General features: G+C 40.7%; 2 protein-coding genes and 1 non-coding gene across 4 annotated transcripts; all 3 read left to right on the top strand.

Moving 5' to 3' along the window:
- The first annotated feature begins 25,222 nt into the window (after positions 1–25,222).
- On the top strand, positions 25,223–25,329 carry LOC133883771 (small nucleolar RNA R71). Its single transcript, XR_009902980.1, has one exon. It is a non-coding gene; the product is annotated as a small nucleolar RNA R71 (small nucleolar RNA).
- A 6,178-nt stretch (positions 25,330–31,507) lies between these two features.
- Positions 31,508–48,594, top strand: LOC133930342 (solute carrier family 40 member 1). 2 transcript variants are annotated; one of them, XM_062376979.1, is made up of 7 exons: positions 31,508–31,813; positions 32,438–32,588; positions 46,340–46,536; positions 46,635–47,063; positions 47,322–47,742; positions 47,884–47,999; positions 48,118–48,594. In XM_062376979.1, the coding sequence occupies exons 1-7, from the start codon at positions 31,674–31,676 to the stop codon at positions 48,131–48,133; spliced, it is 1,470 nt and encodes a 489-aa protein (XP_062232963.1). In that variant the 5' UTR covers positions 31,508–31,673; the 3' UTR covers positions 48,134–48,594. The 2 variants fall into 2 exon arrangements, with proteins under 2 accessions (XP_062232963.1, XP_062232964.1); XM_062376980.1 differs by lacking the exons at positions 31,508–31,813; positions 32,438–32,588 and adding an exon at positions 42,755–43,666.
- Positions 48,595–69,664: 21,070 nt separating this feature from the next.
- On the top strand, positions 69,665–70,033 carry LOC133930094 (uncharacterized). Its single transcript, XM_062376797.1, has one exon. The coding sequence runs from the start codon at positions 69,665–69,667 to the stop codon at positions 70,031–70,033; it is 369 nt and encodes a 122-aa protein (XP_062232781.1).
- Positions 70,034–72,089: the final 2,056 nt, after the last annotated feature.

The raw sequence follows: 72,089 nt of genomic DNA, 5'->3' as shown, positions 1-72,089 counted from the left end.
TAGTCCCTCTCTCTCCTCAATCTCTCCGTCTCTCTCTCAATACATGCATACAATGATACATATATTTACTGTAAATCAATAATAAAAATACCTTCATTAATACATAGTAATGAACACATATTACAAGTCAGGCATCGACAAACACACAAATATTACAAGTCACTCCCTAAAAAGTTGGTTGAGTTGAGCCAATCCAGTATCCCTTTACCTCTCATGCGATGAGGATCGCGTCCCCGCACTAATGATTGATGGCGTGAGTACGTCCGGGGACGTCAGGGGGCCGATGGTTGTGGCGCGGAGGACCTAACAATGCATGATCGACCGTACCATCACCTATGCTCCAGGCTCGCCGGCGTGCCAAAGACATCGAAGTTTGACGCTTGAATGCCTCTAGGTTTTGAGCCTTCGGCCTCCTCCACAGCACACTGACAGACCACCCTCTCATCCTCCTCCTCGTGGGCGCGTTTACGGGATACTGCTTCTTGCGCCTCCGCAGTGCACAGCTCACAGGCTAGCCTCTCATCCTCCTCCTCCTGGGCACGTTTACGAGACGCTGCTTCTTGCTCCTCCTTTGCATCATCGTTGGAAGGCCATTGTGTCAAAGAGTCGTCCAACGATAACAACTTCTCATCATACATAGTAATTCATATCATTCGTTAATAAATGGAAAAATCTACGATTTACAACTGAATAAGTGCTGGTTCTACAATATGACATCCATTGTGAGGATGACAAGTGGGACCTAGTCCCACATGTCATTGACACATCGGTGGCATATCGTAGAACAGGTAATGTCATTCATTAATATTGTGTCAATTGCGGAAATAGAATGCATTGTCAAGCCCCTTGGTAGCCTTCCTCCTTATCGCATACTCTTTGCTAGAAGGTAAGGTGTCATCTGAAGGTCTCGCACGCGTGGACGGCACGATCGGTTCATAAAACTCGCCATTTGGGTTGATAACATGTTCCAATAAGAACCCGACCATCTGTTCTTCAAGGGCATGTATTTCAGCAGGTTGTAACACACTTGTGCATAGTTTGGAGCGTTGCGTTTGAAGAATCAAAAGAATTAGTCCTTGAACACGTGTAAAAATTGAAAAGAAGGCATCGATATATTATTTCATACCTCAAGGTCATTGAACCTAATAGCGTCTCCGTCCGGGCTGAATGTGTGCATGAAGTAAGAACAAAAAACGCGCAGAGATTGTTGCCGGGTGGCTGCCGCATACACTTCAAGAGAAAAGGATTCGTCAGTGGAATGAATTAATCCTTTTTATTCAGTAGGAAATGCAAGACATGAATATGTATTGTGTACCGGGAATTCAGTTTTTACAGCGTACTCCTTCCTGAATGGAAAGTGGATAACACTCTTCTTACGGTATCTTGTGTACGCCCTGTACGTGAATATGAATACCAATTAAACTTAGATGTAATCGTCAAGAAGATTAAATGATTGAGTTAACCTATTTAGCATGTCGATGAGGTGTTGGTAAGTCGTCTGGTCTCTCTTTTGTGAGTCCAACACAATGATCTTGCTCAAGTCTGGGTGGATGACAAAGAGGATGCAATGAAAACTGCAGAATATGTCACCATAGAAAATTAGTACTAGAATCGAGTTGCCCATAAAATGAGGACACCCTTGCGCGCAAACATGTACTCATAGCTGTAGGGTAAGAGTACGAATTTCTTGTATTGGTGGTGAAGCAGATACTTTAATAAGTAGGCCTTGGTGAAGTCTGGATTCTTCGTTACAAGTTTCTGGTTCACAAACCCGGGATCGATGAATCCTACTTTCTTATCTAAGTCTTGTTCGTATGCTTGGATCTACATTCTACGAAAGAGAGTAGCTATGCAATTTCCAGGTTCAAGATCATATAACGTGAATTATATGCATAAGTCACTTACAGAGTCCACGCTTTGACTATAGCCACATCAAGGGCATCTTCCTTGTACAGTTCATACAAGTGCAAGAATTCCAACCAGAAGAAGCCGTCCCTGTTGAGGAAATATTCATCTTTGTATCTCACGGGGAACGCTTGAAAACCCTACCTGGACTGCTCCAAGTACCATTGATGTAATCGACGTATTTAAGTTGTAAGGTTTCTTTCTATATCTGGTTTGACCAAAGGTTTGCCCAACTCAAACGGCCATATAACATCCAACTTTTATATATCCTCTTCCACAGTAAGTCGTGCTAGTTCTTCTGCTGTTAATCTAGAAAAAGGCAGAAAGTCCGCAATGCTTGGAGCATCCTTAATGATTGGGCCTGGTACCCATTTCATTGCTGGTACCGCAGGGTGCAAAAAATTTGTTTTAGCTTCGCGCGTGCGCAGAGATTCGAACCCAAGTAAGACTGAACAAACCACTGCGCTACTCAGGTGATATCGATAGAGTTCGTACTATTTATAGATATTAACATTATGTTGACCTAAAATCGTAATACATATTTATTTAAATTTGAACTTGCTATATAGCAAAATTACGTTTTGTATATACCTAAATTTCCTGGTTAAATTTTCTAATTTAATTAAAAATTAAAATAAATATGTTCATACCTAAGTTTCTATATTGGGGCTTGCTAATTAATTAAAAATATACTTGGAGCTTTACTGCCGGCCCAATAAATCTACCGGTAGTGAAAGTAGTTTCACTGCCGGCCCAATATGTCCACCGGCAATGAAACTCATTTCACTGCTGGTGCCATAGGGTGCAAAATTTTTTATTTTAGCTTCTCGCGGGGTAGCAAAGACTTAAAACAACGTCCTACACCAAGTAGACCGAACAAACCGCGATGCTACTCAAGTGATTTCGAGTGAGTTTGTACTATATATATTTATTAACATTAAGTTGACCTAGCAGACCTAATACATATTTATTTAAATTTGCACTTGCTATATACCAAAATTAATTTTTGTATATACCTAAAATAAAAAATCAATATGGTCAATAATAAATATATTTTCCACCATACACTACAAATTGAAGCTTCCATAACAAAAAGTGGGGTATAATTGCATCTAAAACAAATTCATACATAGTAATTAATACAATTTAGCTACTTTGTCTTAACGATTCACCCTTCATTATGATCACGACGTATATAGGGAGGTTCGTCGGTGTCTTCAATGGGACCTAGGTCGACGTCCTCTCTGAAAGGAGGTAGCGCGTCGAATTGATTGTAGTCTTCCTCATTAATAACATTCTCCACTCCGATAATCTTTCTTTTTCCTTGAAGAACCACATGGTGTTCCTCCTTGTTAGCCGGGTCCAGGTCCTTAACATAAAAGATCTGCATAACATCATTCGCAAGTGGTTCTTCTCTGTTTCCAACGAGTTTTTGGTCCACTGTAGTCATACCGTACTTGTCGATATTCACGCCCCCTGGGAGTCTAACCTATTGGGACCGGAAAAGAGGAACCTTTAACACTCCATAGTCGAGCTCCCAGATTTGCTCTATGAATCTGTAATAGGTCTCCCTATTTTCATTGCAGTCGTAGGCATCTATACGGACACCGCTATTTTAGTTGGAACTCTTATTATCTTGAGCTCTCGTATAAAATGTATAGCCATTGATGTCGTATCCTTGGAATGTGAGGATGTGGTAGACGGTCTGTGAGCCAACACATTCAACTGAGCACACTCTATCTGCTTATCCGTCACGCGTAACCAAGCGCCAAAATGATCTCTGTGCTCTCACGCGATCCAAACATCGGACTTCCCTAGGTTTCTGGTGCGTAGCATCTTTTGGTGTTCTTCGACATACAGGTCCACTACAACTGATTGTTGCATAACTGCAAAATGTGCTTGCATGAATGAAATAGGCTCGTTAGTGCGGAATGCGTTTGCACCTATCGTCCATTTCCCCTGTAGCATCTCCTCATGGCGAGATACAGGCACACCAATCGATTTGAGATTCATGTAGTAGACGAAGAAATCAATGACATCCTCGGTTTCCCAACCCTCGGCCATGCAACCTTCTGGCCAATTTCGGTTACGAACATATTTCTTAAGAACTCCCATCTCGAAACGGTACATCTGATGTAGAAACACGGGGCCAAGAATCTGTATCTCTTTCGCAATGTGAACAATGAAATGCACCATGATATAAAAAACGATGGAGGGAACAACGCCTCAAGCTAGGATAGAGTCTCGACCACTTCTTCCTGCAGCTTATCTAGCTTGGTCGGATCAATGTCCTTCTGTGATATCGCATTGAAGAATGAACACAGCTTTATGATTGTGTTTCGGACCTTTGGTGGCAGAATACCTCTAATTGCAATTGGAAGCATCTGTGTCATCATCACATGACAATCATGAGACTTCATGCCAGTTAATTTCAAGTCTTTCATGTTTAGTCTCTTTATGTTGATGGAGTAACCGGATGGAACTTTGATTCCATACAAGCACTTGCACATTGCAATTTTCTCTGCCTTGCTCAGATTGTAGCTCGCGGGGCTAAGATATTTGTTGCCTTCTTCCATCTCTTCGGTATGTAGATCATGTTTGAGTTTCAAACATTTCAGGTCCTTCCGTGCTTTGAGTGTATCCTTTGTTTTGCCAGGTATTTCTAGTAACGTACCAATCAAGCTATCACACATGTTCTTCTCAATGTGCATGACATCGATTGCATGTCGAACCACCAAATCTGGCCAATATGCTAAGTCATAAAAGACAAAATTCTTTTTGAACATAGGATCTCTAAGATTAGATTTCGGAATCGGTGTAATCCCGCATCCCTTTTCAAGGATAACCCTAAGTCCCTTTACCATCTCATATACCTGTCTCCTAGTACGATGCTTAGGAGGTGATCCAGTCTCAACTTTCCCATGGAAAGCTCTCCTGTTACTGTGGTACGGGTGATCCTTGCGAAGAAATTTACGATGACCTAGGTACACTATTTTTCGGCTGTTCTTCAGCCATAAGCTCTTTGTTTCATCCAAGCAATGCACGCATGCACAGTAACTTTAATAGTCTGGCCCGATAGGTTGCCAAGGGCTGGCCAATCTTGGATTATTACGAACAGCATTGCGCGTAGGGTGAAGTTCTCTTGTTTGTATGCATCCCATACCTGCACACTATCGTTCCAAAGTATTACAAGATCTTCTATTAATGGTTTCAGGTAGACATCGATATCGTTGCCAGGTTGCCTCGGCCCTGGTATCAGCACCGGCATCATAATGTACTTCCGCTTCATACATAACTAAGGAGGAAGGTTGTAGATACATAGAGTCATAAGCCAAATGTTATGACTATTGCTCATGTTGCCAAATGGATTCATTTCATCCATACTCAACCGAAATCTTATATTCCTCACATCTTCTGCAAAGGGCTTCTTGTATTTCCTATCGATATTTCTCCACTGCGTAGAATCAGCGGGGTGTCTCAGCATTCCATCATCCTTGCGCTCATCGGCGTGCCATCGCATCAGTTCGGCATGCCTTTTGTTCGCGAATAAACGCTCCAAACGAGGGACTATAGGAAAATACGTGATGCCTTTTCTTCTTTCCTTCACCATCGATATCATCACCGTCATGCTTGTACCGTGCTGCACCATAGATGAGACACGCTTGCATGTTTCCATGCTCTCCACAATACAACATGCAATCGTTTTGACATATATGTATTTTCTGTACTTCCAACCCCAATGAGCACACAACCTGCTTGGCCTGGTACGTGTTTTCTGGCAGCACATTTTTCTTTAGAAGCAATTTCTTCAAAAATAGTAGCAACTCTGTAAAGCTTGTATTAGACCTCACGTTGCTTGCCTTCAATTGCAGCAGTGAAAGCACGGTACGCAACTTTGTGTGCTCCTTCTCATAGCCCGGGAACAACGATGTTTTAAAGTCCTCTAACATACGCTGGAATTTTTGAAACTCTCTTTCATTGATGAAGTTCCCCTCCCCATCGTGCAACATCTGCTCCAAATCATCGACGTCGGTGTCGGCCAACATCTCCTCTAGATCATCATCGGCCAACGTATCTCCGGCAGGCGGCATATCGATGTATTCGTCGACCGGCATATCGGTGCACATGTCTTCATCTTCTCTTTCAATATATTGCCCTTCTTATGCGATCTCAGCTTCACCATGCTCGGTCCAACAGGTATAACCAGGCATAAAACCCCTTAGCATCAAGTGGGAATATATCTACTGGGTGGTCGAGAACTGTTTGTTCTCGCAATCAACGCATGGACAGTACATGTATTGAGATTGTATATTTGACTTGTGCGTCGCGGCTTGTACCAGGAAGCAATCCACGCCGTTCTTGTACTCTACGCTCACACGGCTCGCATCGTACATCCATCTTTTGTCCATCTACAATTACATCATTATTGTAAATCCAAATTCATAACATCTAGAATATTTTGCGATCACCAACAAATAAATTACCTCGTCATCTCCTACCGGTAATGGGCCCGGGTTGGAGAAGCCGCCTTTTGCATGCTTTCGCGTCCGCTTCCGATGAGTATTTGTTGGTGCCATCCATAGAAATTTTCTTTATTATTCAACACCTTTAAAGAAACAAGAAAAATAAGTACACTCATACATAAATATAATTGTATCTTGCTACACACCTAAATATCATGGCAAAATTTTTTAATTTATTAAAAATCAAAATAAATACGCTCGTACCTAAAGTTTCTATATTGGGAACATGCTAATTAATTAAAATAGAAAAAATATAATTGAAGCTTTCTACGTACCTAAATATCATGACTAATTTTTCTAATTCACTAAAAACCAACCATAAATATGCTCATACCTAAAGTTTCTATATTGGAGCTTGCTAATTAATTAAAATATAAAAATATAATTGGAGTTTGCTATATACCTTAATATCATGGCTAACTTTTCTAATTCATTAAAAACCAATAATAAATATGCTCATACATATAGCTAATGTAAATCAATAATAAAGACACTTTCCACCATAATTGAAGCTTCCATATCATAAATGAGGTACAATTGCATCTACATTGTCTCAAGACATCATAGCCATAGGTTCATCTCCATCATTTCAAAATCTAGAGCAATTTAGCAAATAAAATTCAAATAGAAATGGATTGGAGAGGAAGTTACACACCTTGGAACACCTAGGGCATGAGGATTCCTCAAAATTTTGAAGCCACTAAGATCTTGGTGAACAAAAATGGCTACCACCGAGCAAGAACAGAGCTTCTCTCTGTTGTGCTCGAGCTTGGAGAAGGAGAGGGCGACTTTTATATAGGCGGGACATCACTACCGGCTCATTTAACCAATCGGCAATGATGTTATGCTATCACTATCGATCGGTGGATTAAACCGGTAGTGATGAGGGAGCAGGGTATCACTGTCGGCTCAATTCATCGACCGGCAGTGATGACCCTTATCACTACCGGTTCATAAGCCAAGATGGTTGATTCTTCCCGCACGGCTTATGAACCGACAGTGATGTCCCATCACTGCTGACACATTAGGAACCGATAGTGATGAATCGACATATAAGGCTAGTTCTGTAGTAGTGTCTGAGCTACCTAGTGCTAGAATTTCTCAAGTGTGTATCCATGAGACTTACTAAAGTATACATTTAACAAACATGTTAGTCTTATTGACTATGTTGTCATTAATCACTAAAATCACATATATACCTTAAAAGGGCTATGTTCACTACAGCAGACAGGCGGACGGGAAATATCTGTCCTGTTTTCATCCGTATGTTTAAGGATTGCTAAGGAATTGGCAAGAAGCACATTTCCTGCATTTTCCATGTTCTTGTATATTTGGATTCCTAGGTTCCAAACGGGACCTATTTGAGCTAGAAGAGGGTATATCATGGGATGGTTGTTGCATATTTTACGTACGTTAATATTGCAATTCACATTTCTGTAGGGTAGAATTCACGTCAGTTCTAGCGGATATCCAAGAGCTCTGCAGGAATTAATAGATTTTGATTTTGTTTTACTCGTCGACAGAGTAACTCTTCAACTGACATTTGTGCTAAGCAAGTGTCTTGAAATTTTCCAATTGGTATGTGTGGCTTTGAGGCGTCTAGTTTCCTGCGCTTGCAATATGATTGTAATCCTCACAAGGTTTAATGAAACGGAGCTCCATCGTCTAAAAAGATTCACACTCATATGAGTGCTATATTATTATTAACTAGTTAAGTATTCGTGTGTTGCAATGAAAATATAAATATTATACGCGATAACATTAAGCATGGGCTCTAAAGTATGAAGATATGGATATATCATAGAAGTGCTACCGAACGAATATATCAGAAGTGATGTCATGGTTTAATTTTAAATAGAATTCAAAAAAGAAGTGGTTATATACAAATTTTCCTCCTAATTTATTTATTTATTTTCATTAGTAAACATGTTTTATAGTGGATAAATTATTCAAATTTTATAAGTTTTTATTAGACGTGAGTAGAGTAGGAAAAGAGGTGATGTGAGAACCAATTCGTATTTTATATAGTAGAGATTTTCTGATTAATTATATTAGGGTTTTCCCTAATTGGAATATACATAGTCCAATTTCAAATGATTCATGTTACTGTTAACTTGATATTTTTGCAAAAAGAAAACATTAGAACATAAAACTTTGACCAAAAAATATATTTCTAGATTTAACATGAAAAATATTTTTAATAATTTACACTAATATATACTTAGAAAAAGTAATGGTCAAAACGTGTATATTGAAAGACGTCAATGTCCAAAAGGATGAGCAAAAAAGAACAGAAGGAGTATCCAATATTTCGAAGTAGAAAGAAAGAACCACGAACTATCATTTAAAAATAGCATGAGAGCATCTAGCATTTCATTACAAGAGAGAGAAAATGATTGGTCTCAAAAAACAAAGAGGACGAACATGATTAAGAAAATAATTTAAAAGCATCAGGCCCAAAGTACCCAAGGGAAACAGAAGCACGACCCAAGGAAAAGAAAGGGACACATTGGCCCAGAAGAAGGGCCCAGTGGAAACTTAGGCTCACTCCCGCCAGTTTCCAGGCCCAAGAAACACACTTCTTTTTTTTTTTTGCAGGAAAAAACACACGTCAGTCGGTGCAGGTTCAGCACCCAAGTGCAGAGGAACAGGCCGATCATATGTCAAATGTTGAAAATCTAAGCCGTCTAAAATTTAGCATGCATATAGAGGATGCCAGGCCAAGTTTTGCTGTCCTGGCACCGCACCTGACATGTCACATGTATCTCCCTGTGTCTCTACTTGTTGGAAAACCTTTATATTATTTTTAACCGATTCTCGTCGTGGTCTAGAATCTCTTCACAAAGGAATTTTCGTTTCTTTCAGTGCTCCAACGGTTTTCTTTCATAGTTCTTATCACGAAGAGATTTCCAAGATCATTCCCTTTGGAACGAGATTCTCTCTTATTTACTTCACGAATTCCATCAAAGAAAACTGTTAGAAATAGAAGAAAATAAAGGGAATAAAAATGAAGAGAGGAATCGAAAAAAGAATGAAACGAAGGGAATATGGTTATGAATGGTCTTACAATGGATGAACTCTGGTTGTGTGTTTGCACATACCTCATGCAGGTGGATGCATATGGTACAGAGCGCCTACAATAATTTAGAGAAAATCTACGATTCGTCGTCGAATAACTACTGATTCTACAATTCATCATCGAATAAATTCTGTTTACTTCTATACCATCGAATAAATATTTCAGTTCCTTATATGCTATCGGCTTCAGATACTGCCATCCGCTATACTGTTCATAAACAGTACCCGAAAATAAAAAAAGTCACAAAAAAATATGTCGATTTTTGTGCACGCTCTATAATTCATAATCAACCCATTTTAACTGTATTCACCTAAAAATACTGTGTAAAATTCAAACTAAAATTTCTCAAAATGAGCTACTTTTATAACACTGTGCATTACAAAGAACTAATTTTTTTCACCGCGGGAGATAATTTTAGAAATTATTACATCACATTAGAGGAATATTAGTAAATTTTCTCAGATTTTTTGTAAATTTTTATGAGGCTTAAAAATTGCAAGAAGTTACAAAAGTAGTATATTTTGAAGAATTTTAGTTTGAATTCTATACAGTATTTTTAGGTGAATACAGTTAAAACGGGTTGATTATGAATTATAGAGTGTGCACAAAAATCGACATATTTTTGTGACTTTTTTATTCTCGGGTACTGTTCATATCGTTCATAAACAGTACAGCGGAGGGTAGTATCGGAAGCCGATGGTATATAAGGAACTGAAATATTTATTCGATGGTATATAAATAAACAGAATTTATTCGATGACGGATTATAGAATCAGTAATTATTCGATAGCAAATCGTAGATTTTCTCAATAATTTATCCCAGCATGCTCAATTCTTAACTGGCAGCAGTGTATAAACGTTCTTGAAAATTCGCTGATCACTGCATCGATCTAAATGCGCATAGCTGCTACTACCTGTTAATTGAAGATTCTGAACTCTGAATCCTGGCCAGATTTTTCAAGCAATTTTATGACATGCAGGACTCCCATTTATTTTTTTTCGAGAACGTTGACTCCAATTTACTGAAATCGAAATTGATAAAAAAAAATTCCTGGGCCTGTATGTATTCGTTTGCTGGTCGGTCTGGTACCCATCGTTAAACCTCTGGAACCTGGTTTAACCTCCTTCCCCCAAGTGAAACATCTGCATTGGTTAAAGGAGCGAACCTAGCTAGGTCAGATAATCAGAAATCGAACTCTCCTTTTTTTTTTCTCCTCTCGACATCATGACAAGATTAAAATACGGAGTCTTATAGTCCTCAACTAAGTGTCAACTCAACTGAAAAAGGGGATTATATTTTGTAACCAACGGTTCCATGTATTATGCTGCTAAGTATGATGTTGACTGATGTTAGCTACAGATATTATATTGGGAGCGGTTAGACAGTCGGACAGCGGCGAATCTGTGTCATGATTTATGTAAGAGCATGGATTTCAATATTAAGGAGCTAGATAATACAAGAAAAATTAGCCCGGACAAAATCTGTTTTATAATATGCGATAAAAAGAGTATGGATTTCAATATTCCATAAATAAGAATATAAGTGTATGACAGAGCAACAGCAGTACACATGATCTTTGAGCGATATGACAGCAAAACTGAAATAATATATATCATGTGTAAAATATAAATTGGACAGCAGATGTAAAATATGTATAAATGTGCTTAAAAAATGAAGCAATAATTAGCCCTAAAACTTTTATCTACTCCCTAATTATTCTAGAATAAACATTATGAATAGAGCAATATTTCTAAGTGTCCAAATAGCATATAGAATCTAATCTAGTTCTCAAACACCTAGATCATCATACTGTATATGACTGTACAGATAAAAAAAAGAGTCCTCAGTTGTGCTCAAAGCTAGCAGACTACTGCTGCATAACACAAAGGCAAGAATCAACTTTCAAAAGACAGTACTGAACTGCTAGCTTCCCAAGTATCGATTGCCAGAGAGAATTAACAAAACTGAGGATATAACAGCACACATATAGGGATCACACTGATATGATATGCACTTGAATACAAAGCCAACAAGGAACTCGAGGTACAGGAACAAAGTATAAGCCACTCGAAATAACCTCCAGGTAAAGGCTTTGTATCACAGAACTAGACTCATCTCATATCACAGCTATGGTACTTAGAAATTTTCTCTATCTCTACATACATTTATCATCATCGAGCAATAAACATACACACCTGAACTGTCCAATTTAACAGAGAAAGAGAGATAGATGAAACTTGGAATACTCACAATGCTATGCACTCAAACGAATCAATCAGAGAGGCAAGGCACGGCTCAATTGCCGCTGTCCCAGAAATCCAACCACCCGCCGTTGCCGCCGGAGTGAGGGATGACGGAGATACAAGACCTCAACCACCCAGCCACCGTAGTGCGGGTGAGCCTCAGCATTTGCAACACCAACCAGCACCTAGAGAAAATGCTCCACCACTCAATCCCCAAGCACCGAAGCACAGACACCAGAGCCGAGCACCTCTCGGTTCCATATCAGGGGACCAAGCCAAATCAGAGAGAAGACAGTGAGAAAAACCAGTGGAAAAACACCCTTCTCTCTTGTACCATGGAGAGGAGGCTAACCTTCAAGTAGGCACGAGGACGGTGCCCTCCAGCCTCACAAGCCAGAAGGACCCGGAGACGGTTGCGTCGTCGCCGCACAGCCGCCAGCTCTCTCTCCTTGATCCAGCCGAAAGGTCTCCCATTCCTTTTGCCCTAGCTCCTGCCTCACCCTTGAACCCATCAAGATATGGACTCGGGCCAAGTAGAGACGAATGGGCCAGCAGGTTCAAATGCAAAGGAAGCTCACGAAAATATTAAAGTTCTTATTTTCCTCAACAAAATCAAGGGGCGAAGTGACAACGAGGTTACTTATTGGTCAAACCAAGTGCTCCATCCATATATCTTACGCCTCGTTTAGATTTTAGGATATAGGCCAGAGAAGAAAATGTGCACTTGAAATTTAATCTTAGTAATCCACTCATTTCAACCATTCTATCCTAACCTTCTATTCATTTCGCTTTTCTTATCCCACTCTTTTCCCAGTTACCAAACAAGCCTTAGAGGAGCAAAACAAGGACCCAGCCATCTCGTCCAGCATCATCTCGCTTGCCACTGGACCAGTCAACTGATCAGTGAGGTCGATGATTTTTTGGTTTTAGATTTTCGTTCAAGTTTGAACCAAATCCTAAGGTGCTTTGATTAAATGCAAGCCTTTTGTATCGATTCGCTAAACTAGGTGTTTTAATATCGCTTGTTTTAAGGGATTTCTAGTTTTATGCCATCAGTTAAAAACTTTTAAACTGACAATGCGTGATTCGTTTCAGACCAGATGTTAGGTTTATGTCATTTGCAGTTTCGGTTTTTATAATCGCTTTTGTAATTATTCGGTTCATATTGTTGCTTTTAAAACGTGTTAGGCTTATACCACTAGTTAGATCAAACTAGTGACATACACCAAATAAGTTTTTGGGTCCAAACACGCTAACTAATAGCATGAACCAAATAATTTTTACGAAGCAGTGGTACGAACCTAGTAATTCAAAAGGCGGTGGCAAAAACCAAAATGATAATTGAACTAGTGGCATAAACCTAAAATTTTCTTTTCTTTTAATCTTATCGTGTGGTTTGAACGATCCCCCGGCAACGTGACCTTTTGAGCCCACGTCACCCTAGTTTTTTTTGGTATATTTCGAGTTGGGGATTAGCGCTTGTTTGCTATAACTAGTTAGGTGCTCGTGCGTTACAAAGGAATTCATATTTTACACGAAACGATTTCATATTCTACACAAAACAATTGTTTCGGATACATACATATGCCGAGCATACGAATTTACAATAACGGGATATTTGAAGCATTCTAACATTTTATCAAACTGGCAGTGACATTGCTTTCTATAGCTTTCCATAGAAGAGCATCATCGTCTGCTATTGTACGTGTGAAACATACCTATAATACCAAGCATTTTTAAAATCAAAGATCTCACAGACAACATAGAAACGAATATCAAAAGCACACGTATGAAAAACTGCTATTAAGCAGTTCAGTTTTCGTCATTGAAGCCAACAAAAACCATAATCTAAAAACCAATAACTTCTCAATATCAACTCATTTAACAAAATATATATTGGCTCCACCCCCCACCACTAATACACAAGTGGATAATCTAGTGGATAATTTATTGTGATCTTACAAAATATATATCAAGCTACTGACTCAAGGTGTTCAAATAAGCAAATGGAGAATTACCATAACCTAGCCATGATCGTGAGCTCTGTCTATGACAAAGGTTCTTTACTTTCAAAACAAAATTCACTAGAGGAACAAAGCCAAAATTTCTAACAATCTAACTGGTTTGTTCATCCTTTAATGAACACAAGAAAGCATAATATAACAGAATAACTGAGCACCATAGTCCAATTGCTATTTTTATTCGTCACCCTATCACAACTAAATAGATTGAAGAATGTGTATGCAACTATGAGATGTTATAACAGAAACAGACATGCAAATAGCAGCAGAATTATATGGGAAATCGGTTCCATCCATCACACAATGATCAGTTGCTCAGTACACGACAAATATCTAAATATGCTATCTGCACATAGATCATTTACATAACTATATGATACAGATTTCTTGTACATCATTACAAAATTAAAAATGTAGGTGCACAACCAAGGGGAATTATCACCATTCTGCAATCACATTGAATGCCTCCGGAAGCAACAGGAATAGGTACTGTACGTTGCCACCGTATGCCTATGTGTTGCAAGGGACACCTAATTAGCCATATACAATTCTTCTTTATAGACAATTCTGAAACCTAAACTTTGCAACTAATGTGAGTTACCACATACATGGGTAGGTTGCTCTGTTCGCAACGGAAATGCAAAATTATTAAGTTATCAATTAGCCCAATTTGCAACCAAAGCAACGGTAAGAATTCATCAAATCATCAATTAACATTGTTCTTTTATTAAAAGGAACGAAAGCAAGTTGTCTGCATGTTTCGGAGCTCTTTGCTTATTTAGGTGATTTCCATTTATCTTACATCACTTGATATTTCCAGAAGGCTTTGGCGATACCCAGAAGTGATGTATATACTGGCTTACTGCCTAAACTATTACAAAGCAAAGAAAGGACACACAATAGAAGAAGGCAAACTTATTAGATTAACAGTGCAGTTTTTCATCCAAATATCAGAGGCCGCTGAACCATAAAAATGCAGAAAGCAAGCTGATTTTGATTTAGGGAACTGAAACATCAAGTCAAGAACCTATGACCACTGATCACATTTACGTCAAAAGAAAAAAAGCCCTGTAACCACGCATCTGTTACAGAATTAACCCAGCAAGTGTTGTTTCATTTCCAACTGAATGCAATAATTAAAGTTCCAATGTTCTTAAATAAATCACACTTGGATAGACTACACCCCGAAATTGTCCTTGCCCTATCCACCATCCAAGACATTGTTTATATTGTAGTCACAATAGCACCTCTGAAAGCAAGCACATCAGTAAGATCGTATTAACCAGCAGTTCATAAGACTGCACATTCCAATGAAAGCACCCTCCTTCTAAGCTAAAATTAGCTTAGATCTTGATTCTGGCCTAATTAAAAAGTCAAATAAACAAACATGGGGTTTGGAAAAGGCGTTGAGTTCACTGGCAGCACAACCTCAGAGAATAATGACGGCGCCTCCACCGCATATCCCGGTAGCGCTGCATAGAGGGCGATGGAGAGTTGGAGACTGTATCGAAGGTGATGAGGTCCTGAAGCCACACACCAGCAGCTGCGGCATAACGTAGAAGCTCTCACACGGTTGCTGCTCCCAACGCAATTCATCAAACAAGTTATGTGCAAGAGTGGAGGGTAACACCGCAAGGACGAAGAAAACAATAACCATGAGAGAGAAGGGAAGAGAAATTGTGAGGGCCTCACGGATATCTTGCTCAAACACACGCTGTTGCAATCCTAGTTGGCGAAGCAGGCGACCTCAGCGCGCGCTTCTGCCTTGCGATGTCACTCGACCTGAAGAAGCTGTATCTCGAAGGTGTACTGCCGCACACCGCGCGTGTGCCCTTCGCATGACCGAGGTAATTAGGTAAATGCAGGGAGGCAAGACGTCCTGCGAACGATAACCACTGCGTATTTTTTTTAAAGTAGTAGAGATAAACTGCAAGCCATCATATGTCTCGCTAGCTCCTGCATGTTCTATGCCTCCAGCTCCTAGTGATCCTACTCATCCGACCGGCTAGCTAGTCATCTCCGCAGCTGTAAGTGAGAGATGGATCAAGGTTGAGCGTTTGGCATGGTGGGAGAAGGGGCGGAGGGCAGGCAGCTCGCGCCTCTTCTTGGTGGCGGCGGCAACTCCAGCTCACCGTCGTTGGACGCGTCGCTCCTCCGCCGCCTCTACGCCGGCCACGCCCTAGGCAAATGGGGCACCCGGTGCATTCTCTCCATGAGCTTGCCTTAATTTGGTTAACCGTTCTTTAAAATCCATGGATGAAAAATTAACCGTTTTTCAGACTTCCCCGGATCTTGACTGGGAGCAGGGTCGCATTTTCGTTTTCTTTTCCCATTCTTATTTCTGAATTTCAACATGTCAACTTACAGCAACTTATGAGTTGAGTGTAGAGTAATAAAGGGAGGAAAAACAGCTCAACATGACTGGCATACTCTTGACTGGATTTATTTAGAAGACTTTTACGGTACATCTAAATGAGTGCATACCGTCTATTTTCTTCATCCGGTGGTTTAGATTGGCCCAATGATACTCTATCGTCCACCAGTATCATAGGTATCATTAAAGAGTATCATAGGTATCATAAGGGTAGGATTAGAAAAAAAATATGATAAACTTGTAAATTATATGTTTAATTAGGGAATGTCAAAATGTTAGTTTATTCTTCGGATAAACTTTCACTTATTCTGTTCATTTCATTTATTAGGGTTTTCACCCTCCGTCGGCCGGTCGATGATAGGTGGCGAAGGTCCGAAGTCCGGTCAGTCAATGACGTAATTACCCCTAAGGGTACCAAGATAATTACAATAATACCTACTAAAATGGACGGTTGGATCACAACAATAATACTCTCCATCATCTAGTATCATGGTGTACTGTAAATGTTCTCTTTATTTATCCCTATATATACCCACTGGTTTTACAGATTACCAGCAAGTTTGGAATAATATTAATTGATCGATGCAAAATCATCACTGCAATCATAGTTCATCCTGGCCTTTTCCTCCTCAAATTGTTGTTAGTCTAATAATCAGGGGTCAGAACACCATTATACAATTCATTGCTTTCTGATTGTAATTGTTGGATTCGTTAATTATGTACATCATTTTCTTTTGTTTGTCCTTTTATCATATATTAGCAACTGCACATGTATTTCACACGTGTGGAATAAATTCAAGATATAGAAATATGAAGAAGTAAAAGAATATAGAAAAAAAAAGATTTGCATACACCAAATTCACAAAATGATCATATAATTTCAAGAGCAGGGGATGGTGAATACCTCAACAGAAAGGTGGAGGGGACCATATCGTCCAAAGTTGGCCGTCTGTAGCAACGTTGCGAGAAGGATCAAGATGATGACTGATTTATGAGGGGATGAAAATAATTCTCGTACAGTACCTTAGTGTAAGGACAACGAGGGCGGTGGCACACCCTCTCCAGAAAGATGACGATGTAGGCATAGTGCGGGAGGCAGCACACCCTCTGGAGAAGCTCGACACTGTAGGCAAAGTGCGGGAGGTAGCACACTCTCTGCAGAAACCCGACGATAAATGTATGGAAGATAAATATTAAACGTCTAGGTATGAAAGAAAAATAATAGGAGATTAAATGTATTTTTTAATGTATGAAAGACACATATTGGACGTCTTATGGGAGATTGAATGTATTTTTGGAAGGATGAACGGGATCTAACTTTACGCGGTGATCGTTTGATCAATTTAGGTTAATGGTGGAGATCGATCGGATCTGCCATAACTCGTGTATTTAATAGGAGTAATAGCAACTGCACATGTGTTTCACATACATAAAATCAATCTAGGATATATCAATCTAAAGAAGTAAAATAATATAGCATAATAAAGGAGAGATTTGCATATATGAAATTCACAACATGGTCATATAATTTTAAGATGGGGACAATGGTGAGTACCTGGATAGGAGGGTGGAGGGGATCATATCGTCCAAAGTTGGCTATCCATAGCAATGTTGGGAGTAGGATCAAGATAGTGACTGGTTTGTGAGAAGATGAAAACAATTCTCGTATAGTACCTTGTGTAAAGATAGACCGACTAAGGCAACCTCCATGGTAGACGGCGATGGAGGCGACATGCAGGCAGCGGCGCACCCTCTGTAGAAAACCGATATTGTAGCCGAAGTGCGAGAGTTGGTGCACTCTCTGGAGAAATACAACGCTATAGGTGAAGTGTGGGAGGCGGCGCACCCTCTGAAGAAACCTGACGGTGAATGTAAAGAAGGCAAATATTGGATGTATATGTATGAAAAGCAAATAATAGGAGATTGAATGTACTTTTGGAATGTATGGAAGGCAAATATTGGACGTCTAGGTATAGAATGCAAATAATATGAGATTAAATGTATTCACTACAACAAATATGCTATTCCATGACCATAAGCTTTCGTCACTGATTATTGAATATTTTTCATGGCATGAAATTTGTCATGGTTGTATGACAAAAATTTATTTGTCATCTTTCTTGCATCTCTAATCAAATTCAGTAACGAATGAAAGCTTTTTTGTCATAGAAATTATGACTGATATTGTATCGTCACTACTTTTATGATGTTATGCACCATCACTGTTGAAACAAAAAAAATGTCACAAGTTGGTGGTTGTGGTGCTGCCACGTGGATAGCGATTGTCATAAATTCTGCAACCTTATGATATAGATCTGACGTGGCAAAATATTGTGAAGAATTTTATCGTCATGATTTAGCAAAAGGCCCATGTGATTGCTGAGTATATGCTGATTGTTGAGGCCAAGTAATGTGGGCTCAACCTATTTTGATGCCCAATTCAATTTTGACCAAACCCATTTTAAAGCCCAATTCGATTTTTTGCTAAACCTATTTTGAGGCACAATGTGTATGGGTTGGACCCATTTTACAGATGGTACTATGTTGGACCGAATTATCAATGGGCCAAGTCCATTCTAACGATCATAACAATTTCAAGCTCATTTCATATATGTACATATATATGAACTTAAGCCCATTTTACTTGAAAGATTTGACCTAGTTGTCTGCCAATCCATCTTTTTTGGTCCAATTAGCAACTCATACATATGCATATATCAGATTCATTCATAAAACACAAAATGTGCAAAGAAACATACTCGTGCATTTTATATGAGTATAGATTGAACAAATTAAGAAGCTAATAACATTTGGGGAACAATGAAATCAAATGCCCAATTGTAAAGCAATATTTATTGTTATTGAGTTTGTCTATTTTTTTCCAACTTTACATATCTAATTCTTTTTCTAGGTTTCCTTTTTGGAGGATACACAATTTATTTTGTCAAGAAATATTCCCTGTTGTGTGAAACTATATATAAAGATTGCAAGGTAAGATGATGGCTTTAGTTCCAAAATCTTCATTTTCCATAGGAACTAGCGGGGTGGCCTGTGCAATTGCGTGGCTAGTCTAAAAATGCAACTATGCATGTATCATTGTATCATCGTAACTTTATCATCAATTTGTGCTTTACCACTAATATGACTGCTTCTTGATAGACATAATTCAAACATGGGCCTACAATAACAATGTTTTCATCTATTCGGGGTACTATATCGTTATATATTTGATCTATTTCATGTAGATTACACTCCATAAACACTTATTCTTATTTTCTTTGCTATTCTAATCGAATAACTTTTGTTTTGGTTGGGAGGTCACACTCCATCATTTGCGCGGTATGCGGACTACGCCCTTCCTTGTCACCTTTCAAACACCACGACCTTGAGGTACACGATTCAATCCCAATGCAACGAAGCTCGTATCCTCCTATACCATTTCGCTCTCATGTTATGCTCTGCAGATCAATGGCTTCGTCGGCATTCCTTTTTGTTGCCCAAAGTTGTGGTTCCACCATCAGCGTTATGCGGGCTACATCTTACTCTGCCGCCTAGCTGATGCCGTGACCTTGACTTATGGGCTCCAAGACCAGTGCAACAATGCTTGTATCCTCTCCTACCGATTCTTGTCTCCATCGATGTCAGTAGCTATATGGGTCAATGGGATTCTCTTTATCTTTGCATCTGCCTCGGTCATCCGGCATTGGATACATGATTTGAACTCGTCTCCTGCTTCAACACAACTGTGCTTTATGACATCCTTAGCATCAATGCCCTCCTATCAAACACCACACCCATCTCCTTCTGTTGCTACAAAGTGGGCAACAATGTTGGCAGTCGAACCTCCAGTTTGTCTATGTCGTCTGGGAGGGAGAGAGAACATGTTACCTTGTTCTTTTTTTCGTTGAGTGAACGCATGTTTTTTTCCATGATCTGAATAGATCGGTCATCGTCTTGTATCGGGTCTTATGTCTTTTTTTACACCTCTTGTATTGAGCTATGTCTCTATTTTTATTATTACATTTTACATCAAAAGATCCTTTGAATTGCCACTTTGAACTCTTAAATGCATGCAGAGTCAAACGAACCTATGCATTAATCAAATTATTATTTTTTTGCTAGCATTTGGCTTCATATTTTAATTATGGTAGAGGTGGGTAATAGAGAAGCAGGTATATGGGTATTTTGGGTTTATTTTTTTGTAATGGTAGTGGTGGATTAAGGGCAATGATTTCTCACCAATGTATCCCTAAGGAGGCATCCAGTCGAAGTCATGAGGATCATCATCATCAGAGTCTGACTCCACCAATCTCCTCTTTAGCTTAGTAAAGCTAGCCAACATTTTGGTCAACCTTCATCCAATTCCACTGATCATATGAGATATTGGAAAGTATTAGATAAGAGAAACGATCGATACATGATGAAATGGTGAAAACATCCTTTGCTGTCTGTGCTGGCGGTCAGAGTGGCATAGCCCGCGGTCTGACCGCGAGCACACAACAGATCCAAATCAATGGATTTTCAAGGAATTCGAAGTTTCAACCAATCAAACTTTGAGAAAAGACTAATTTGGATACTAGTAACTCATTACAACCAATATAGATCCCATCTTCTAAACCCTAAGTATGTAGAACACTTAAATCCATAGGGAAAGAGAGAGGGAAACGAGAAGATATCAGGAGAACATGGTGGAGGAGTCTGCGGTGAGACCGGAGAGGTTCTCGGATCGACCGGGAGCGAAGAAGTGTGCTCCCCTTGAGATGGCACTGAGCGCACGTGTGTGTGAGAGAAAGAGAGAAGAACGTGCATGGTTTGGAGTGAATGGGGACCGAGGAAGGAGACAAAGAAGAAAAGAGTCGGTTCCACTCAATTTCTACGCTGACGGTCAGCCAAGAATCGGGGTGGTCAGACCGCTGGAGCAAGAAAGGCCAAAACTTCTTTGTATAGGTTTGGCGGTCAGACCAGAAGCCTGGTGGTCAGACTGTTGAAACTAGAAAACTCCAAATTTTGAGATTGAGCTAGAGGATGGAATTTTTTAGATAACATATATAAAGATATGTTTTTCGATAGCTCCACTAGCAACACAAACCAATCATAACCATAGATGGAGTATATCAAATTGAAATCGTGCATCAACTTGGCATATTCAAGAGAGAACTTATCATACGGAATATGTGCATGTAATTTATTGTATGATGCTAGAACATAAAAATATACAAACGCTATGTGCCCATTATTTCAAGCAACATTTGAGAAGTCAATTACATTAAGCTCATTTCTTAATTTGCAAAAATGACTCTCATCTAGAGGTTTGGTGAAGATATCCACCAGTTGATTTTTGGTTCTCACACTATCTACTAGAATATCGCCTTTACTCACATGATCTCTAAGAAAATGATGGTGAATATCAATATATTTGGTTCTAGAGTGTTGGACTGGGTTTATACCTATTTTCACAGCACTCTCATTATCACACAATAGAGGCACAATTTTGAACTTAACTTCATAATCTAATAAGGTTTGCCTCATCCATAGCAATTGAGCATAACTACTACCCGTGAAAACATATTCCGCTTTGGCGGTAGATAGAGCTATAGAATTTTGTTTCTTGGATGACCATAAAACTAGTAACCTACCTGGAAATTGGCAACTCCTGGAGGTGCTTTTTCTATCTACTTTGCAACTCGCATAATCAGAATCCAAATATCCGATTAATTAAAACTTAGCACCTTTGGGATACAAAAGCCTATACTAGTAGAGTATTTCAAATATCTTAAAATGTGCTTAATGGCCATTAATGACATTCCTTGGGTGAAGCTTGAAACCTTGCACATATACACACACTAAACATGATATCGGGTCTAGATGCGGTAAGGTAAAGCAAACTACCAATCATTGATCTATGAAGATTTAAATCAACCAATTTACCTCTCTTATCAAGGTTAAGATGCCTATTTGCTACAATAGGAGTCTTGATAGGCTTTTCATCTTTCATACCAAACGTTTTCAATAAATCATTCAAATATTTGGTTTGGCTAATAAATCTCCCATCTTTGAGTTACTTGATTTAAAGTTCAAGGAAGAAACTCAATTCTCAAATCATAGATATTTCAAACTCTCTAGATATCATCTCTCCAATTTTTTCACAAAAATCTTGGTTAGTAGATCCGAAAATGATATCAACATAAATTTGACATACAAAGAAATCATTTATAATAGATTTAGTGAACAAAGTAGTATCAACTTTCTCAACTTTAAAACCTTTTGAAACAAGAAAATCTCTAAGTCTCTCATACCACGTACGTGGGGCTTGTTTAAGGCCATAGAGAGTTTATTCATACGAATATGCTTTTTAGGATCTTCAAAACCAGGAGATTGTTCAACAAAAATGAGTTCACTAATTTTACCATTTAAAATGAACTTTTTACATCCATTTGATATAACTTAATATTATGGGATGAAGCAAATACGAGCAAGATTTTAATAGCCTTAAGTCTAGCTACGGGAGCGAAAGTTTCACCAAAATCTAATCATTCAACTTGAGTGTATCCTTGTGCAACCAATCTTGCTTTGTTTCTCACAATAATTTCATCTTCATCTTGCTTATTTCTAAAGACCCATTTTGTTCCAATCACATTGTGATCCCTTGGATTTGATCTTCCTGCTAAGTCTCATATATCATTATGGGTGAAGTTGTTTAACTCTTCATGCATTGCATTTACCCAATCCGAATCATCAAGTGCTTCTTTAATGTCACCAACAATTTGATCAATGGGGTGATCCTTGGAAATGGCATGGTGAACCTTTGGATGAATTATCGGCTCTTGTGTTGTAGTGGATGAAGTGGTAGCCGATTGTGGTGGATCTTTCTCATCTTCCATATCATGAGTTTGAACTTGATCATTTGTAGTGGAAATAGATGAAATGACCTAAATGAGGTAGAAGGATCATCCTCTTTTTCACCTTCATCTTTTTGCATGATATCTCCAATTGATATGTTCTTGATAGCTCTTCTCAAGCTCTCATTACCTACATTATCCAAATTCTCTTGCTCTTCTTTCTTAGAATGTAGTATTTGCATCCAATACCCGAAAATATGAGATGTTTAGTTTTCTTCCAATAAGAAGCTCATATGGAGCCGTCTTCAACAATCAGTGACAATATATCCTATTTGATGAATAGCAAGAAGGTATTAATAGCTTCGGTATAAAAATTGTTCGAAACTTTATATTCCGAAAGCATCGATCTTTCCATATCAATTAAAGTTTGATTCTTCCTTTCAACTACTCTATTTTTCTCTAGAGTTTATTTGACCAATAATTCATGCTTAATTCTCTTTTCTTCGCAAAAATTCTCAACCTTTGTATTCTTGAATTCGAAGCCATTATCATTTCTCACTTTCTTGACCTGAACTCAAATTCATTTTTGGCCCTTATCATTTTCGGCCCTCTATTATCTCCACAAGTGATTTTGTCATATTCTGATCCATCATTGCTCATAGATGTGAACATCCTTTGATTTCTGATCATGTGTTGAGTGCACCCACTATCTAACATCCAATGCCTCCCATCGAACTTGTAGTTTACCTACAAAATAATATTAAGCTCTTTTATGTACCCAAACTTATTCGGTTTCTTGGATGTTAGTTATCAAGACTTTAGGTATATAAATGACATTATTTTAGCACCAATTCTAGTAGTGCCAACAAATATCGCTTTAACACTACTATTTGAATATCTCTTAAGAACATAGCATGAATCAAAAGATGCATATGAATTATCCTTTAATATTTTTACAATCTTTCTCAACATGTCCTGTTTTCTTGCACTTTATGCAACCGCTACCATTCACAAAAGTGATTTTGTGATGGATGAAAGCTTTTTTACCCTTCTTAGGAACATACCTATTGAGCGCGGAATAGTTAGGCATCTAGGGTCTTCCTTCTTGACTAGGCTGATAATAGCGGAGCTGCATTCTTCTATCAACTTCACAACCTCCTTTTCTAGCAACTCTTGTTTGTTGTATAAAATGTACTTCCAATAGTGTGAGTAGGTAGGGACCCTCATCACATCTAGCAGATGTACATTTACATAAAACTTTCTTATTACCTCAACAAACTTGTTGAACTGCTCATCCGGAGTGGTCCTATAGTGAGGCCTAGGTGGAAGGATGGTTTCATCTTGCTCATTAGCGACGTCTTCATCTTCTCCCTCTACTACTGACGTCACTAAGGGTGTGGCACCATCTACAACTGGACTTGACTGCTTCTTGCTTGTTCTAATCCGTACTACCTTGCATGACTCTGATGGCTGCATTGGTTGTCCTGGTAGCTTATTATCATTTTGCTTCACCAACCTAGCAACTTGAGAGATCTTATTTTTCAACATCTTGCTGATTGAACCAATATTCTCCAGGGCAGCTCCAATCTTGTCAACTTTGCCATCTAATCCTTGCATGGCACGATCAATGTTCCTGAACTCGATCAAGACCTCCTTGTTGACCCTCTCTTGTTCCTCCATGAACTGATTCAACTGAACACGCAGTTTTGAATCTCCTGCTCCGGGTAGAATTTCCAGGAGTAGTATTAGTTGAGGGACCATAATTGTTACCACTGCTATTGCCGTAGCTTAGGTTTGGATATCCTCTCTAGTTGTATCCTTGTTTCTTGGGGAAGTTGTTGATGAAGCTCAACTCCTCATACTGTAATTCGGGATAGAAATCCTGAACATGCCCATACTTGCCACACTCCTCACAAGTGGAATGAGTCTCAGCAGGTTGTACTGTCTCCATCTTAGTGCCTGGTGCTCCCAGGTTGTCCAACCTCCTAGTGAATGACTCAATCTTTTTTGCCAGAGTATCCACACCATCTACCTCTAGTATGCTCTTAGCTTTTCCAGTAGATGTTGGAGTGGTACATTCTGACACCCATCCTTGGTTCTCTAGAATAGTCTTCAAGAGTGCTTCAACAGCATTGATTCCTTTTCTTAAGAATGATCCACCAGTTGATGCATCGAGATGCTCCCTTGACGAGCGTTGTAGTCCTTCATAGAAGATTCTTAACATATGTCAATTGACATACCCATGATGTGGGCATGCAGTCTCGTACTCCTTGAGGCACTCCCAAGCTTCAGCAATAGTATTGTCATTATGCTGTTTGAAGCTTGTAATCTGGTTCCACAACTAGTTGGTCTTTCCTGGCGGGAAGAACTTAGTGAGGAAGGCAATAGCCACACTATTCCAAGTGAATATTATTTCTTTGGTAGTCTATGGAACAACTGCAACATCTTTCCCATGAGTGAGAACAGAAAGAGGTGTGTCTTTACATCATGCATTGTACTGTAAATGTGTTGCAGATCTGGAGGAACTGCTGGAGGTGAAGTTTTGCATCTTCTTTTCCTGCATATGGTGAATGTTTGACTATATGGATGAAGGAAGGCTTGATATCATCATGCTCTCTGCCCTTAGCATCCTTGTATTGAGAAAAAATGATTTTTGAGGGGTCTGGTGCTATGTATATGTTGATTGGTGGATCAGATTGTCATGAACCCATATTGTTTGGTTGGGGCTGCTCTGGCTTCTCTCCCTTACTATTATCCTCATGTGTCTTCTCTTCAGTGTTTGGATGCTTCATATTGTCGTCTGATGGGGTAATGGCAGAAGCAGTCACAGCGGCTTCCTTTTGAGCTTTAGATGCCCTGATTAGTGACTCTAGAGTGAACAGAAAATTATCTAGCAAATTAACTTTTTCTCTTGCCATCCCTATCTATGTTAGTGGACAAACAGAATATATACAATATGTACAATATGCAATGTAATTGAAATAAAATTAATCTAAAAGAGTAAAATAAACACCCTATAATTCATGTTGCTTATCCTTGGCAATAGCATCGGAAAGAGCTTGTTGATGCTAGTTACATGCATAATAAGAATACCGCAAACGCACGGGTCAATTATAGCACTTTCATCCGGAGTATTCCAAGCTTATCGTATCCACGGAGATCAGCAAGCAAACTACACAGGGGTTCACTTTAAACTAACAAACTAATTCTATTCATGAGCAATTGCGTTGAAGGCTAAGGTTGTTGATGGTTATGATGGTATTCAAACATAAAGATTAAATAACATATATATCTCTAAGCCTTATCTAGATTACAATAAATACTATCTCAATAGCAAATGGTTATGGTTCATAGTATAAAGATATCAATGCATAATATATAATAAGTTTCCTTAAATCCATTAATTCTCTTTGATTATCACCTATTAAGCCCCCGTGGTTCACCTCCCAAGGGTGTCACATAGGAAAAGTATGTGCACCCTCAGTTGTTCATTGAATATGGGCTTGAGAATCATCAGTGTGTGGCCAATTTACCCAGCTTAGCTCATACCTTAACTATCATGCTAATTTTGACTAATAGATCTAATCACCAGGATTATATCTACCAACTAGTCATCTAATTGCAAAGTAGATGAAGGAAGAAGAGGAAACATGATAATCAGGACCAAAAAAGAATACATGTTCACAGATTTTTAATATAAAAGTTATTGATACTTCATAAGGCATAAGATACAATTACCATCGTAGCATACCTTGATGGCGGCAGTTCTAGCTCTAAACCCCGATCAAATTAGAGCCTTGTGGTCTAATTAGATCATCTAAAATAGCCTAAACTAGTCTAGATATCTAAAGCTAAAGTTCAAGGTGTTTTGACAAGATTGGCTCTAGACTTGGGATCTTCCATGTCAAAACCGTTGAGAGGGTCATCTTTATATAGTGTTGATAGTTGGTCGCCGCAAAATGGCATAGTCCCCTAGGTTGCCACACGAGTCTCTCTTGCCATATCGGCCATGTCCAACTTGCAAGTCGGTTGTCCTCCTTCTAGAAGATGTCCAGGGACTTCCATGTGACCCCAATGTGTGTAGATTTCCCGAGATGGATTCATAAAGATAAGTCCAAATCTTCAATGATTTAGTTTCCTTATTGACACTTCTGGAATATTCTCAGCAATGTTGGTGTAGCTTATTGAAGGCTTGTACGAGGGGAAGGTACCTCAGCCTTGGATGGGTTGGGGTGGGCATTGAAATGGCAGTGCCATGCGACACCCTGGTTTATGCCGCACAACATCACTAGGTTTGGACCCCAATTGGCCCACTTCCTGATGGTTCAGTACCTGTCTTCCAGTATGGTCCATTTGTATATGATTCTATCATCTTTTCTAATGATTTCTATAAGTTATAACCAAATGATACTATGCATAAAATTGTCAAGGTTAGCATTAATAAATAATAATAATGATGGATAATCAGTAATATATTAAGATAATATGATGCTAATATGCGTGTATAATGAGTGTCATCAACCCCCAATGCAATTTACCTTAGGTTTCAAAATATCCTCAGTGACACGAGAGGGAATAAATGTTACCATATTCTTTCATGATTCTGTCACATGCAAAAAGAATAAAAGCTTATCATGTCTCATACTATAAACAAAAAACTTGATATCATCGCTTACCTCCTATATCTTCTTTTCTTTCCATTCCTTTTACCATTTGTAAGAGATTTTGATTGGACCATGCTTGCATGAAGCGTTTGGATCTATAGTAGGAAAAACACATGAATTAGAAGAGAGATAGACACAAAAGGAATTCTTCCAAGAGGTTGGAACTCATGTTAGAAATCCTAAAAAAAGTCTTTGGAACAAGCCGGGTCAAATTCTATGAAATTCCTCCACTTTTCCTTTGTGCCAAAGGAGGCCTAATCATGCTCAAGTTTAATAATTTTGTTTAGAAAAAGAGAAAATCACACTCCTATGTATGTCACATTTGTGTACAGTCTAATCAATATATCTTATATAGAGATAAGGTTGTATATGTTTTTTTTTAGAAAAAGGAAGTTGTTCCAGCCTCTGCATTGTTTATGGATACAACCTTTGGTTCTTCTTGCATTATATCAGCACTTGGATGATCCTTTGGAATAAATAAGCAACAAAAAATATGGAGAAAAGTATCATCAAACATATAGCTTGCTATAAATCGCCACCAATTCTGGTGAAGAAATCCATGGCAACAACTTCCAATGCCTGACAAGCTGAGCTGATGTCCTCCATGTGTTCCTCCTTTTGCAATAGTTTCCAAAATTTTAACTAGTAGGTGTCCCTAAACAAAGCTTTCATAAAAGACATCATAGGTGTTTTTATCAAACACAATATCATTACAGCATCATCATATGGCCCAACATGAAGCAGCCACCCTAGTTAAAATCATTTTTTCTTTCCCGTCTATTATGCAAAACCAACCATTCATCATATGAGCGATGTTCCTGGGTTTGTTTATGCCTAGGGCAATTGTGGCAATAAACCATATTGAGTTAGCAAAGTGACATTCTAAAAAGAGATGTCAAATACTTTATTTCATTTTGATTACATAAATTGTATTCGAGACTTCCATTCCAATTACGCTTTGCCAAATTATTTCTTATCAAAATGACATCTCTTCTAAGATACCACAAGAAAATCTTTATGATGTACTATGTTGTCTCTGTTCTATTTATATACTAGTTGATTGAAGCCTCTGTATTAAAATTGTTAACTGCATAAAGTACAAATTCATCCACCTTTGCATTCCGAAAATTATGGGTACAAATGAAATACCAATATTTGGTTGTACAAGTATTGTGTATTTGATTTGTTAATAATGGTACATGTTTTTTGCATTGAGAAACCACTTATTATCATTTACAACATAGGGATTTTTGTCTTTAGGACACTAAAAGAGTGTGGTTTGGACTCTATGACACCATTTAGTTCGATTTTTGCCTCTAGTACATTGAGAATATATGATTTTGTCTCCAAGACACTAAATGAGGGGGAAAGACCATTGTGCCTCTAGCTTCTCACCTCCATAATATTTTTTTTTCTCCATGTATAGATTATAATCAATCCTAAAATTTTGCATAATGATGCAATTCTCTATTCCCCATGCATGCAATTTTTGTTAGATTATTCACATAACTTTTGCAAAATGAAGCAGTGGCATAATAGTCTTTTCCCCCTCCTAAGTGTGTTGGAGACAAAATCACACATTCTCAATGTCCTACAGACAAAATCGAAGTAAAGGGTATCTTGGAGACCAAATCATGTTCTTTTTGTGTCCTAGACACAAAAATCCCTAGAAAATAATAGCCGAGCTCAAAAAACCATGCTATTTTTGTGTCAACATTTCATTGAACAAGAAGAACATGATTAATGCCAAAAAAAGGAGTGGAAGAAAATGAATTAAAAGGGAAAAAAAAAAGGCCCAGCTAGCCCCAGACTGCTCAACAGGAAAGAACGATCCGAGGAAAAGAATGGAGACCTCGGCCCACTAGGAGGGCCCACTAGAAACAATGCTCAACGGTCGACTCCACTGAACCAAAGCTGAACTGCCACACTGAGCTTCCAGGCCCTGCAAACACACGCTAATCAACTACAGGTTCAGCAGCCAAAGTGCTGAGGAACAGGTTGATCATTTACTCATCTGCAATGAATCAAAATCTTAGTTGTCTACAAGTTTACATGAATATATAGGACGCTAGAAGTGCCACTGTTCAATCACACCTGCCATTTGTTGCGTCTCTGAATGATGGATAATCTTTCCACCAGAGGCTAACTACTACCTGACTGAAACGAGTGCATTCAGAACTTTCAGACAGGGCCTCTGATCGCGTGTTTGCACATGGCTCTGACTTATAAACCAGTGTCGAGAGGAATAAGGCGCGGATTGCCAATAAGAATTCAGCCCATCACGATTCTCAACCGCCAAAAGAGACAAAGGCCAAAGCATGAGCTGACGGCTGAGCACACTCAACTAACCTGCTGTGGTGCTGAAAATTCACTGATGATCTCTACATCTTGTCAGGTTGTAATAGGCGGCCTTACGCCCTTACATCAGCACTATCCCTCCCCAGGAACGACTACCTGTGAGTTAAAGATTCTGAACTCTGAAAACCTGCCGAGAATTTGTAATGCATATCCTGATTCCTGACATGGATGCAGACGTGCACAATATTTCCTTTACTAGTTTACTTGATTTATATATCTCCATCGTTTAACCTCCTCCTCCAATGCGAAAAACTCCATGGTAGGTGGTAGCAGCAGCGCTCTTGGTCAGACAATCAGAAATCACACTACCCTTTCCTTTCTTCATCATGAACTGTCATGGTCATCGCCTCTGTTGCAACTAATTAACTAGAGTATTACTAGATATATATTACTCAATCAAGTTCCAACTAATCTAAGAAACTATGGCGTTGTTATCTAGCTAGCATACAGGAGGCTTATATTTCTTACTATATATGAACTAGCAAAACCGACGGCACCAACGTATTATACTAGCTAGTACAGATGCCAATTGATGTTTGCCGGATTCAGATTATCATACCATTAGTAATAGAGTACCGGAGAGCAGGTAGCCGGAGCAGCGAATCTCATCTCTCTGACTACCAGATCCATGTGAGAGTGAGTCAGGTAGAAATTGAAAACAAAAGGAGGAGCCCGAGCAAACCCAAGAGCTTGGCTTGAGCCAGTGCCAGGTGCTTGGTTTGAGCCAAGTGCTCCTCACATTCTCAGGCTACCTACACAAGTAAAGGCAAACTAAAAACTGTCTAGCACACATCTTCATCTTGCCGCTTGATACTTGTAGATTAGTGGGAGGCACTCAATTTGCTGCGACAATTGCAAAAATACACCCAAATGTGCCGGTGCCGACCGAAACGATCTTAGTAGTTCATCAGCTTCGTTGACTTCATTTTAATACACCGATCAGTCTCACAATATTCTATATTAGGTGGATCCAAGTGAGCAGTTAGAAGATGCATTTTAGATCCGACGGAAGGACGTCTAGGATGCTTTTGAACCCGCATGACATGAAGCGGAACTGGTGCTTTTTATATTCGTATAGATATAGATATAGACTAGTTAACCACAAGCGCCTCTTTGTGCTACGGTTTAAAAAGAAAAGGAAGAAATGGATTTTATCCATAATTAGATCATGTTTGGCGAGCTTCAGCTCCTCACGTCAGATCTTATATTTTAAAGTTAAGATAATATGATTTAGATCTTTCTTTTTAAACATCCAAACATCCTCAGTATACCCACAGCTAAAAAAATTCAAAGAGTTAAAACTCTACCAAACATACTCTTGTACGGTCGAATATATATCATTTCATCACGTCAGTTTTGATCCGCAAACCCCCCCTCTCTTTTTCTATGCAAGTTTTCCCACAGCTGGCCATGGGACGATGATGCACGCAGTTTTTGTATGCTTCTTGTTGTTTGAACGGTGCCCAGGCGACGTGACAGTTCGATCCCACGTCACCCTAATCCTTTTGTATCTTTCTGGGTTGGGGATTAGCGCTTGTTGTAGACTGCAAGCCAGTGTTGCCCTGATCCTACTCATCCGGCCAGCTATTCGTCTCCAAAGCAGTACTAGTGATTAACTGAGAGGCAGGTCAGGTGAGGTCCAGGCGAGGGCGCCGCGGCTGCGTACATGGAGGAAGAGGGAGCGATTGGGGCCGCTCAGGCTCAGCTCGCGCCTCTTCTTGGTGGTGCCGGCGGTTCGGGCTCGCCGGACGCGCCGCTGCTCCGCCGCCTCTACGCCGGACACGCCCTGGCCAGATGGGGCACGAGGTGCGTCGTTTCGTTCATTACTCCATCGGCTTGCTTCTGTTCTGTGCCACGCGCGCCTAAACTATGCGTGTGTTTTAACCTCTTCTTCCTTGTGTCGTGAGATGAACTGCAACTCAGTTCTCAGTTTGTCATGCCATTGCGGGATCACTAGGATCGGAGGTAGTTCTTGAAAAAAAAAAACGTATTTCTCCAGATCTTGAACGGGAGCCTGGCTACCGGTCCAACCTCGTCCGCGTTTCATTTTCTTTCTCATCCTTATGTTTCCTATTCGATTACAAAGATGATATGTACGCGCGCGCACGACACTCGTTTCCCTTATCATCCTTATTCTACAATGTCAACATTTCAAGTTTTTACAACATCTAATAGATAGTAGACTAAATGGAAGAAAAAGAAAAGAAAACATGGAGCTCATCATTGCTAGCATACTCTTAAGTCTTACCAGGTTTTATTTCTCCTTATACCCACCGGTATTCAAGGTTACTAGTTAAATTTGGAATATTGACTAGTGTTGCTGCTGCTACTTTGTTATAGTGTCCTGGTTGATTTGGATTATTACCTAGAATATCGATACTCAGTTAATCAAGTCGGATCATCATGTTATTTGCGTGTTGCAAATTAAAGGATGTGGGAGTTCTCGGTTGGGCTGTACATGATCCGCATCTGGCCGGGCTCGCTCCTCTTCACGGCCATTTACGGTGTCGTCGAGGCTTCCACTGTCGCGGTGTTTGGTCCAATGGTTGGGACACTCGTCGACAAGCTCACTTACCTTCAGGTCATCCATCCTTCACCAACTATTTGCTAATGTACTTGTTGAATTAGCGTGAGATAAAGTTGTGGGAATTCTTTTTCATTATACTAGTACTTTGAGGGCGCCTTTGCATGCATATAGCTAGATTGACGAAGTAGCTAGCTTAACAATGTAAGCTAGTATCCAAAACGATGCTATCGGTAGAGGCATTCCACAGTGGGGTATGCAACCATATGGTAGAAGTTAACAATGAATTGTTTTTTATTAGCATATTCAGCGATGACATTTGAAAGGAATTTAGGAAGTTTCATGTCTACCATATTGAAAGTATATATACAACACGCGAGTAAAAAGAATCATCTTGTGAAGAAAGACGACAAGCCTATGTATTCAGATATTGAAAAATAGAAAATTGCCATCAAAGTAGCCAAAATATTGTGCGCAATCAAATGAATAAAAAGATCTACATTACAAGCTTCTATAATACCTTCAAAGCTAGAAAAGGAAACAAGATAGGGACATAGACAGTATCAATATCAAACCTTCCCTACCCCCCCCCCCGACCCCTACCCCCCTCCAAATATTTCATCTGTTCATGGTTAGTGCTTTTGAGCAATTCTGACAGATTAAGAACAATTAATAGAGGTCAGTTTCACCAAGAAATTACAGTGAGGACATGTTCGGTTACCCACTTTAATTTGTCACAGTTAGGTATACTTGTCTTGACTAGTTTATAAAAACCATGTCGTTCTTGGCGATTTACACCTGTCAAACTTTTTAGATGGGCCTCATGCATCATCGATACAATGGTTGCAAGTTTCCCGTTACAAGTTAAGAAAAGAAAATGTTGGACAACATGCACATGTTTAACCTACGAACATACAAATCAATAGGCCCTAATCACACAATTATATGTCATAATTTCTGGAGTGAATCTATGCACCCTTAGCTAGCGAACCAGTAAGCTGAGTAAACAATTTGGTGAAGTAATTTGTATAGCTAGTTTTCTTGATCTATGCAATAGAAAACATCAATTGAAATATTACTTGTTTGAGCTCTTGCTAGCTTTGGCATCTTAATAGATTCTACATAATTAAGTGAACTTTTTGGGTCATTTTAGATATTTAGTTGTGTTATTTTGATTCTACACATTTTTTTTATATGTAAGGGTTTTATTCCCTAGCTTCTACAGAAGGCCTTGGTTCAATAGAGTAGAAAAAATAGAAAGAAAAAATCAAATAGGAGGGAAAAGTAGAAACCTCGTGGATTTGAAATTTCAACAAGAAACTCATGATTCATGTACATCCACCTACAACACCTGTAAAATCAGGGAAAATGCAATCCAAAGATCCACCAAGCATCGCACCTATAATCATACATTTTCTCATACTAGGAAATAATTATCTAAAAAGACTACATGCTATGAAGAGTAACAATACCAAAATTGATAACTTTGGTCTATTTTCTTAATTTAATAGAGTTCAAAAACTAAGAAAAAAATATAATAAGAAACATCAACATCTTAAACTATATAAGCATAATCATTTATTCACGCAATAGAAATGCATATAACTATACATCAGACTTCCCTAGCCATGTTTGCCAATTTTACATGTTACTATGTAGTCCATAAGATAATAGAAGAAGTTGATGTTAAAACATTCCAAACCTTGAATATGAGGGATTTCTATACAATTACGTTGTTTACACATCGTTGACATGTGTGTAGACCTAATTCATAAATCTCAATTTTAGCTAAATTTATTTCCAAACTAAAGCAAGCTCAAATTTTACATGAAGCACTTTTAATGACCTGACCATATTTACACTAGACAACAATATAGTATATCTGCATATTCTAGACGTAAAGTCTTCTTAATTTCAGCCGATTTCAAGTCGAACCCTTTATTGTTCCATTGTGGAAACTGTTTTTAAGGGTTGAGCTAAAGCATCGTCTACTAACCATGTTATTTTGCTTCCTTATAGTTGTACAGTCTCATTAATAATTTGGTATTACAACTATTCTAAAGTGGAATTTATATATTTATAACGAAGAAAAATGCACCATTGTGTTATTGTGTGTTAAAAAACCGGTACTATCAGATTTGATCCAAGTTCTTTTGAAGCAGTACTATCAGATTTGATCCAAGTTCTTCTGAAGCAGTATCAAACCCATGTGATACATGTTCCTATTGTAGCCTTTACACACACTATATTCACAAATAAGACAATTTTTACATAAAAGAAAATTCAACATTTCATTTATTAATTCAAGTTAATACAACAAAAATCTCTCACACTACATGAAAAAAATCATTAGTGATGGGTGATAACCGGCATTAGTGATGAGTCTCGTACCCGTCACTCTTATGACGTCACTAATGATAGGTTATTAGTGACGGATGATGACTCGTCACTAGTGAGGTCATTAGTGACGGGTCACATCACTAATGACTGGTCATAATCGTGACCTGTCACTAATGTCTGAACATTAGTGACGGTTGTAATATTGACCCATCACTAACGATAGATGAACATTTTTCATATTTTTTAACACAAAAAAGTCAAAAAAAAAAATCACCTGAGTCATCCCAACACAAGCCTATCCCATATACCTCACATGCCACACTTTTTTCATATTATTTTTAAGTTTGTGTTACATGGGAATCGAACCCGCGACCTCCTCCTCACGTGTGTAGTCACCTTACCACCTCTGCTATCACATAGTTATGATAAAAACCGGATATTTTATTATTTTAACCTTCTTTACCGAAGGTCATTAGTGACACGTCATAACCATTACCTGTTACTAATGACTATTTTTTCAAATTTCATCGAGGGTTATAATTTGATAGGTGGTCCGAAGTGCATTCGGTAAAACAGGAATAATTTGTGTATACAGACTTTGATTTCGACGTTTTTGACTCTACGGACATCTAAAAAAAAGTTACATCAGTTTCTCTCCGACTTTGTCGGGTTCGGAGAATTTTTTTAGGCCAAAAATGGCTTGGAAGATTGAGTTCTCGCCCCTAAAGTTTTTGCACCATTTTCAGAACACGCGTTTGTGTCCATAGCCGCCACACCTTACATCAAACTTGAGCAGAAATGTACAATGATTCTTATTCTAGTGCTGCTGAAGTGAGAAAAATTAAAATAAAAAATATTTGTAAATACCATTATTAGTGACTAGAGTTGTTCATTAGTGACGGATTACAAGTTGATCTGTTACTAATGACTGTCATATGATGACATGTCATTAATGACTGGTTCATTAGTGACGGGTCAAGTTATGACCCGTCACTAATGACTAGTCTAGGACGATCCGTCACTGATGACCTTATCATTAGCAACAGATTATAATTTGATCCGTCACTAATGATTGGCTTAGGACGATCCGTCACTGATGACTTAGTCATTAGTGACGGATCACAACTTGACCCATCACTATTATCATCAATGACAGATCATGTTATGATCCGTCACTAATGACCACTCATTAGTGACGGATCTATATTTGATCCTAATTAGAATGGACATTAGTGGCGCGTTCTTATTGGATCCGTTACTAATATGACATTAGTAACGTGTGTTGAGTAGCCGTCACTAATGTGGTGTCTACTTTACTAGTTTCTTATGTAGTGTCAATCATCTGTAATCTTTTGCAACTACCCTACGCTATCATGTTGCAGCCCTAAGACGTATGCCTTAGTGTGGCTAGTTATGGAGGGACTGCCTATACATCGGTTGGCCAAAATTGGCTTCCGTGTCGAGCTTGCAACGACCTAACATGGAGGAGTGAGGCCCAATGACCCAGTCCGCGGACTCAGTTAGTTTTTTTTTCATTTTTTCTTTATCTTTCCTTTTCTTCTCATCCTCAAGATTAAGATATTTCATGTATGGTTCTGTGTATTCAACATATTGTAAGATTAGATCCAATATTTCTCAAAATCTAGTTCAATATTTTGGAAAACATATTTCAACATTTTATTAAAATAATGAATTAATACATCCAAAATGTTGAAATATTTAAAAAAAATAAAAATATATTCATATTGGTCACATTTTGTTGCATTAATTCTAAGTAACATGGTGGTTCAAAAGGATTCAAAAACATGGTTGCTGTTTTAGAGGAAAGTGCATTTGAAGTTTGAGAGTCTAATTAATCATCCATTCATTCCCCCTCCAATCAGATTACACCAAGTGTCCTCTCCCTCCCCACTTGGATGGTTGTTTGCACTTTAATCTCAGCCATCCATATCCTCTAGAACTAATTTTAAACAGTGTACTACATGAAAGCTAAAAAAGAGCGACCTATATATAGGAAATATGAGTTATAGCTAATGAGATACAGGGTGAAAATACCCCTATTTATATGACAATTGAAAGCATGAAAGTGTCACCATTGCATCTAGTCCTTTATACAAAATATCTAGATCCAAAATATTCCCTAAACATTCTATCTTCTAGAAAAAAAAACTTCTATTGTAATGTGCTAGCAATTCTCACTACTGAAAAAAAAAACATAGGTGACAGGTGATAACCGTTATGAGTGACAGATACCTCGAACATATCACTGATAACTAGTTATAAGTAACCGGTAAGAACTCATCACCAATGAAATCATAGGTGACGGGTTGTAATCGTGACCCGTCATTGACGTGCGTCTCTCATGTGCTCGGAAGAAAGACATAAGTGACGGGTATCCTAGTTATCCGTCACTTATGTTAAGACGCAAATGACATGTAACCTTTTTACCTGTCACTTATGATTTCATATATGCTTGTTACCCGTCACTTATTACTTAACATAAGTGACGGGCAAATAGGTTACCCATCACTTATGTATAGGTTACCCTGCAGGATTATCCTATTTCCTAGAGCATAGCCAGGATTTGGTAGCCGTCTTCTCCCTACAAACAACAACAATATATCCAAATCCATATCGATAAACATACTTATATAAGAACCCACTTCATCACAAGATCGCAAAAGTTATACAGTTCCAATCAATTCATCACAAAATCGCATCATTTATAAAGTTTCAATCAATTCGTATTACATAAGACCTCATAACATTGGGTTTCTATAGTACAACTCGCTGTGTGAGTTGATGACTTCAAACATCATGAACTCGACGATCCATTATCAAATCCTTGGGAGTGTACCATCGTCGAAAAACAAGTTGAAAAATCCTGCATAATTTGATGCGTAACCAATGTCATGTTATCATGAATTAAACTAATTATTGAAATTAGTTACGAATAATCTTGTATTGAACTTACAGTGTAATTCATCAATGTCATGCTGCAAACCAAGTGGCATTAATTAATAAATGTCCAGTTTTAAGGGACTTACAATGTGAACATCTGTAATAACGATATGTCCATGTCATCAAGGTTGAAGAAGTATCGTCGTTTGTACTATACGACTATGAATTGAGCCTTGGTGTCTCTAAAAGTCTGCATGTAGTAATTATGCAAGTCGACACATGCTTGTCCCGCCCTTGTTAGGTCATCTACCATCATCATGGGCTTCCCATATTGGAATTTCGTGTTGGCACTAGTCCATACTGCTCCAATATCCATAGACTTCTTCGCTGGTACAATGACCTTTGACCTCTTTAGCAGGTGCTTCTTGGAGCCTTTCTTCCTGAATCTCTTTCCTTCTTCTTTGGGCTCTTTGGGGGAGACGAAATTGGAACTAGAAGCGAGGTCATCAGATGCGGAGGAGAAGGTAGTGAAGTTGGCTTCTCTGGAGGAGGAGAAGGTAGTGAAGTTGTCTTCTCTATAAGTGAGGGGCGCGACGGCGGTGCACTTGAAGTTCGTCAAGACTGGGATGTACTAGAGACCACGATGTCGTCCCTCTTCCACTGGATCCTTTGACAAAGAGCTTTACTCGGAGTTGTGACTTCATCATTGGGGGGAGCTCCAACACATGATCAGTGGCATTGCTATGTACCATGTCCACCGTAGCACGTATCAGGACCGTATGTAAGATATAGATGTTTGGAAGCACCCAACCCCTTGCAACCTCGATGTAATACCCGCCAAGCCTGATTACAAGGATGCAGGGCGTGGGCCCTTCTAGCAAGTCAATCGTATTCAGCTCAGTCACGGCGGCAGGTGGTTGATCGACCTCTTTGGAGGTCCAGCTACTCTTTCATACAGTTATGGGGCTAGCTTCCTCTGGGATGGAAATCTCTATTCCCGGTGCTGCAAGCGTTTGCATGATATTTGCATAAACTTTTTGAGTGATGTCCTGTATTAATGCATCCATGTCCATTGCACCCGACCTCTTCCTATTCTTGTACATTCTAAGGTCTTCGGAAAAGCTGTATTTCTAGCCTTGAGAACTAGATACACCTCACACTTGACCTGGGTGCTCCAGGTTTCCCAATGCCGCTAAGAGAACATAATGTTCCCTAACCCCAGTGAAAGAACATTAGCTAGCTTCGGTTGCCTTTTCTTTTACTTTGTCTGCAATTGACCAGGTTTCGCTGTTTCTCAATGTGATTTCTTCGCTTTCAGACAGCTCACCCCTTGCACATAAATATGACTAGATCCTCCTGGGAATTGCAACCAAGAATTCTCACGGCCTTGTTTAGCTAACTTTTCATCCTCTGCCTACCATTTCACCATTTTCTCCCATGTACCCGGTTGCATCGGTCATGTGGTTGTGCTTGTTCCTAACCCAAAGCTGCTTCTTCTTCTCACTCTCCTTTTTGAACTGCTCTGAGTTCTTCATCTATACAAAAGCATCATAATCTTCCTCTTTCAAGTACTTGTAGCCCTCGAAGGGCGCCACCCCTTTAGCAAAGTACCGATTAACAAGCTTATTCTTAAACCATTGGTGAAGTTTTGCGATCGCTTTCATTATTGCATTGACCGTGGTAATTGTTTGACGCTCACTCATGTTTTCAGGGTACTCTAGATACTCCTTGACGACATTATCGAACAAGTCCCTCTTCGCTTTGTCACTAAGGTCATCAAAATTAGTCATTATTGGCATCCTCTCCCGAGCAATGAGCCATGCGACCCTCCGGAATCTATTCAACTCCTTTTCATCTGTAGGTAGCCTATCATCATTGATTCCCGTGACGGTAACCTTGTCCGTCGGCCATTGTGTTGGTAACCTTGGCTTTCGAGCTCGTGCACCACTACCAACTGTCTAGCTTAGAGAGTGTGCTTCCTTTATCTAGAGAGAAAACATGAGGAGTTAACATAAATAAAAAAAATATTTCTCTAGAAGTATAAAATGCATTGACTCATATCAATACCTTTTTGGTGGGATCATATTTGGAGCCACTTGCCCAACGTCGGCTCTCCCGCTTGCACGAAACAGGGTTCAGGCTGTGATACGAGCGTTGGCTTTCGCTGCTGCTAGAGGAGGACGACGGGTGCTCCTATCCACCCCATCTTTTGCCGGGGTGGTATCTAGTGTGAGCATCCTCTGTGCTTGTGGTTTCTTAGGGGTCACAGTTCTTTTTTGCCCTATGGTTTCTTAACGGAAAGAAAAGGAATCAAGGTTAAGAACTGGGTAGATTCAAAGGATTTTCTTTTGATCAAGTGTCTATGGTTTCTAGATATAGTTCACCAATCCACATGGGGCTAGTCTTTTGGGGGCTTAAATATTGCTCAATTTTTTGAAGTGACAAGGAGAGCACATGACCCACCATGGCAGCCACAAAGCTGTTATTGCAAACTACCCAACCAAACATGCGAGTCTCAAAAAAGATTCCATATAACCTAGACTGATAGCATTTTAAGTGAAACATGATTGATTTTACAAGTATTTTATGTATACCACAAAAAAGATAAATACAAATAGCATTGGACAAGAAAATTTATTTTCAACTATCACATATCAAAATGATCAAACTTCTATAAATCTTGTCTAGCGGAAAACTGCTTGTGTGCTAAACGCAACATAGCACATTGCATGAAATACAAACCATGAGTAGCCACCCTTACTCTCTAGTTGATTTTGGGTTAGGGATTTGGGTGAAAAAGCTTTGGTGCTTCGGGTTTGGGGAAAAACATTTGGATTTAACTCATAAGGTCCCTAATCCCCTCATTCTCTATGCTAACTCGAGATCTAAAAGACCCTAGCCAAGCCTCAATTGTTCTAATCCCGATCGTAATCCATCCCCAAAACAAGCTAACAACACACTGAGCTTAATCAAAATTCGCATAAAATAGGGCTAAGACACATTAATCCGACGCTAATTCACCCCAGTCTTATGCCAATAGTGCTAACTAATGATAAATTAAGTCTCAAAACATCATCAATTGCCACCAATTGTTCTAACCCGAGACATAAACAACAATAATTCATGATCACGAGCATTAATCCAAGTGTAATTTGGGCCAAAAACCAAAACATAGGCATAATCAAGTTCCTTTAGGGCTTAATTGCATCTAATGGCATCAACAGGACCTTAATTGACATCTAATCATGACTAATTGACATCACATGAAAACTACTCGTGCTCATCAACTCTAAATCCAAACTGCATCTCACAAAATCCAAAGCTCTGAACAAGAAGCAGGTGCAAAATCCAGTGAAGGGAGAAGGAGAAGGGGGAAGGAGGGAGAAGTACTTGGAGTACTGGAGAGGGGCGGACAATGTCGAGCTTGGCGGCGCCAATGGACAGTAGTGCCAGCCGGCTTGACAACAACAGTGAAGGAGGAGGGGATCAGGGGGAGGCGGTGCTCCGAGTGCGGCGATGTGCGAAGGAGAGGATATTGACGGCAGCTCGGGGTCAATGGAGGAGGCACGCAGTGGAGGATGAAGGGTGGTGGGGCTCTGAGAGCGGCGGGGACCAGAGGGCGGCGGAGAGGCTCTAGGTAGCGGGGAGGCACAGTGGAGCGGGCAGCGGTGAACCCTAACGTGGAAATGACTTAGGCAAAGTGACACGGCGGAGGGCGCGTGGGGACTCAACCTATATAAACATATATGATCATAGGTGGCGGGTGTAGAATGTCACCCGTCACCTATTACTTATGATAAGTGATGGGTGAATAGTACCACCCCTCACATATTATTTATAATAAGTGATGGGTTAATAGTACCACCTATCACCTTTTACTTATGATCTGCTGAGAAGAAAAATGAGAGCGCCGGACCATCTGGTGAAGAGAAAAAAATTTGCTGAACTAAAATTCAAATAACTTGAAACTTAAAATACAAATTTGATATTCATATTACAAATTTGACATTAATATTATAAATTCAAATAACTTGAAACCTAAAATTCAAATTTGACATTAATATTATAAATTCAAATAACTTGAAACCAAAAATTCAAACTTGACATTAATACTATAAATTTGATATTAATATTACAAATTTGATACTCAAATTCAAATTCGCCATTTTCGTGCTTTCTTGACATGGATCCCTTCGTTATGGTTGGAGCTTAGGTATGGAGTTTTCTTGGTCGGCGAAAGGCGTGGGATGATTGCAATAGCAAAATGGAGGGTTTCATTGAATTGATTGAACTCCTCCTCGTCAACAACATTTGCAACTCTGATGATGCGTCTTTTCCCAGTGAGAATCACATGACGTTTCTTCTTTATTGTGTCAGTCACATAAAAGACACGACGAACATCTTTAGCGAGTACGAATGGTTCATACTTGTATCCGACATGTTTGAGATCAATACTAGTGAATCCATACTTGCCATTAGTGATGTCCTTTGCCCCATGTACCCAACGGCATCGAAACAGGGCTACATTGAATCCCAAGTAGTTCAGCTACGAGATCTCCTCTATTTGACCGTAGTATGTGCCCCTTTGTATTTTGTTGTCATAAGCATATATACGAACACCACTGTTCTGGTATATGCTCTTCTCATCTTGAGCAACTGTGTAAAATATATATCTGTTTACATCAGACCCTTGATATGTCATAATTGTGTATATAGGGCCCAATGCCAGTTTTTTTATCAGAGCACTTGTAGAGGTACTCAATTGTCTTATTTGATATCAGAACCAAGTGGTGAACCTTTGCATATGTTGCCTCGCAACCTAAGCTTCGGTTTGCCCTAGATTCTCTTCAAAGAACATCTGCTTGTGCTCATCGACATATGGGCACACTTCACTCATTTGTTGCAATACAAGGAAATGAGTTTGGTCGTATGTCTTGGCATCAGGAGTTATTGCAAAACTTAGGCAAAACTTAGGCACGTCAATTGGGTTATTTTGGTCAATGTAATCAACATATCACTTCAATGCCTCCTCCGTCATGTAACCTAGCACGATGCATCCCTCAAGAAAGGCTCGATTCCTTACATATGACTTGAGAATACCCATATATCTCTCATATGAAAATATGTGATGCAGGAACACGGGACTAAGGTAGTGTATCTCCTTCACAAGGTGAGCAATGAGATGTAATATGATATCAACAAAGGATGGTGGGAGATACACCTCAAGAATACATAGAGTCTCAAAGTGTCTTTTTTCTAGCTCCTCCAGTGACCCTAGATCGAGCACCTTTTGTTCAATTGCATTGAAGAAAAAGCACAAGCTCAAGATAGCCCCGTGAACCTTAATTGAGAGGATTTTCCTAATAGCTACCGCAAGTAGTGAGGTCATCATCACATGGTAATCATGGGACTTCATCATGATGAAATTCATTTTCAGCTCTTTCACTGAAACAAGTCTAGTAATATTGGATGAGTAACCAGAGGAAAATTTCACATTGTGCAAGAACTCACAGAATTATTTTTTTCTCCTTCTTGGAGAGAGTGATAGCTGCTAGGGGTAAGTGTTTTCCTTTGTCCATATCATGTGCATGGAGCTCAGACCTTAAACCCATTTCTTCAAGGTCAGCTCATGCATTCTCATGATCCTTTTATTTTCCCTTCATTTGGAGCAATGTACCGATCAGACTCTCGCAGATATTCTTCTTTACGTGCATGTTGTCGATAGAGTGACGAACATCTAATTTTTTTCCAATACTCTAACTTGAATAGTATTGATTTCTTGTTCCACATTCCTTTTTATTCATCATGCTTGGAGGATCGCTTTTGCTTGCCAAGGACAACGTTGATATTCTTAACCTGATTATGGACATCTTCCCCACTGAAATGCCTTGAAGGTAGCGCTTTCTCCCTTGTTCCACCGAACTGCTTGTCCATGTTTCGGTACAGGTATTTATTGGGAAGGAAACTTTGATGCCGTATGTGCACTATTTTATTTGAGCTATTCAACCTCAAACTGCATGTGTCATCTAAGCAATGGGTGCAAACTTCACCTTTTCTTTTGCTCTAACCTGACAAGTTATGAAGTGCTGACAGATCATTGATGGTGACGAACAATATGGTGTGCAAGGTAACGTACTCTTGCTTGTACTGATCCCAAACCTAAGTGCTTTTCGACCAGAGTTTCTTAAAATCATCGACTAAATACCTGATGTACACATTGATATCATTGCAAGTTGTTTTGGTCCTAATATTAAGATCGACAACATAATGTATTTCTGCTTATTAAAAAGCCGTGGTGGAGGTTGTAGATTGACAATACAACATGCCAGGTGCTATATGAGGTACTCATGTTACCGAATGGATTCATGTTATATGTGCTCATAGCAAATCTAATATTTCTCAATTCTTCAGCGAACCAACCAAATGGGGAATTGATGGTTTACCACTAAGCGAATCCGCTATGTGTTGTATCATTGCATCGTTCTTACGACCATCCTTATGTCAACGCACCAATTAGGCCTACTTTCTAGTGGCAAACAATCGCTTCAGATGAAAAATTATAGGAAAATATCACACCACCTTCCTAGACGAGCCTTTACTTTTCTTGCCTTTGTCTCCATCACCACCATCATTTCTATGCTTATATCGATGGGTTTCACACATGGGGCATTGATCCAGCTCTGCATAATCTCCATGAAACAAGATACAATCCTGCTTACATGTATGTATTTTTTTTCTATTTTCAGTCCTAAATGACAAATTATCTTCTTCGCATCGTAGACGTCCTCAGGCACTAAGTTTTCCTTTGGTGACATGTCCCTTAGCAGATCCAGCAATGCTTAGAAACTCTTGTCAGTCCAACCATGGGTTGCCTTTAGTAGTAGAAGCTTTAGGTACCCAAATAGCCGCGTGTAATTCTTCTTACAGTTAGGATAAAAGGGCGCCTTGGAATCTCGCATAAATTTTTGGAATTTAGCAAACTCACCACTATTATACTCGTCGTGCCGCTTGATATCCCGCACCATTTGGTCCACATTCTCCATAAAATCCTCGAGATCATTATCATTAAAACATAATATATGCTCGTCCCTAAGATCATGATCGATCATCCTTGATCCACACTGTCGACATGGAGGTCCGATCCATCTCTCCTTCGTTAAGGCATTTTTCGCCATGTTTGTTCCAACATGTATAATTCTTTTTAAATCTACGCATGACCACGTGTGCATGGACATTATCTAGTTTTAGGAACTTCTTATCATTTCTGCAATCGCGACATGGACAATATATTGCCTTTTTACCATGATCTTTTATATCCGTCAAAACAGCACTCATAAAATACTCCACCCCACTTAGGTACTCCGGACAAGTCTGGGTCTCAAGATACATCTAATTTCTGTCCGTCATCTACAATGTAAAAATATTTATTCTTCATTAACAATTATCTTAATTGCATGATTAAGCATGCAATTAAAAAATTTATACAATTAATTACACTAGATCTGTGGCATCTCGCGGTAGATCGAGTAAACTTAGTATTAAATCTAACATAAATATAACCCACTTGTACTAAGATTTTGGATAAAGATACAAAATGATCGATTACAACTCAAAGCATAAAAAATCTACCAAATAGGGGTTAGAGGAGGAGAAAAGAGGGAGATGCAAATTTTCAAAGACCTAACAACAATTCAAACTTGAAATCAACAAGATATTATTATACTCTCTCTAGCAGAAACAAAGAAAATCGTTAGATCTACTGTGCACGCAGTACTACTGAGTCCTGTAACTATTTGGCGCACACATTAGCTAGATAGCTTTTATAACAAAGCTAAGTCATAAGTTACGGGTCATAATTACTCGTCACTTATTAATTAGCCTAAAGAGACCCATCACCTATGACAAATCATAAGTGACAGATCTTAATATGATTCATCACTTATGACTGCTGCAGGGAGACCTGTCACCTATGATTAAGACATAAGTGACGGTAACTAATGTGATAAATGATGGATAATATTATGACCCTTCACTGATAACCTATTACCAATGATGGATCAATGTTCTGATCATAAGTGACGGGTATAGTTATAACGCATCACCAATGTGATAAGTGATGAGAAATATTATGACACATCACTGATGACCTGTTATCAGTGACAGACCAATATCCGATCCTAACCTAAGACTACATAAATGATAGATTGTATAATGACTCGTCACTAAATTATATTTATTTTATCTGTTTTTTATAAAGTATTCTTTACTGGTTCTCAACATGGTGGCACATGAAGTATCATTTGCTACTTCTTAACATTGTGCTATCTTGTCTGGAAGCACGAAACTACACAAGTAGTGCATGTATGGATTATCCAATTCCTGGTCCATTCCACGTCGATGGGCCAAAAAATTAGTTCAAATTCAAGTCATTCGCGTGGAATGGGCTGGGAACTGGGCTATCAAAAAAGGGCCATATAGGCCATAGAGTGTATTCTAGTATTAATCTCTCCCAATAAATGTGTTGCGCACTTGCGCTCCTCTCAAAAAAGAAAAATGTGTTGCTGCAGGTTCTAGCCCTCTGGCTGGGAGTCCAAAGTTTATCCTTCATCGTCGCTGGAGTCTCGGTGACGGCCCTGCTCGTATACGATGACCTGAAAGGCACAAGCTTCCCGGTTTTCATGGCGCTCGTTGTCGTGACCAACGTGTCAGGCGCGCTTGCAGCGCTCTCAACTCTCGCTGGCACAATATTGATCGAGAGAGAGTGGTAATGCCCATCTCTGTAACTTTCCTTACCCAATGAGAAAATAAAAAATGAAAACAACGCAACGCAACGGAACACTCTCTTGAGAACTGCTATTGCAGGGTGGTGGTGATCTCGAGCGGGCACCCTCCGGCGGTGCTGACGGGGATCAACTCGGTGGTCCGGCGGATCGACCTGAGCTGCAAGCTGCTGGCCCCGGTCTTCTCCGGCCTGGTCATCAGCTTCGCGTCGGCGCAGGCCTCCGCGGCGGCGCTGGCGCTGTGGAACGTCGCCTCCGTGGGGCTGGAGTACTGGCTCTTGGTCTCCGTGTACAACGGCGTGCCCGCCCTCGCCGAAAGCAGCCGGCTGAGGGCAGCGGACGCACCGCCGGAGATTGCGGACCCGGCCGAGGTGGCGGTGGTGGGTTGGAGGTCGAGGCTGACGGAGCAGCTCACCATCATACCGTGCTGGGAGTCGTGGGTGGTGTACGTGAGGCAGGACGTGGCGCTCCCCGGGGTCGCTCTCGCCTTCCTCTACTTCACTGTCCTGAGGTACGTACACGAACTGCAACTCAGTCTGCTAGTTCCGAGAAAAACTCTGAACGTTACATAAATGAGCACGCAATGCAAGATGCATTCTTTACGCGTACACGCAACAAAGGCACCTGACATTCATTCGATCATGCTCGATAAGAACAGAACTGAGCAAGGTTAATTCCGAGTAGCGTAAAGTCAGCTCGTACCTGCTGCCAATTGTCATGCCGTCTAGCCTAGTTTGTCAACTGAGATCGATGTTGGTCAATTTTGCAGTTTTGGTACGCTGATGACGGCGACTCTGGACTGGAAAGGCATACCTGCATATGTGATCAGTTTGGCACGGGGTTTCAGCGCCATTGTTGGGATAGCAGCGACCCTGCTGTACCCGGTCGTGCATTCGTGGGTGTCCACGCTCCGGACGGGGCTGTGGTCCATCTGGATGCAGTGGTGCTGCCTGCTGGTGTGCGTGGCCTCCATCTGGGCGGGCAGCGGCCTGGCCTCGGCGTGGATGCTGATGGCCAGCGTCGCGGCCTCGCGCCTCGGGCTCTGGATGTTCGACCTCGCCGTCATGCAGCTGATGCAGGACGGCGTGCCGGAGCAGGACCGGTGCGTGGTGGGCGGGGTGCAGAACTCGCTGCAGTCCGTGTTCGACCTGCTTACCTACATCATGGGCATCATCATCTCCGACCCCAGGGTGCGTCTCTTTACTTAAGATTACAGCAGCATCACGTCGCTAAAACTTCTTGTCCTGCGTTACCGCACGTATCTTGCGGAATGGCAAGAGGTAGAAGACGACGATGACGACCGATTGATCATGCACACTCGATGTCAACAGGATTTCAGCCAGCTGATCGTGCTGTCCTTCTTCCTGGTGACTTGCGCGGCGGTCGTGTACACGCTGCACGTCTACCGGGTGCGGAAGCACCTCTTCCACCTGGACAAGATCAACTGGTGAGCGACCGTAGCAGCCGTCGAGTACCCAGTACTCCACAGGCAGCATTTCTCTCAGCTAAGCTCCTGGTCAATCCTCTTAACATTGTTTTTATTTTTCCCCCGCTACTCGTCGCAGGATCAAAAGGTCATGATGTGACTTCCGGCAGAGCAGGAGTGAGTTGGTCGAATGATTTGTAATAAGCTCCTGGTCAACCCTCTTAACTGTTGCGGTGTGTCGACCTGTGCGGTGTGCAGAGGCAGCAAAGCATTACAGAATTTGTTGTGCCTGCACTCTGCAGGGAACGAGATTGTGAATCTATCTAAGCTTGCAGTGACATACAACGCCGTGAGTGATTAGCTCAGTGATCTGATCATCTTACATTCTTACTGCCGGAGTGAGATCATCATAGCTCATGCCGTGACAGCAAGATGGAGAAGCAACTGCTCTTAATCTAAACAGTTGATTCGCTGATCCACGGCGGAGATGCACTGCAAAAGTAAAACCAGTGCCGGCCTGTTATTATGTGCCCGCGCCCGCCTTAGTCTCTGCTCCCTCCATTTCTTCATGTAAGGCGCTTAGCTTTTAGCTCTTGGATTAAGAAGCATTTAACCATGGGAAAAGCAGAGGTGAGCAAGACTATAGTGTCCTTAATCTTCAACAACCGCAGTAATTCATTCAATGCATGGAAATTCAATCTCTCCCACGGCGTGCATCACATCACATCACACAACCTTTTGCACTTCCCAACTACTCTCAGACCATCCCAACCATATTTCCTTCGTTTCGTTACCTTCCCGATTCCTTTTTTCGTTTTCATTCTCTTTATTTTCTCTCATCTCCAACAGCTTTCTTTCGAGGGGAATCGCGAAAAGAAAGGAGAGGTAATCTCGTCCTGAAGGAAATGATCCTGAGAATCCCATCGTGAAGAGAATCATAAAGGGAAACCGTTAGAGCGCTGAAGAGAATAAGAATCCCTTTGCGACAAAAATCTTACCCGCGAAGGGATTCCCTTGGACGTGGCCTCACGGGCTCATGCATGGCAGCATGGGCATGGCATGGCCAGCGCCTTTGTGCAAAATTCTTGGCTTGGCTCCTAATCTGCTCAGCTGAAGTTAGCGGCCACGAATTTTTTTTGGCTGACCGCCAAGTATGCACAGTGTAGCTCAGCTGAAGTTAGCGGCCATGAAAATTTTTTGGCTGAGCACCAAACCTAATTACTATTTCAAATTTCATATTAGTGCGCCAAAACAATTTTGCTAGCTGTATAAATTGTTGTTACTGGTCATTAGCGTTGCATAGAGCAAGTAGGACCAAGGTTCGCGTTACCGACCGGAGGTCGGTTACCGACCTCCGGCGGTAACCGAAAAACCGCGGTAACCGCGATTACCGGTCAAAAATTCAAAAAAATTCGGAGAAAATTCATTCGGCAAATTTTAAATTTTTGCAAAAAAATCATGTTTTTGCCCTCTCGGTAACCGAGCGGTTTGGGTCGGTTACCGAGCGGTTTGGGTCGGTTACCGAGCGATTTTCTCGCATTTTTGATTCGGTCGGTTACCGAGCGGTTTGGCTCGGTAACCGCTCGGTTTTCTCGATTTATCGAGCGGTTTTATCGAATTTCAGCGCAGTTCAACAAAAAATCTAAAAAAGGGTTCAATCTTGTAAAATCAATAACTAATTCATCCGAGCTTCAAATCAAGTGAAACAAATTTTGTTGGATTCTTTGTAACATGATCTACATGATAAAAGTATTTATACTCATAAAAAAGTTCAAATTTTTCTGTGAGAAATTTTATTTGTTAAACCAAGGTAAATGCATAGTTTACTCTTTGCTAATCCAAAAATCATGAAACTAATTTTTTTAGTCTTCTTACATGATCCTATATCTTTTAAAAATATATGAACTCATGAATTAGTTATTGTAACATGCATGATTGTGTAAATGTGTTGCGACTAGATTAATTCATAACTGACCCATCACACCTTAAAAATTAGTGAAACCACTTTCATTAGCTTATTTATATTATGATTTACGTAGAAAAAATAATAGTAGACATGAAAAAATTAATTACAGTGATTTTTCTTAACATATTCACTTTATGCTTGTGAACTTTGTAAAAATCATAGAGAATTTAATAAAACTCTAAATAAAGTGAAATCAATTTTAAAGGTTCTCTTAAAATACGTTTTATACAAGAAAAATATGTGTTTGCATGTTACACTTTTCCTTAACATGAGTTAATAATTGAGCCGCACGTTTCAATTTTTTTCATTTTTTTCAAACTTTCTCCCTATAGAATATGATGCAAACGATATTATTTTTGAAATTTTTTTTCACAGAAGTTCTTAGAATTGTGTCTAGTTTTTTTAAAGATTTTTTTTGAATTTTTTTTAATTTTTTTTATTTTTTCGAATTTTTTGAATTCAAATTTCGGTTACCGAGCGGTTTTTGAAATCGGACCGGACCGAAAAGATCGGTAACCGCCATGTTTGAGCGGTTACCGACGGTTTTTTGAACCCTGAGTAGGACAGCTTTCCCAGACCTGAACCATCCTCCTCTCCCTGATCTAAATTGTTCTGTAGATGATGTGCCTCTCGATTTCCATGGAGAGGACATCAACCCATGTGACGCGCCAGGGGATGCTAGTTCTGGTGACACTGAAGGTAAAGCTCCTCATTTTTCTATTCCGGCTGGTCTTTGTTTTCTAGTCCAAGTCTCCAACAATGCTTTTCTATGCCGGTGATGGGACTGGATGTGTGAACCCATCAAGTGCTCATGGCAATAGCAGTGGAGGTAGGGTGTCCTTTTCTTTCGCTAGGCCTTTTTGTTCAAGCATTGCTACTCTGTTTTTTGGATGGTCCAAAAGTTCAATATGCATGTGCTTTGGTAGATGAAGCTAATGGTAGAAGAAAGTTATTATCCAATGATATGCATATACTCGATGCTTCTTGCGCAGAGTTCGCCAAGGATTTTGAAACCTGGAGTGTCAAAAGCCATAGCGGCACATTTTGAAGTTCCATTGAGAGTCGTTCGACGCATTTGTTGGAGAGGGTGGGACAATGTGGTCGCAGGAAAGCAGGAAACCTCGAACGCATTCGTCAAGTGCCTCTACAAGATTGTACCACTCTCGAAGACCTTAGTAAAGCTTTGAATGTCCATCCCAGCATATTGTTTAGGAGTTAAAAAAAAGAGAAATCAAGTTAAAATGTACATTAATTAGTATTTGATAACTTATTGATAATGTTGGATTTGAAATGATTTTGATTGGTATAAGTTTGTTTGTGTGTGATCTTGTTTATGACTAATCAAAATTTGAATTGGAGCAGACTGTTTTAGAATCTGGAAAATTATGTCTCACCGAAACATCCGGTATGTGGGTTTTTGATCACATCGGATAATCAGGTGTTACGGTGAAATGAACATCAGAGCATCTTTAGCGCTGAAACAGAAATAAAAACAAACAACGGATGGTCCGGTAATGGACTTAGAGAGTGTCGGAGTATTTTCTGCAGAGAGGAGATGTTTGGCATTAAGTTTGATTATGTACGATCAAGGAGGGTCGGGCGGAGTCAAATGTGATCTTAGCTGTACATATGAAGGTCAAGCAAAGTATGAAATAAAGGATGAAGACGGCGTTGACAAAAACAAGCGAAGGAGATGCCTGTGCAAGTGACAAGACAACCTGAGGGATCGGGAGCGGGAGAGACTTGTCATCGGTCAAGATCGCAAGATGGAAGACACACGTCATCATCAGAGCGCTTGCTTCAGGTGAAAGCAAGTGGCGGCTAGTCACGCTTTGAGAAGTATGTTAGGGTTTCGCGATTTGGCCTTAAAACCATAGTAGACTGGAGGAGTACATGGTACCATCATAAAACTTGCATCAAGGCAAAACCAAGTCGTGAAGGCACCGAGGCCGTTCAATGAATTAAAAAATAGGCCAAAATGTCATCGGTGGTAGGTAGAAGTGTACTACAAATAGAGGTATTTTGCAATAAAAGCTAGAAGATTTAGAGGTCAAGTTTTCTAGACCTATAAATAAAGAGATAGTGCTATGGTACAGAAAAAAACAAGGCATTTGAGCCTCTTGTGTCACCCATATGAGAGCATTGTGTTACTATTTTAAAGGAGATAAGGATTAGTGCTTAGTCTATATAATAGATGACAGTTTTAAGAAAAAAATGTTTATAATTTATCTAAAATAGGGTTGATCTATTTGAGTAATAAAGTTTATTTTCTTATATATGCTTAATTCCACTTCTTCTAGTTTTCCTCTCTTGGTTCCCTTGACCTGTGTGCAAGTTTTTCCTTTTCGGTGTTGATTTTCGTTTTTTTAGCTAGAATTTTAACACCTTAGGAGGTTGTTCTTTTTTATGCTAAAGGCATAAAATTCGCATACACTTGCATACGTGATAGAGTCTTGAATTTCCTTGCCTTTAGACCACCATCTTGGAGATATTCTTCACTCAATGTTCATCTCTTGATCTTTGAGTGATCTTTTCTCAAGATTCAACCTTTGTGTAGGGATGAGTTATAGATTAGTTTGTTATGAAACCTAGTATTTGATTCATGAGACCCACTTTTTGTTGAACCTTCACATTTCATTTTTGATCTTTCTCCAGAATCTCCGGACTTTCTATGTAGATATAGTTTTTCCGCTGCGTATTTGTGTTGCGTTCTGTTGTGATTCTCTTGTAGAGGTGCGTTGTGTGATCGTATAGGATAAGGCAATCAATTTCGCAAAAAATTTGTTAAGGCGCATATTCATCCCCCCGCCCCTCTAGTTGCCACTCTCAATCCTATAATTGATATTAGAGTAGGTTTGATCATTTGTTGACCTTAACCGACTTTGTGATCTGTAGGTGACATGGAGAGAAGTGGGAAGATTCTGTTGTTTGATGGCCGTGATTTTTGGTACTGGAAGGTGTGCATGGAGACTTATCTTCTAAGCTAAGAAAGTGCAATATGTGAAGTAGTTGATTCCAACTAGGAGATCCCTGATACTTGCATGACTAACGTTCAAATCGAATTCTATGATGCCAACAAAAAGACCAGAAATATTTTGTTCACTAGCCTGAGTTGGCATAAGTTTGACAGGGTCCAGCACCTCCATACTACTTGGGAGATCTAGAATACTCTGAGTGTCTTTCATGAATGCACTAATCAGATTAAAGCCAGACGTCAAAGCACATACAACCAAGAATACCAAATTTTGTGCAAGGTCCCAGAGAGTCTTTGGATGCGATGTTTGCTCGCTTTGATGAGATTGTTAACAATCTTCGATCAATTGGTATTTTGCCCTATTCTAACCACGAAAAAGCGATCAAGCTTCTCTATGCTCTTGACCGCAGCATATGGGAAGTGAAGATCTCGAGCGTTGAAGAGTCTCCAAGTTACGACACGTTGACTTATGATGGGCTCTTCAACAAGCTCAAGTCCACCGAGATAGCCAAGGTGGCTTAGATCGGTCTTGAAAATCCCCTGTCTCACAACATGACGTTGGTTTCTAGACCTGGTGGTGGCAATCAATATGTAGCTAGCTTTTCTTGTGTTAACACTTCATCGAGTGGATTTGCTTTGTCTTCCTTAGTTTCTATTATAGAAGAGCACGTGGACGTGCTGGATGATGAGGACCTTACGTTGATTGTGAAGAAGTTCACCTGCTTCTACAACAATCGCCGAGACCAGAGGAGGGGTGGTTCTCATGTCTGCTTTGAGTATGGTGACACTGCCCACTTCAAAGCAGACTGCCCCAAGCTTAAGAAGAGACAGGACGACGACCACGATTACAACAAGCATAAGAAGAAGACCAAGAATCCATTCTTCAAGAAAAACCACGACAAGATGACCAAGAATGCGGCTAAGGCAGCTTCTAGGGTGTTCGTGGTGGCTCTCAGCGACTTTGACACCTTTTCTAGCGAGGAGGGGAGCTCAGAGGAGGATGAACCGCAAGCAAAGAACAAGAAGAATGCCAAAGACTTCACTGGCCTCTACTTCATGGCGGACAACAGCGACGACGACAGCAACCCCGAGCTGCATCCTTCCGAGGTATTGACTTCCTATGAACAACTTTCCATCCATGTCGATATTTTGAATGATACTTTCGTTAGCCAGGATATGTTACTTAAGAAAGATGTGATTGAGTTGAAGGATCTTAAGTCTAAATATAAGTCTGTCTTTACTGAACTTGCATTACTTAGGTCTAGGCCTGATGTTGAGAAGTGTGAGAGTTGCCTGATTGTCATGGCTGAACTTGTGAGCTTCGTAATGTGCATGCTCAAGTCGCTAGTTGGATTGAGAGTGCCGAGAAGAAGCTCCTTGAGTAGGAATCTAGGTCTACTCTCTTAGGTGCTTGTAAGAATTGTCCTTTACTTTCAAAGGATATTGAACTGAAAGACAAGCGCCTGAAGGAACTAGAGTCTAGATTAGAGAGTGTTGGGAGTTCTAAAGATGTGCAGCCAAATTATTCCATTTACACTATCTTTTAGGATAAACTCAGTTAGGTTAGAGGACAAGTTCAAAAGCTTTTGACTGAGAATGAGTGCATCCTTTCTCTGGTGTAGAAGTGTTTAGAGGGTAAAGAAAAAATGAATTTAATCTTGTCTAAGACCAAGATGTGTGCTGATAAGGCTGGTTTGGCTCTTGAGTTGGGTTTTAAGAAGGTAGCTTACAGTGAGGAGAGTAAGATTGTGTTCATCACATCTACTACCCTAGAAGTTGAGAAGTCCAAAATCAATGCCGCAACACAACCCATCAAGAAACTCCTTCCTCAACCCACAAAGAAGAAACTCATACCACAACCTAAGAGAGCTCCACAGTCTAAGATGAGAGAGCCCCGAGTGACCGGCAGACGAGTTCCCGAGAGACGCTACCACTGCACCTACTGCCAGAGAAAGGGTCACTAGGTTGTGTTTTTCTTTCACCGTAGAAAAGATGAGCGGCATGAGTGGGAGTGGAGCACCTAAGACATGTACCACCTCTCGGTTGGTGTATATGAGCCTTTTCCTCGCTTCCACTCATGAGTCTCTAGTGGTTTTTAGTCTCTTTCTAAAAGTGTTGCCTGATGTAGATTTTGCCTTGACTCATATGGTTTTGGTCCATGTATAAGAGGTTTTGAGTCCCAGCGCTTTGGCGGACCATATTTTTCTCATCGTGATACTTGCCCTCAACGTACTAGACATGTTTTACCTGCACATGCTTTTACCACTTCAGGATGGATGACCTAATACTGGATTCCCAAGAGGTTTTTGACTAACCCCAGTACTAAATCATCCACCTATTATTCTTATCATATGTAGGTGGTAGGTGGAGGCCTGGAGAACAAGTGGTTCATTGAATCTGGTTGTTCGTGCCACATGACTAAAGATTCATCATGGTTCTCTAGCCTCACCTCCGTGAAGCGACACGAGTACATCACATTTGGGGACGATCGGAAAGGAAGGGTGAAGACAAAGGTATGGTAAGAGTGAATGAGAGTTTCACTCTCAAGGATGTAGCTTTGGTGGAGCATCTGGGATACAACCTTCTCTCTGTATCTCAGTTATTGGATGAGAACTTGAAAGTGCATTTCAAACACTATATTTCTCAAGTTCTCGATTCTACTGGCGCTTTGATTTGTAAGATTTCTCGAGTTAGAGGGTTTTTAGAGCTGTTTTTTCTGAGTCTCTTGGTTCTTCTCATTATTTGATTGCTCAACCTTCTTCTGAGCTTTGGATGTGGCATAGGAGACTATGGCACATGAGCTTTGATTTGCTTGCTCATTTGAGTGCCCTAGGATTGTTCTGAGGATTGCCTAAGCTCAAGTTTGAGAAAAATCTTATTTGTGCTCCTTGTCGGTATGGGAAGATGGTTGCTACCTTCCACCCACCAGTCAATCTGGTGATGACTGAACGACCAGGAGAACTTCTCCATATGGACATTGTTGGTCCTTCTCGAGTTTGTTCGGCAAGTGGGAAGTGGTATGTTCTTGTCATTATTGATGATTTCTCTCGCTACTCTTGGGTTTTCTTTCTTGTGAGCAAGGATGAAGTGTTCTCACACTTTCGGAGTTTAACTTTGAGATTGTTCAAGGAACTCTCTCGTGCATTGAAAGTAATTTGCAGTGATAATGGCACCGAGTTCAAGAATTATCTCTTTGATGCTTTCTGTCTTGATCATGGTATTGAGCATCAACTTTCTGCCACATGCATTTCTCAGCAGAATGGCGTGGTTTAGAGGAAGAACCACATTTTGGTGGAGATGGCTAGGACAATGCTTGATGATTATATGACTTATAGGAGGTTTTAGGCTGAGGCCATTAGCACAGCATACTACATCTCCAATCAGATTTTCTTAAACTCAATCTTCAATTTGACATCTTATGAGTTGAGCTTTCGAAGGAAGCCGAAGGTTTCACATTTGAGAGTTTTCGGTTGTTGTTGCTTCATTCTAAAGCGTGGAAATCTTGACAAGTTTGATTCACGTTCTTCTGATGATATTTTCTTGGGGTATTCTCTTCATGGTCATTCTTACAGGGTCCTTAATCTTGACACTAACACTATCATGAAATCTTGTGATGTGACTTTTGATAAGTCAACCCCATGTGCTAGTTCTGGCCTTGAGTATGCAGGTGATCAGGAGATGAGTGAGAGCATCTTTATAGATTATGACCTTCCAGCTCTTGGTGATGACGAGGATGATCCACTACTTCCCTCGACCACACCTACTCCAGAGCTGGCTCCTACTTCTTTTACTCCAGCAGAAGGTCCTGCAGTCTCTACTTCCACTTCAACTGCTTTTGAGTCTACACCAGCAGTGTTTGAGGGGGAGGTACACTCGCAGCATGAGGCCCCTAAACACATTGAGTGGCGACACCCTCCACAGACGATGATCAGTGACATCAATGAGAGGGTAAAGAGGTTCAAATCTACTTCTCATGCTCATTTTATTGATTCTGAATTCTTTGCTTCTTTTGAGCCTCATGATATTGTACATACTTCATCTAATTCAAGTTAGATCAATATCATGCATGAAGAGCTTGAAAACTTTGAGAGAAACCAAGTTTAGGTCATTATAGAGCCACCCTTAATGTTCACACCATAGGAACCAAATGGGTTTTCAAAAACAAACAGAGGGAGGACGGATCTGTAACAAGAAATAATACTAGACTAGTGGCTCAGGGTTTCACTCAGGTTGAGGGGATATACTTTGGAGAGACCTTTACACCAGTAGATAGGCTAGAAGTCATTATGATTCTTCTTGCATTTGCGGCATCCAAGGGTTTTAAGTTGTATCAAATGGATGTCAATAGTGCTTTCCTAAATGGTTTCATTCAGGAAGAGGTCTATGTTAGGCAACCCCTAGGTTTTGAGCACCCCAAATACCCATATAGAGTTTACAAGCTTAGAAAGGCTTTGTATAGGCTTAAGCAGGCACTTAGAGCTTGGTATGATAGACTTAGGTTTTTCTTGCTAGAGCATAGGTATGTGATGGGGTCAGCTGATAAAACTTTATTCACTCTCAGGTATGGCAATGATTTCTTACTTGTTCAGATATATGTGGATGATGTCAGTTTTTGTGGCTCTTCTTATGCACTTGAATTTTCTAATGAATCCAATCCAATAGTATAAATTTTTTTTGAAATTCATAAATTTTTTCACGTGGCCAAGTTTGCAGAAACTATGAGCAGGGAGTTCGAGATGTCGACAATGGTGAGCTCAACTTCTTCCTTGGGCTGCAAATCAAGCAATGCAAGTAAGGTACATTCGTCAACCAGACGAAGTACACCAAGGACTTGCTAAAGAAGTTCGACATAAGTAATGCAAAGCCCTTGGTAACACTGACGGCTACCTCAACCGTGCTTGATCCAGATGAAGATGGTGAGGAGGTGGACCAGCGGGAGTATAGGAGCATGATCGGCTCTCTCCTGTACTTGACGGCGATAAGACCCGACATCCACTTCGTCATTTGCTTGTGTGCTCGCTTCCGGGCTTCACCGAGGACGTCTCACCGCCATGCAATGAAACACATTCTAAGATACCTTAAGCACACTCTCGAGTATGTGCTTTGGTTTTCTACTTCCTCTTCGGTTTCTATTTGAGGTTTTTCGGATGCAGATTTTGCTGGTTGTAGAATTGACAGGAAAAGTACTTCTGGTACTTGTCACTTCTTGGGTACTTCTCTTATGTGTTGTTCTTCTCACAAACAGTTTAGAGTTGCACAGTCTACTACTGAAGCTAAATATGTAGCCGTTGCTAACTATTGCTCATAGATTTTGTGGATGGTTGCTACTTTGAGAGATTTTGGGTTGAATTTCAAGAGTGTGCCACTTTTATGTGATAACACCAGTGCCATAAGCTTAGCCAATAATCCAATTCAACACTCTAGAACCAAACACATAGATGTGAGATTCCACTTTCCAAAAGACCACAATGAGAAGAGAGACATTGAGTTAAGCTACATAGATACCCAACACAAGCTAGCCGATATATTCACCAAGCCTCTAGATGCTACATGATTTGCCTATTTGAGAGGAGTGCTCCGTGTGAGTCATCCCTATGACATTGTGTGAGATTGAGTTGTCCTTTGTACATACTCTACCTTACTTTTGTTGTATTTGTATTACATTTGTTTATGTAAGATAATCAAAGTAGTTGAGCTTTGAGTTGTATGTCTTTAGCATTTCCGATTGCTAGACTTAAATTTAGACTAAGTTGAGTAGTTTTGTAGAGCAATCTTTTAATCTTATGCTCTTTTTGATACTTTGATATGATACATTTCCAGCAAGTTTGATTTCCTTAAGATGAAATTTGGCAATTTTATGAATCATATAGGCTATGAAATGCTACATTCTTGATCACCATGTTCGTAATTGCTTAGGCTTAATCAATACTTGTGTTAAAGCTAGTTTGATGAATATCTTACTCTAGGTCTTTTTGGTTCAAGACAGTGGATTGAATATGTGTTCCTTATGTCGCAAAGACACTACTTAACTTGATCTTGTGACCATCTTGATAACTTATGCAAATTGAATAATCATGAAAAATCAAATTTCTTGTGCTAAAATGTGATCTAATACGGTTGTCTTGAAGCCTCAAGGTGTTTGTTGTACCTAGTCGCGCGACACTTTCCTTAGATAAGAGGCAACTTGATGATAAAATGAAATTCAAAGAAATATGCCTAACTGTTTGAATCTTTTTAATCACTTGATCAATCTAAATCTTGGTTTCATATGTGAGCATTTGCAAAACCTATTGTCATGAACACTTGTTTTCTAGTTTGAGGTTGAAATTGGCTAGCTCTTAATGCTTGTATTGTCTCATCATGAGTGGATACTTATATGGTGGTCACTTTGAAAATGATTCAACTATGTAAAATTAAATGCGCCAACCAATTCTTCGGGTTTAGCTTATGAAGCTTCATAATCTTGTGACACTATCTCTTTTTGAGCTCTATGTTCTACCTTCCGGAGCCCTTTGACATTTCTACCTCTCGCAAATGCTTTGAGGTATACTTATAAAAGCTCATTTAGGTTTGTATGTTCATAATGCTTTATGCTTGATGTTTTGCATTGCCAAAGTGCGAGAGCATATGCACAAAGATGAGAATATACATAAATATGCTTCAAAGGAAGAGAAATGAGAATATTTGCAACAAACCTCAAAGAAAAATGAAAAATATGCATTCAACAAGGGGATAATTTGTTTTTGAGTTCTTGAGTTTTTCTTGCTCTTTTGAGATTTGTGGTTTGTTTTTGCCTCTCTTCGGTCATTTACAATCTTTCTTATACCAAGTGACATGGTTCTTGCTCTTTCTCGAGTTTTGATCACTTGGACGTGCTTCAATTCTTCAAACCTAAATCTTTGTGTTTTGAGGGTTGTCAATGCACTCATCAAGGGGGAGATTAAGAAACCACGTTAAAATATGCCTTGGTTTGCATATGATGAGTCATTGACAACATTGGATTTGAAATAATTTTGGTTGGCATGAGCTTGTTTGTGTGTGATCTTATTTATGGCTAACCAAAGTTTGAATTGGAGCAGACTGTTTTAGAGTCCAAGAAATTATGTATCACCGGAACATCCGGTGTGGGTTTTTTTACCACACCAGATAGTTCGGTGTTATGGTGAAGTAAGCACTGGAGCATCTTTAGTGCTGAAGCAGAAATGGAAGGAAACACCGGATGGTCCGGTGATGAACTTAGAGAGCGTTGGAGTATTTTCTACAGAGAGGAGATTTTTGGCGCTAAGTTTGATTATGTACGGCGGATAGTCCGGTGCTGAGTTTCTAAACACCGAAGAATGCGATGGATCTTTTGTTGCAGAGAGGTTACAGAAGGGTGGTTCGATGGATTGGTACACGCTGGATTATTCGGTGATGGACATGAGATAATCGGAAGTTTTTATCAGACTTTTTCTTGCAGAGAGCAAAAATTTCCTGAAGTAGATAGTGTTACACTCATCGGATGGTCCGGTGTTCAGGAGGAGAACACACCAAAACATCCAGTGTTCACGTTTTCTGCATGATGTGCTCTGAGTTGAAATTTTTTATTTTTTGCTAACCTAGAGATGTTTTGGAGTGTGGAGAAATGTGTTTGCTTGTTTCAAGGTGTGCAGGTGATGGATGCAACTAGACGATCGATGTCGGGTGATCAGGGCTAAGCGGGTGCTTGGTGCGGGACAATCAAGGAGGGTCGGGCGGAGTCAAGGGTGATCCTAGCTGTACACATGAAGGTCAAGCAAAGCATAAAACGGATGATGAAGATGGTGTGTTGACAAAGTCAAACGAAAGGGATGCCGGTGCAAGTGACATGGTGGCCGAGGGATCGGGAGCGAGAGAGACTTGTTGATGGTCAAGATCGCAAGACGGAGGACACGCGTCATCATCATAGCGCTTGCTTTAGGTAGAAGTAAGTGGTAGCTAATCACGCTTTGAGAAACATATTAGTGTTTCGCGATTTAGTCTTAAAACCCTGGAGGATTTTAGGAGCATGTGGCACCATCATAAAGCTTGCGTTGAGGCAAAGTCAAGTCGTGAAGGCGCCGAGGTCATCCGGAGGAAAAATAGACCAAAATATCATCGGTGGTAGATTTGAGTGTACTACAAGAGAGGTATTTTGGGAAAAAAAATTAGGAAACTTGGGTTCAAGTTTTGTAGGCCTATAAATAGAGGGGTAGGGCTATGGGAGAGGAAAAACCAGCTATTTGAGGCTTTTGTGGCACCTATATAAGAGCATTGTGTTAAGGTTTTAGAGGAGAGTAGGATGAGTATTTAGTCTATGTAATAGTTGAGAGTTTTGAGAGGAAAATCTTTGTAATCCATCTAAAATAAGACTGATCTCTTTGAGTAATAAAGTTTATTTTGTTACATATGCTTGAATTCCGCTCCTTCTACTTTCTCTCTTTTGGTTCCCTTGTCTTGTGTGCAAGTTTTTCCTCTTCGGTGTTGATTTTCGTTTTTCTTTTAGAGCTAAAATTTTAACATCTTGGGTGGTTGTTCTTTTTCATACTAAAGATATAAAATTCACATACACATCCATATGTGATAAGGTCTTAAATTATCATAACTTTATACCATCATCTTGAACATCTTCTTCACCCGGTGTTCATCTCTTGATCCTTGAGTGATCTTTTCTAAAGATTCAACCTTTGTGTGGGGATGAGTCATAGATTGGTTTATTGTGAAACCTAGTGTTTGATTCCAACTATGAGACCTATTTTTTGTTGAATCTTCATGATTGGTTTTTGATTTTTCTCCAAAGTCTCTGAACTTTTTGTGTATGTGTAGTTTTTCTGATGCGTATTTGTATTACGTTCTATTGTGATTCTCTAGAGGCGCGTTAGATGATCGAAAAGGAGAAAACTACTAATTTCGTAAGAAATATATTGAGATGTATATTCAGCCCTCTAGTCACACTCTATCCCACAAAAGCAGAAATAGTGCGGCACACAAATCAGATAAAGTTCTCTTTGGCCGATGAAAATAAGAAAGCTCGGTTGCGCTACTGCTTGTCGATGCTTGAGAATGATAGCATCCCACATAATCCAGTTTTCAAGGAGATGTATAATGTTGTTTTCATAGATGAAAAATGGTTTTACATGACAAAGAAGTGTCAAGGCTACTGCATGGTGCGAGGTAAAGAGCCACCATTGCGCTGTACCCGGAACAAAAACTTCATCGAGAAAGTTATGTTTTTGACTATTTTAGCTCGTCAGTTTGATAGAGATGGTAATGAAATATTCTCAGGACAAATTGGAATTTTTCCTTTTGTCTACACCGAACCAGCTAAGAGGAGCATTGTCAATAGACCAGCAGGTACCATGATTACTAGAGCAATGACATCGGTGACTAGAGATATCAGTCGCAGGTTCCCTATAGAGAAGGTTCTGCCTGCGATCAAAGAGAAGTGGACAAGAGAGGACATCATGCAGCCTATCAAGGACTCATATTGATCCTAGTGATCCTGAATTCTGCCAAGCAGCTAGTGCATATGGGTTTAACATTCAACTGATGTGCTTCAGTCTCCCGATCTGAATATTCTGGATCATCGTTTCTTTGCTGGGCTTTAGTCTGTCCAACACAAGCACTCACCAAAGATAGTAGATGAACTTGTTACTGTGGTCACGCAAGAATATGAAAATTACTCAACCGTAAAGTACAATAGAGTGTTCGTAACCTCAACATCTCGTTAGTGAACTCCCGCTGTCCTTCGAAGAACTCCACGACGTCTGCCGACTGCTCGTCGCCCTCCGCGGAGTGCTCGACGACGTCACCCAGCACCTCGTCCTCCTCTGCAGGAAGCTCGACGAAGTCGCCCAGCACCTCGTCCTCCTCTGCAGGGTGCTCGACGAACTAGCCCAGCACCTCGTCCTCTTCCTCGGAATCAGGGACGACGTCGTCCAGCTCGTCCTCCTCCACAGGGTGCTCGACGAAGTCGCCCAGCACCTCGTCCTCTTCCATGGATTCTGGGACGACGTCGCCCAGCTCGTCGTCCTGCTCCGCGGGGTGCTCGACGAAGTAGCCCAGCTCCGCCTCCTCCTCCATGGAGTCCGGGACAACATCACCTAGCACCTCTTCCTCCTCTGCGGCAGCGCCGAGCTTCGCCATGCAACTCTCCCCGGTGGCTTGGAGCTTCGCCTTGGAGCTCTCTGGAAACTTGCGTACAGCTCCAGCGTATAAAAGACCATCTTGCTGATCTCTATTAATGAGTTAGTGGCTAAAATTGCTTTGGAAACGAAGCACAAAAAGATGGTTTGGCACTTGGTAATATTGCCAGGGGAGGAGATGAAGCGGAGGGAAGATGATGCACTACCGGAATTTGAAGGTTTGCCGAGTGTCCTATTATTTGCCGAGTGCATTTTGTCGCGCACTCGGCAAACGACCCCTTACGCCGAGTGCTGCACGAAAGCACTCGGCAAATAATTAGGCACTCGGCAAATTCAAGAATATACACTCGGCAAAGAATAGCACTCGGCAAACTCAAGAAAATACACTCGGCAAAGTCGGGCACTCGGCAAACATCACGCCATGTGTCCCTTCGGACGTAATCTGACGGCGCATCCCTCCTTTGCCGAGTGTCGTCTAACGGACACTCGGCAAACATTTCTTATTTTACTTTTTTAGGACACGAAAATGTTTTTCTCTTTTATTTTCTTTTTGTTTTCTTTTGTTCTCTTTTATTTTCTTTCCCCCTCTCTTTCCATGTTAAAAATTGGTATTTTTCTGGATCCGTTTGCAATTTTTATGTCATTAAGTGCATTTCTAGGTTTTTAATGAATATAAGTCAAATTTGTACTGCAAGTACATGAAATAATGGGAAAAAAATGGGTAGAAAAATCATATTTATATTGTTGAGTCTATTTTTAGACCTTACCCAAGAAATGGAAAGAAATTTGAAACATCTGGGTGGCAACACTTGACCACCAACATGTAGCTTATTGGTTTTTTAATTCTAAAAAAAGCAAACGAAATCTGAAAAATATAAGACTTGCCATGGTGTCATGATATGATACGTAGAGGCTATAGTAAAAATTTGAGAAGGTTTCACAAAAGTTGTCACGTACGATGCTTAGAAACCGAAGCATCTCCGAGGAAGGATCGTGGTTTCGAGACGGAACGGATCAGGTTTGAAGCCGAAGTGACGATTGAATCATCGTTTGACCTTGAAACTTTTTCTACACTCAACATACAACATAGCATATTCCATGTTAAAATTTGTTATTTTTCTGGGTCCGTTTGCAATTTTTAATTCATTAAGTACATTTCTAGGCTTTTAATGGATATAAGTCAAATTTGTACTGCAAGTGCATGAAATAATGGAAAAAAATGGGTAGAAAAATTATATTCATGTTGTTGCGTCTATTTTTAGGACTTACTCAAGAGATGGAAAGAAATTTGAAATATCTGGATGGCAACACTCGACCACCAACATATAGCTTACCATGATGTAAAAAAATAAATAGATGAAAAGAAAAAAACATAAAACAAATAAAATAAAGAAAGAAAAAACAAAGAAGTAAAGAAATACTAAACAACACTTTTGAAAAAAAAACATTCTTAAAAAAATCAGTTTTTTACCGAGTGTCTGTGTTTTAACACTCGGCAAACAATGAAATAATTTTTTTCCCGTGACCGCGCCTTTTTTTTCGTCGGCCGCGCCTTTTTTTTCCCGGCTGCGCGTTATTCATTCGTTCAATTCCTGTAGTTAACTGTTCATCGCTGTACGTCGCGCAACAAACCGTCGGATGGAAAGACCAGCGTGGATCGCTAGCACGTGTTCCCGCACCGACGCTTCCAATCAGATATTTTCCCCACCGGTGATTCCAAGGCAGCAAAAAAAAAAAAAAGCAGAGAGCCCCTCCCCACCTGAGCTTCCACACTCTTCTTCTCCATCCCCCCCTCCCCACCGGACCAACTCTGCTGTCCACCTTCATCGACCCGACCTCCGAGTTTTCCCCGTGTAGACGGCATCAAACCGCGCAACTGGACGCCGGGGGAAGCCGTTCATCGATCTGGAAGCCGAGCAGCTGCACGCCAGCGGAAGCAACGCCAACGGAAGAACTTCGGGGAGCTCCTACCGCATCAAGCCGAGTATCTGTAGGCAGGCGTTCGTCGACCCGATGGGAGCTCCTGCCGCATCAAGCCGAGCAGCTGATGCCGGCGTTCGTCCACCCGATGGGAGTTCCTGCCGCATCAAGCCGAGCAGCTGCACGCCCGCGCCGAGCAGCTGCATGCCGACGGAAGCCCTTCATCGACCCGGCCTGGGAGCTCCTGCCGCGTAGGCGCCATCAAGCCGAGTAGCTGGAAGAAGCATAAAGAAGCATAAAAGGTTGGGCCTCCGTAGCTGCTCTGGAGACTCTTCCTGCGTAGCCTCCGTGAAGTTTGGCCTCCGTAGCTAGCTCCAAAGAAATAGCCTGAAGAAGCATAAAAGGTTAGCCTCTATTTTCCTCACACCAACTTCAGCTGTCCATTTTTAGTGCTAGACGTGTTCATAACATATTGCATAGTAAAATCACTGCCTGATGGTTTGCCCTGAATCAATGTCTTTAATCTATCAAGACATTACCATAATTCTGAAGACCGTAGGATCTAAATTTCGCTTGAAACTGGGAGCAGCTTTTACAGTATAATGACCATGATTGGCTCTCTGAGAGAATACCTTTCATTGATAATATTGGAATCCACAGTGCAATGGTTAGAGTTGTTCTTCTGAATACAATGGCCAGAATTACCTCTCTGAGTGAACATCTTTCATTGATAACATTGTTTAATCTGTGTCTAAAATAGTATGATAGATAAATTTACATTTCCCCTTCTGAGTCAAAATAAGGGGGAAAAAATCCACATGTATTGCTAGGCATTAAGCTTGACAGTGCTTAAGATACATGTACATAACATATGATCTCACTCCAACTTCAGCTATCCATTTTTAGTGCTAGACGTGTTCACAACATACTGCATAGTAAAATCCCTGCCTGTGGTTTGCCCTGAATCAATGTCTTTAATCTATCAAGACATTACCATAATTCTGAAGACCGTAGCATCTAAATTCCGCTTGAAACTGGGATGTCCTTCTTCTTTGCCACAATTCATTACTACTTTTGAGTCCTGAAGCAATTGAAGTAGTGTGAACTGTCAACTATAGTTCTTTTCATATGTGAGATTGTGTGCGCCAGGTTAATGCCTTATTGGAACCTGCAAAACTGCTGCCTGTTTGGGATTTTTTGAGAGTCGCCAGGTTAGCATCCAACCATCTGAAGCAGATTTACATCTTTACAATATATATTTCTTGATCAAAATGTTACTTCTTTAGGCCAATCCAGTCCACTGAGGATCCAAGAATATTGAAATTCATGCTTCCATTTTTTTTCTACACTAAGTCTCACAGTTCTGTCGCTGACAGTGATTTTTGTAGTTATTCCCTTTGGATGATACTTATTATTTGTATATGTCATGCTTCTGTCAACATGTAATAATACTTATTGGTCAATTGTAAGTATTTCCTGATCAAAATGTTGTTTTTCCTGTAAATTTTCCACCCCAGACTTAACCACTAGGTTTACTCACCCTCCTTCCATTGTTTTGCAAGCTTCTTCCTCTTTTTGTAGAACCGGAAAGGAATCTCAATTTGTATTAAGAAAAATTTGGGTGAGTTCAACCTGTCAACGTACAATATTCTAAATTCATTTGATAGTTTTTGTTATGTTACAGAAATGCAATACAAAAAATGATGCATATTTTTCTTAGTTGCTAAAAAGGTTAATCCAAAAAATATTCCTAAAGATGTTTGGCTTGCCTGTTGATCGTTAGATAAGGTTCTCATGGGTTTGACCTGTTTAACTTCAGCAACAACTTCAAGTGTAAAACGAGCTACAATCATACAGAGATCAACTCATATGGATATTTGGATTGAATTGTAAACTAAGTTGTTAAGTCAAGAAAATTCTCCCTGAATGGAGTTGCCTAGAGCTCCGAACCACTCTGTAGTTTACTGCATTTTCCTTATGCTAGTTTACACAGGTTTCATTGATTGAAGTTGTACACATGTTTCAACAATTTTTACTCAGTTGGGTTTCCTTTCTTTTCAGGTTTACATGTATGGAAGATCTCCTTGTAGCAGTTGTTAATGTCTAGAATGTACTGTATATGATCCTTTTCTAGTGCTCAAATGTGATACCCATCATGTCCTATATAAGCTATGTAAACATGAATGTGCTATGTAAACATGAATGTGAAGTTGTATTTGTCAAAGTTGAATCTGGATGTGATGTATCTGCCTTGTCTAGTGAATTTCGAATTTATTATGTGATGGTATGAAATGCAGTGACATATATATATATATATATATATATATATATATATATATATATTGTTTTGAATTGTAGCGATTTTTGGAAACGAAATCAAAAAAAAATATATATATAACCCTTTGCCGGCACTGTGTATGCCGACAGCTGTTTGCCGAGTGTTACACTCGGCAAACACTTTGCCGAGTGTTTTTAAGCCTTCGCCGTGTGCCCTAGGCACACGGCAAAGTACCGAAATCCGGTAGTGATGACTGGGAGGAGAGCACAGTGGGAGCACGTTGGGAGGGTGCCTTTATTCACTCCATGCACAACGAGCAATAAATGAGGAGTAAAATACGAAGCAGAACATCTCAAAAGGTAGGAAGCTTCATAAAACGAAAAATCTCTTAAAAATAAGACGACTTATATAAAGAAATAGAGTGAGTACTGTTTGAGTATTGGGTAAGAAGCCATCCTAGTTAATGGGTCCTACTAGGGATGTGACGATCGGTGGTGATATTTTCTAAACCTTGGTTCATCGCGCGATCAGTCCTTGGCTCTCACGATCAGCCTCCTTGCGATATAATATGGTCCCGTGATCGGCCCTTGTTGGTCGCATGATGTCCATATCTAAACTGGTTAATCATATTTGATGTCTACTAAAGTGTTTTTCTTCCCAAAGTACCTCCTCCAGCGAACAAAGCTGTGACCAACGCAGATGGATAGTGTCTCATCCCGTAGCATTAATTGTTATGGAATGGAGTGTTACAGACCGACTTGCGTCACGCGATAGATGAGATAGGGTCTACAGAATGACCAGGCAAGTGGATGATTTTGCATGTAGACTCGTAGAGCGTAGGGACGGGACAGTTTGGTAGGCGAACTTGCGGCGCATGGCGATGGGACAGGCCGGGCAACCGGGGGAGGTAGGTGCGGTGGCGTTCCACGGATGGGACAGGCATGCAGAGCTCTCAGGGCAAGTTATGATCACCCATTCTCCATGGTGCTGATCTAAGAGTAGAATATCTAGCCAGTCATGAGTGTACTAAATAGGACTTACTTGTAAATTCTCCTTCTTCCTAGTATATAAAGAGAGGAGGACCCAGTTTGTAAAGAGAAGGAAGAGGCTGGAGTCAAGAAAACTCATATGCAACTAGTTCGCAAATACTGATAACAAAATATACAGAATGTAGAACAGTTATCTTTAGGGAGACCTGAACCTAGATAATCCCTGTGTTCTTGAGTTTATCACAAAGACACACACCGTAAGCATCGTTTTCGCGCCCATCGACTGGTACAACCCAGAATCATTGTCAGGGATTAACCCTCGACAGTTGGCACGCCAGATAGGGGGACGTGTTTTGGTAGGTGTTAAAGATTTGATTGGGCTACCCATGGCCAGATCCACGGTAACCGTTGAGTTCCGTTTTGAGGAGCCCGATCACCGCGAGGTGTTCGTTATGAGATACGACCCAGATGAGCTTGGTGTGCTCCAGAAATGGGACACTTAATCAGAGTCTGAGGGCTCCGAGGCTCAACAGGAAGTTTGCATAATAGTTCATGCAACAGAGGACAGTGGAGGCTCCCGTATTCCGGGTGCTAACGATGATCCCCAGGCCATGCGCCCAAAGGGGAATCAGGTTGGCGCTGGACACGGGGACGCTCTAGCACAGCCCCAACCACCACAGCGTCGCCCGAAGGAGCTGCCACAGAGGACTCGATCTTTGGCGGTGTCATCACCAAGGATGTCACGCTGCACGAATGCCGGGGGCTTCCCCCTCGTGATATGTCGCCACTTCGCACTCGGCAGCTCGACTATGAGACCATGACACTTACATAGAATCTGTAGACTGTGTGAATGCTTCTTAGCTACCCACCGATAGTAGTACTGGAGGGTTCGCCAATTGCGCCATGGTTGCATGACCCCATCCTCCTGGTTGAGATCGTCCGACGCCAAACTATGGCAGCAAACACCACGCCCGTCGCTAGGACTGGTGAAGGTCGCGATCGCTAAGAATCGTGGTAGCCCCCATAGCAGGAAAGATCTTGTCCTCCTCGGTAACTGGGAGCGCTCAGAGATCCCCACCATGTCAAGACAACCAACCCTCTGATATGTATGACTCTCTGCACCAATGCGACCTCCCTGACGTGATCCAGAGCCAGGTGGCCACGCAAGAGCAGGAGCACCGTGCTCGGCGAGAGCAAAAAAAGGGTAACCAGCCCTACCACTTGCCTCCCTCACGCAGGGAAGCGTTAGATTCCTCCATCCCATCCCCAGGACCGCATGACTCCCCGTTGAAGAAATGGGGTGCAACGCCCTAGTCCGGATGCAAGAGGTGCCCTGGTCGTACAAGTTTCAGCCAGTCCTAGCCGAAAGTATAATGGCTCAACCAACCCTACGGAGTTCCTGTAGATCTACACCACCATGGTGCAGACCGTGGGAGGCCACGGAAAAGTCATGGCCAACTACTTCCCGACCACCTTAACTGGTTCAGCCCAATCCTGGCTTATGAACCTCCCCCGTGAGTCGGTTCGCTCCTGGGAGGATATGTGCGACCAGTTTGTCACCAACTTCTCGGGGACCTATGCCCAACCTGGGGTTGAGGATGACATGTACCAAGTCAGGCAGCGACAAGGCGAGCCGTTGTGCGACTTCATCCGGTGCTTCACCAAGCGTCGAAACACTATTCTAAGGATCACGGGTGAATCTGTGATCATAGTATTGAAGAGAGGGGTTAGAGATCAAAATATGGTCAAGAAGCTGGCCACCAAGGAAATCCGAAGCACTACCTAGTTCTTTGAGCTCGCAGACAAGTGCGCACAAGCCGCTGAAGTCCGAGAGCATTAGATTGATGCCAGGACATGCCTGACCTTCGACCAGCCGGCCGAAAGGAGAAAAAGCAGAACAAACGCAAGGAGGGACCATCCGACATCGTGGTGGTCGAGAAGATCGGACAACCGTGTCGGCGCTTAAAGAAGAGGGAGGGGAAGCAGGGTTGTGGCTACTGCCTAATTCACTGCGCAGATGTCAACGACCTGATCGAGTGTAAGGTCATGCGGGGCACTATCGACAAAAAGCTTAGAGAGCGTAAATCCAGGCACGACGAGGATGGTGAGGATGGGGCTGACCCCGGCCAGTCGGCCCTGGGGTACCAACAGGCTAATCACATGGTCCACCACATCTTCGAGGGCGCCGTGACATATTAGTGGTCCGAAAAAGTGTAGGCGACCACGCCGGGCCCAAACCCACATCTGAAGTGGTCGGAGATGCCCCTTACCTTCAGTTAGTGCGACCACACCATGAGTGTCAAGCGACCTGGTCGCTACCCTATTGTGGTCAAACCCACTATTCAGAACATCCGACTAGACCGCATGTTGATCGATGGAGGGAGCTCTATCAACCTCCTCTTCGCCGACGCGCTAGATGCCCTACAAATCCCAAGGAGCACATTGAAACTGTCTCCCCCCTTCTTTAGGATTACACTGGGCTCTTCAGCTAAGCCCTTGGGGCAAGTCGAGCTGCCCGTCACTTTCGACTCGCCACGTAACTTTAGGACCGAAAATATCCTGTTTGATGTGATGGACTTTGGGACTGCTTATAACACGATCCTGGGGTGACCAATGATGGCCAGTTCATGGTCGTCGTCCACTATGCATATCAGCGATTAAGATCCCTGGTCCAACCGGGATCATCAGCATCTTTGGCAGTGTAAAGACGGCCTTGCACTGCGATAAGAGGAGCCTCGACATGGTCGAGCTAACCCCCGGGTCACAGTCGGAGAATGCTGCGCCTAGTCACTATGCGGTGAAGGTTCACGTCACCGCCAGCCAGGAAGAGCGGCTCAAGGCAGTATGCCTTGAAGACTCCAACTCGACCAGGACGGTCCAGATAGGGGCCAGTCTGGACCCCAAATAGGAACTCACGCTTATCGCTTTCCTCCAGGTGAACATAGACGTCTTTTCATGGAGTCCGTCTAATATGCCTGGAGTCCCCAAGGACGAGATCAAGCACCGGTTGTCCATATGACCTGACGCGTGACCAGTCAACAAAAAGCATGTTGGTTCGTAGCCGATCGAAAGGAAGCACTTCGTAAAGACATCGATAAGCTCTTGGAAGCAGGCTTCATCTGAGAAATATAGTACCCAGAGTGGCTGGCTAATCCAGTCATAATCCAAAAACACAATGATAAGTAGAGGATGTGCGTCGACTTCACAAGCCTCAACAAGGCGTGCCCAAAAGATCTCTTTCCTCTACCCTGGATTGACCAGTTTGTTGACTCAACCACTGGCAGTGATCTTCTTAGCTTCTTAGATGTCCGTTCAGGGTACCACCAGATTAGCATGCATAGGTAAGATGAGGAGAAGACTGCTTTTGTGACACCCTTCGGGGTCTTTTGTTATGTAAAAATGCCTTTTGGTTTAAAAAGCGTCGGTGTCACTTATCAGCGTTGTATTTAGCTCATTCTTCGACCACAGATCGGTAGAAACGTCGAGGCGTATGTTGATGATGTGGTTGTAAAGAGTAGATCCAAGGACGACTTGGTTGCGGACCTCCAGGAAATATTCGATAACCTTTGGAAGTACCACATGAAATTGAACCCTGAGAAGTGCATATTTGGAGTCCCATCAGGGACGTTGCTCGGGTTCCTCATTTTTAGTTGAGGGATAGAGGCAAACCCTGACAAGATCAGAGTCATCAACCGAATAAAATTCCCAACCAGGCTAAAGGAAGTTCAAAAACTAATAGGACGTGTGGCAGCTTTGAGTAGGTTCATCTCAAGGCTGAGAGAGAAGTGGCTGCCGCTCTTCAAGCCCCTAAAGAAGAGCAACCACTTTTGGTGGACCCCAGA

This window comes from Phragmites australis, chromosome 10 (genome assembly GCF_958298935.1).
Source record: "Phragmites australis chromosome 10, lpPhrAust1.1, whole genome shotgun sequence".
Taxonomy (NCBI): Eukaryota; Viridiplantae; Streptophyta; class Magnoliopsida; order Poales; family Poaceae; genus Phragmites; species Phragmites australis.
This window is presented reverse-complemented; position numbering and strand designations above follow the sequence as displayed.

Excerpts from the sequence above, each read along its gene's own strand:
- LOC133930342 (XM_062376979.1), top strand. The coding sequence starts at position 31,674 with ATGGAGGAAGAGGGAGCGATTGGGGCCGCTCAGGCTCAGCTCGCGCCT. Across the intron at positions 32,589-46,339 it reads ACAAGCTCACTTACCTTCAG|GTTCTAGCCCTCTGGCTGGG; the intron begins GTCATCCATCCT and ends GTGTTGCTGCAG. Across the intron at positions 47,743-47,883 it reads TCATCATCTCCGACCCCAGG|GATTTCAGCCAGCTGATCGT; the intron begins GTGCGTCTCTTT and ends CGATGTCAACAG.
- LOC133930094 (XM_062376797.1), top strand. The coding sequence starts at position 69,665 with ATGGTGCAGACCGTGGGAGGCCACGGAAAAGTCATGGCCAACTACTTC.